Raw genomic sequence first — 60,948 nt, forward strand, 5'->3', positions numbered from 1 at the left:
AGCCATGCAAAAGAATAAGCTCCAGTAGAAAGACTCACTAGACTTGGCAGTCCTATTAAGTCGAAGGAAGTCAATTTAGGGAACACAATGATATCTGCTTCCTCTTCCTCTCCATCTCTTTGAACGATGTTTTCAATTGCAGCACACTCATCTACCGTAATGCTTTGAAGTTCCACAAGTAGTTTTGCAACAGAAGATGGGAATAGGTAACTTAGACAGTGACATCTATCTACTATAATTGATGTTAGGTTTTGAAAACCCTGAACACCTCGTGGAACGTTGTTCCACACTTCTCTCAACTTAGATAAACTCCATAAGCCTAAAGTTTTCAATTGAGCAAGTACTGCCAATCTTTGGTGGTCATGGTCGACCTTTAGTCCTTCAAGATCAAATATCACTCTTAGTGAATCAGCCTCATTTAATTTAAGATTTTCTAAATTCAGTGACCACAGGATTGTCTTGGATGAAAAAAATTTATGAGAAATTTTAACTGCAGGATCCCCAGCTGCACAAAAACCAATGAGTTTTGGTAGACAGTATATGCGTATTGATGTTAATTGTGGAAACTTGATCCTATCAAATGCCATTTCATCTTCTTCTCCTTCCTTGGGAAAAATTTCTTCCATGCAATCACACCGTTCTATCTCTAACTCTTGGAGTTTAACCAAACCTCTCGCTATGGACAATGTAAAGACATTTTTCAAACGGCTGCATTTCGATAGCCGAAGAGATTTGAGGTTGCCAAAAAAAGCAAGCTGTGAGTCTGATCTGACATTTTTCAAACTACTGCATTTTGATAGCCCATGACATATTTCTTTTAATTCAATCAAATAAGACAGTTGCAGTGACTCCAGGATAGGCAACGCAGATTGTAGAGTTTGATCTGATGTGGTATCAATTACATATTCTACATCCTTACTATGACGAACACTTAGAACCTTCAAGCATTGAAAACCCTTTTGGTCTAACTCATACAGAATATTTTTTAAATTTTTTACTTCCCTCAATTCTAAAATTTCAGATTTCTGTAAGAGTTGATGAAGCATCGGACTCTCTGGAATCTCACGCATGTCAATTCCCCAAAGTACCAAATTGTTTTCAAACAAATAATCATGTGACTGATATTGGAATTGATCAGTAAGTGGGGGCCTATAAAACCCACCACTTATCAGATTACCAGTAAATATATGAAATCTTGTCATATGATTTTTGAAGAGAAAGTCTTTTGGGAATGACTTGGGGTTTTGTATACAAATTTCTAAAGCCATCAAACGATGGGAGAAAGACATTAGTTCAGCAAGGCTTGCATTGGATCCCTCTCCCTCTCTGTTGCCTTCAGTAGGTTCCCATTCCATAAGGACTTCTCCCATATACAACTCTTCTAGTCGAGATAAACTCGATAGGAGACCAGGTGGAATTCGTTGAAGATCAAAGCATTTTGACAGATCTAGCAACTTTAAGTGACTTAGATTTTTGGTTTCTCCCGGCAACTCCCTGATTCTAGAACCAAAAAAGCTAAGCATTTCTAGTTTCTTAAGTGCTCCAATTGCAGATACATCTTCGAATTTACAATAATCCAAATGCAGTGTCCGAAGGTTCTCAAGAATCCGGATTGATTGTGGTAGTGACAGAAAGGACATACCTTGCATGGACAATACCTTCAGTTCCTTCATCCCTTTAAAAAGATTGGCTGGGAACATCTGTGTAGTAAGTTTGCTACATGATAGCTGCAGAAGCTCAAGCTTCGGACACTCTATGTCTTCAGGATGATTTTTCATTTCTCGAGACATAAGGGAAATTGCTTTATAATGTCCATATTTATCTTTCTCTGGCCATTCTTCCATTTTATTATCACTTTCTACCAGAAAACCAGGTTCCTCTGCCTTTGATATGGCAAAATCCCGTACAACATCATGCATTTTGACACATTCTACCTTCCCACCATCCAACAGTAGAGACAATCTTTTAAGATTTTTAACAATTGCATGAACTCTATTTCTTGCTTCTGCCACATTATCAATCCTTTCAAACAACCTTCGTCCCATTCCATATCTGACCAAATATTCAATGGGAATATCATGATCTTCTGGAAATAAACAGCATAGCAAAAGGCATGACTTAGCTTCATCACTTCCTAAATAATTGTAACTGAGCTCCATGCTGGAATAGACCTTTGAATCTAGACCAGGAATATTTTTCGGGATAGACTTTTTAAGCTGCTGAAGAGCAGCATTCCACTCTACCTTGCTTTTGTTTTCTAGCGCTCTTCCAACAGTTATAATAGTAACAGGTAGACCTCCACATTCCTTTGCAACCTCCTTTGCTATTGGACGTAGATTGGGAGTATCAATACAATTACCTGCCTTATCTCTCAAAAGACTCCACGCTTCTTCTTCAGTTAAGACTTTGATTGGAAAAATCTTCTGAGTTTTCATTTGAATGCAAGCTTCTTCACTTCGTGATGTCAACAAGATTTTGCATCTATTGTGCTGTCCTCCATAAGGAATTCCTACTGCCTCTAGATCAAGTACATCCCAAACATCATCCAATATTACAAGGATACTCTTGTTATCCATTAGTCTTTTTTTTAATCTTTCTTTTCTTACAAGTGAATTCTCTTCAACAAGTTTCAAACCTAGCATCTCCGCAATTTGACCTTGAATCTTTCTCAAGTCTTGATTCTGGGACACCACTGCCATTGCAACTTCATCAAATAACTTATCATCTTTTGCTCTTTTCGCTACCTCTTTTGCCATTGTTGTTTTTCCTATCCCCCCCATACCGCATATTGCAATCATGTTGATCTTGTCATCCCTTAGAGCCTCTAAAACTCTGATTGTCAATTTTATTCTTGATTGAAAACCCTTAAAACCTTCTATGGATGATGATCCTATTCCCTGTGGAGCTGCAGAATGCGATACACTATCAAATTTCTTCTGTAGAAGATTAACAATGGCCCGGGTCATCTTCTTAGCTTTCCTACTCATGGAATAACGGGACTTCAGATTTGGAAACCACCCACTCTCGGCTATCCTATTTGCTTCTTCTATGAATCTCGGCAGACCTTCAATGATCTTATCCACCTCTTGTACCCACAACTTAACCACAGGTGAGATTACCTCTCCATTCCATCTGGCTCTGTCAACCTTTAATTGCACATCAGCCCTCTCAGCACACAGCGTCCGAGATTGTTCTTTGAGATTCTCCAAGTTGCTTTTGTGGTGAATCAGAAGCCAAAACTGTTTTACAAGGGGTTTCACCAAGAATTCTCCAAATTTTGCTAGAATTGAATTAGCAATTTCCATTTCTTTTCTTTGTTCGTTTGGATTCTCTGTAAATAAAGATAATTTTTTAACATGCAGTTATTCAAAACTGAGTTCATAGTGATGATCTCACTGAAGTGGACCTACTAAATTAGATAGTTTTGGCACTGCAATTATCACTATATATTTTTTTTTTTGGGAATGTGCTTTGATCAAGACTAATTCAAAACTTGTGATAAGTAAGTTGGTGCTCATTTATAATTTCTATTAGAAAAGTTGGGTGCAGATTATAGCCTTCACAAACAGATTATGATAAAGAAAAGATCATTAGAAAAGTTGGATTAGCTAGGGTCTTTGTTGAAATTGATCTAAAGGCTGAATTTCCAGTTGAGATTGAAGTAGGTATGGGTGATGGAAATCCATTTCTTGTTGGGATTGAATATCCATGGATACCTATGAAATGCCCAAAATGTAATTCCTTTGGACATTTTGCTGCCAACTGTGGAAATATTGAAACAGTTGATCCAAGAAGGATGACTCAGAAGATGGGTGCCTATGAAGGCCAAGAAGGTTGCAGATGAAGTGAAGACTGATTAATCTAGGTGAAAGAAAGCTCAGGTGAATGCTTCTAGTCCTGAGTTAACTCCAAATCCTCTTCCTCCAAGTAATAGATTTGTTGTTTTTAATTCTGCCAAACTAAAAAGTAGCTAGGCTGGCAGTAGGAGGAGTCGTAACTTCCCCACCAAAAAGAGCTTCTCCACCCTTACTGTTTAAGTAGTAATCTAAGAAAGTTGGCTGTGATACTGGTAAGCCATCAGTTAGGAGGGCTTTGTCTCCTTCCTTTCTCATCAATTGCTCATGAAGTGGTTAATTTGGAATGTCAGGTGTTTGAATTGCCCCTTGAAGCAGAAGTCGAAAAGAAAGCGAGGGAAATGGATCTTAACCTAGTGTGCTTGGTTGAAACAAGAGTAAGGGAGGAGAAAACTAGAGATTATGAATTCCATTTTACCTGGATGGAAATTATGTTATTCTGTCTCTCAACATGGCCTAGGTAAAATCTAGGTAGAGGACATTTTTTCTATTCAAATTTGTCAAGTAATTTCTGAAGCTATTCATTGCAAAATATTTTTCAAGGATAAAACTGCCACTCTTCCTTTATTTATGGGGCTACTGAGGGCATTGAGAGATAAATTTTGTGGGATAAGTTGGATCAGTTTTGCAATCAAGTGAAGGGTTTTCCTTGGATTTTGGCTGGAGATTTCAATGTGATAAAGAGTGTCCATGAATAGCATAGTGTTTTGGTTGTTACTTGTTATGAAAATAATTTTAATTCATGTTTAGGTAACCTTGAGGTGTGAGATCATGCTGCTGTGTGGTGTTTCTATACATGAAGTAACAGAAGATGAAGAGTAGATGAGGACTATATACCACATTTGGCTTCAAAGGAATGCTATAGTCTAAGAAGGTAGAATTTGGACTGGGGCAGATTAAGAGAAACATCATTAAGGATGTCAAAGCCAGGCTGGGGTCTGAAACAAAATTTGAGAAATCTGTATTAAAAACTACCATTTGCTGTAATTGGGGGATTGATCTAGAGAGTCAGTGCTACCGTGCAGTCAGTGTGCTTATGCACCAGATTATTGCTTAGTCTCCTAGTATCCCTTGCTTTGAGTAAAGATGGGAAGATGTTGTTAGTGTATTGTTGCACTGTTGTGCTGGTTTGGCTCGTTTTGTTTTGTTGTAGTAGTTTCTTTCTTTGTAAACTTCTAGTTTGAGTGTAACTTGGAGGCTCCCCTAATATGGACCCTCCCTACACTGTGATTTGGGAGTTTTCCTTTTTTACCTTTTTTTTTTTTTTTTTTTTAATGAAATCTAAGCTTAATTATCCCCCCCCCCCCCCCACCCCACCCCCCAAAAAAAGAAAAGTAAATAAAAAAGAAAAGAGAGAGATTATGACTAATTCTTCTCCATCTCCAAGTATCCAATTGCAAATAATTTCATATACAAATGGTGTCAAAGCTATCTATCATTGCTTAGGAATGAAAAAATTTATGTGCCCATATTATCTGGGGCAGATCTATAAATTTTGGGGCTTAAGACAAAGATTAACATAAGGCTTTTTATATTTTAAAATATTTTTTAAATAATATTTGTTTTACTTAAAATCTATTCTTCTCGCTTTTTTAGACATAAAATTACACATTAAATTTTTGTTTATACATGCATTTGAAAAAGAATCTGACATTTTTATATGTTTTAACTCTACTTGATCGTGAATTGCATAAATAAAAATAATAAAACATATTTATTTCATCATGCAATAAATTAGAATATTGGATTAAACAATAGAATAAAATAGTGCAACTAAAAGCAATAACACTATTAAAAAACCAAATACTAGAAAATTATAATGAAATTATATTTTCTATAAGTCAATTTTGATTATATATATTTAATACTTTCTTTTTCACAATACTTTTTTTTTTTTTTGTTAACAAATGGACAATGGTATATTATATACATGTATCAACTAAACAATTGGGTTTCTTATTATTTTTAAAAAATGAAAAAGAAATAAACATTGAATCTCACTAATTTAAGGCAGCCACACATTTTACTTGAATTATAAAATTGAAAAAAAAAAAGTACTAATCATATGGTGATACGTGTAGAGAAGGGGTTGGACCAAGTAAAGTGGTCCACTCTCTATCTCACACACCACAAGAAAAAGTAAAGGCAATGCATTGTAATTAACCTAAGATGCGTGGTAAAGATATGGGTATGGCTGTATGGGTGTGATACGGTTACGGGGATACAACCTTTCTTGAAAACTTTAAGGTACAATATGTTGGGGATTAATGTATTAATTACTTATTAAATATGTTTTATTTATATTTTATATATATATTGTTAAACATTTATTTTTTATACATTCTTAATCATATATCAATTTAAAAGCAATAATAGATAATAAAATGAATTAATATCCATTAAATGATGTTTAGAATACAAACCAAGATAATAATAAATAAGTAAATAAAAGATAATTAGATAAGTGTTCAACATTGAAACCAATATATAAAACATATAAATAAAAATTCTTACAAGTTTGGGCTACCTCTCACTTTTAGGGTTGGGTTATAATAGTATCCAAGTCGTATTACGAGTGTATCCTAGATGTATTGGCACTTAAAAAAAAAGAAAAAAAAAATATGTAGCTTAGAAGTATCTGGTATGATACAAGTATGATACATATCGGATATGGATATGTGAGCAAAAACAAAGTATCCGTGTATCATAGATTGTAACAAGCAACAACAATGTAGGAAACAGCAAACAAGTAGAAAACACGAATTGGAAAGAAACAAATAGACAAATAGATTTAAAAGAATTTTCCAAGGCAAATCTCATAACTACAAGGGAATGGTTGGAATGAAGAGGTGGCACCAACAAACAACAGGAATACAAAGATTTTTTTTTTTTTTTATAAGAGATGTAAAAAAAATATGGTTTGATTTTTTTTTTTTGAGTTTTGTTTTGTTGAGAGAGATTTCAGCTTTTGGGCATGAGGGAAAATTACGAGTTCAAAGAGAAATAATCTTTTCTTTTATATATATATATATATATATACACACACACATGGACGAAGCTGTACTAATTTTAGCAATTTTATTTAATAAAATTACATTTTTCCCCCTCTTAACAATTTCATCAATTCTTTTAAGAGTAATATTATAACCACAAACTTTTCTACAATAACATTTTTTCAAATTATCAAAGTAGTAAATTCTTATTGGTTTAAATAATTGCATCACTTTTTACTTACTAGTAATCACTCATTACATTAGCATTTTTTAAAAAATTTGTAGTTTTAGCATTTTCCACATTTTCAAGGCCATAAAAAATTAATAGATTAAATCTAAAACAAAATATACAAGCTCAAAAAAATTAGCCCAACAATAAAAATTACCAATAATAAAGCTAAAACAAATAGAGTCCAATCAACCTATTTTATCCAAAACAAACAACATGGCTCTTTAAAAAGTTTTAAACAAAAATCATTAATGGTTAAGCAGTAGAGTTAAAGGCCAAAGCCACCACACACAGCAAGTAGCAAAGCCGCCTCCCCTAATTCTAAGTCTTAGCTTTTCTTTTTTTTTTTTTTCTTTTATCTTTGTTAATTTTTCTGGTTTAATTTATTACCAGCTCCTACATTGGGTGAAATTCTTCGGTGCACTTGGAGGACCATGTCAGCAAACTAATAAATCTTCAACCTTCATATTTTAACTTCTGTAAAAAGGGTTTGATCTTATTCTCATCTTTTCTTTTCTTTTTTGGAGAAAGAATAAGATCTTATTCTAACACCTAAAGTTTTTCTTCCGACCTTGTGTTACATAAGTTCTCTTAATGACTAAATGTATAATTCTTCAAAATAATTTTTTCTATATGATTTTTTTTGCCAATAATGTAGGACAATAATTAGTTGGAAAAAAAAAAATCCGTTACAAGCATATTTGTCAATATCATATGATATGCTACAATACATATCATGTACAAAAAGTTTCGTATCATAAGTACTCATGAATCGTATGATATAGTGATGCATATTATATGAATCGTATTATACCATAAAATCATATGTATTATATGATATATAGACATGTGCTTTAAAACAAGTTATTAGACTTGTTTTTAATATAAAATTATTATGTTACTTAATTTAGCCCAATAAAAAAAACATATCCATAAGTTTTTTTTTTTTCTTTCTTTTACAAAATTTGGACTGCACAGTTACACTTCACTTTCATATTTGCAAATTTACTTTCTATACTATGAATAAGGTGTTAATTGACAACATAATTATTTTTTATTTTTGTCATTATTGTTAAAATCTAAGAAGCTACAATGACATGATGAAATATTTTTAAAAAAAAATAATTAAAGTAAAAGAATAAGAAAAGATAGTAAATGTTGATAATAATAAAGAAAGTTTCAACAAATAAATAAATTTGCAAAATGATGAACATGATGATAACACTAACTTAGATGGAGTTAATTAGACAAAATAATGAATATAATGGAAAAAAAATTTATTATTTTCGGTTATTTGTCATGTATTATCATATTTTGAGTTTAATCAATTTGAATATGTAAATTATAAACACTTGTTAATTTGATTTAGTTAGTTAGTTTTGTAAATATTATTACGCAAGAGATATTAAATTAGTCATTAGTTGAATGTGTTATGAATTTATAATGAATATACCTTTTATATAGGACAAAACTTAGATACAGTACCCTAAGTGTTGTTCTTTAGATTCTCCTTTTAAGATTTAGTCATGTAGCTATTTAACTAAAAAAAATACTTCCATCTCATGAGAAAAAATCTATATAGCAAAATCTTAAAATGGAAACCTAAAGAACAGCACATAAATATTGTACCTAAGTCTTGCTCTTTTATATATGTATATCTATAATTTTTTGTATAAAATTTATTAAATGTTTATGTATCTTATAATACACGATACGGAAAAACCAAAAATCAATTCATACGTATGATTCATATATGATTACAAGTATCATTTCTATCCTTAGTTATGAATATTTTTTAACCTAACCTAGTCAAACTCTTCCAAATTGTATTCTTTTCCAACATGAAATTGACATTTTTACTAATTGTGTAAATTGTACCAACCTGCTTTGCCACGAACTAATTTATACTAAATACTAATCTACAAAAAAATTGTGTCGTATGTATGCATCATATTATCAAAAAAAAAGAACTCAAATATTCTGACTATTTCAGTTCTTTTTTCTTTTCTTTTTTTGTAGAAGTCAAATATTCAGAATGTGAGTACTCACATTCGCAACCTTCTTGTTCTTTTTTTTTTTTTTTTAATAGCTTTTTATGTTTTTATATCTTTCCATGTTTTCTATTCTATATTCTTTTTGTGAATGTCCACATGATATGTAGAAACTATAAGTGGACAACCAACAACTGAAAAACAAAAACAAAAACAAGAGAAAATAACTGAAGTCAATGTGCAAATCAAAGAAGCATTACCATAGAAAAATGTAGAAGTAACATGGGGAGGAAAGATGTTGAAGAAACACCAAAAGAAAGGAAAAGTTTCTGGGACTTACCTTTGCCTGCGATCTAAAGCAAAGAAGTTTAACACAGACAAATTTCGCAGTCTGCAGTAGAGAGATTGTAGCCAATAATTCGCAGATGAATTTTATTCTTAATTGAGGAAGAAAATCGAAAGGGTGATAGAGAACGAGCAAGTGGATGTTATTATATAGAGTGTAAATGCCTTACGTGATGATCTATTTATTAACAAGCATCTAATACTTGCTTAGCCATTTCAACAACTAATAATTGATGATTTATTTATTAACTGGAATGAGGAATCCTTACTTTCCTTGAACGTCTATCTCAAGGGTATGTCAGCGAAGTTCAGATGCACTTTCTGGAATAGGGCTCTATACATTTTTTAACTATAATTTTATCAAGCTGATTTTTGGGAACAGAGAAAATAAATAAAAAGGCAAAAGACCGATAAACTAGGAAAAGGAATAAAAGGATTAAAGAGATAGCTAACTAGGAGTTTAGGATTACAGTTGAATTGAGGGGGATATTTGCATATTAGCATGATTTTGCCACACAATTTCATTAGTGGTTGCGTTTCCAAAATAACCTAGAAAAATAGCATTTCAAGTCTCTTAGACTCGAGTTCACTTTAGCAACTCAAACTTAAAATACTTGAGTTTTATGTGTTGGTAGAGTTAGGGTGGATTTAAAATCCATATGGAACTCGAGTTTTAGACTCTTGAGTTCCATTTCTTCCTTTTCTCTTCTTCCCCTTTGTTCTCCCTGTTCTCTTCGGACCACCATGGCCAAATCTCCATGGCTCTCCTTCTCCAATCACCACCGCTACCTTAAGCAGTAGTCTCCCTTTTCTTTTTTTTGGGTTACACGTCTGCGTCTTGCGTCTACCACTCTGTTTGTTTTGATGTAAAATATTTGTAGGAAAATATTTTCTTATTTTACAGTGTTTGTTTTGCAATAAAACATTTAGTCAAAAGCAAAATAATTTCAGTTAACCAAATCAATCTAAGCAAATTTGTGTAAAATATTTTACACTTAAAATATTGGTAAAATATTTTACAATTTCTCTCAACCCTCACCCGACAACTCTTAGGCTGTCTATTATCCCCCTTTCACGTTATCTCTTTTCTCCCTCTCAACCCATACCTTTTCTCCCAAAACCTTGTGGCACCAGCCACCAACCGGCACAACCCAATAGCGGCACCACCCATTGACCGGAACCACTCACTGACTGATGCTACCCACCAGCGGCACCACCCACCTATGGCGCCACCATCGACCAACTCCACACTTCTCCCTCCTCTCGTTTCTTTCACGAAGTTCATTGAGATCTGACTGCTAAGTAGTGGCTTGGGTTTTTAATGGTTGCTCTAATCTTGCTGGTGGCTGTTCTAGTCTTGCTGCCACTACATTTGTTAGGTTGTTGGATTTTCATGTTAGATTCTTTGTTTGTGGGTTTTCTTTTTAGGTTTTTGATCTGGTTTTATGGGTGTTTTAGCTTTTTTTATATGGATTTTTGGGTTGTTGATGATTAGGAATGGCAACGGGTCGGGTTCGGGCCGGGTTTTTCTATATTCGAACCCGACCCGCGGGCCAAGACCCATGGCCCGGACCCGGCCCGTTAACTAAGCGGGTTTTTTTCCCGGGCCCTGGACCCGCCTCAGCCAGGCCCCGTTAAAGGACTGGGCCCAATTCGTGGCCCAACCCAAAAAAAAAAAAAAAAAATTTCAGATCCAAACACAAACACAAACAAAGAAATCACAGACACAAATTTCAGATCTACATTTTCACCACAAAAATTTCAGATCTATGATTTTCATTTTTCCCTTTCAGAAATCATAAACACAAACACAAATACAAACACAAATTCACATGATTGAGGCGAACTGAACCCAGAAAAAAAAAATAGAAAAAAGAAAAAAAATGGAGACACTGCGAGATCGGCGACGGCGAGGACGAAACGGAGTTGAGACTTGAGAGAAACGGGAACGGCGAGGACGAAACAGCCTCCTTCCCTTCTTAAATCTGTCGGAACGGCGAGGATCTTTAGCTATTTTGGTATCGGTACTTCCATCTGTCAGAAACGGGAGTCCTGCTAGCTTTTTTCTGATGAGTTCGTGATGTTCATCACGCTATACATACGGCTTGTGGCTGTACGTGTGAGATCACTGAGAGATGAAGAGATGAGAGGCAGTAATTGAGAAAGCTGAGGAGATGAGAGGCGTGAGAGGCGTGAGAGGCTGAACTGAGGAGAGGAAATGAAATTTTAGGGTTTAACTATATATATATATAGGAGGGTAATTTAGTAATTTTATATATAATATAACCGGGTCTCAACCGGGTCGGGTTTCGGGTCGGGTCTGGGTTTTATTAATAAAACCCGAACCCGACCCTATTCTTTATCGGACCGGGTAAAATCCGACCCATTAGGGTCGGAGCGGGCCGGGTATCCGCGGGTCGGATCTAAATTGCCATCCCTATTGATGATTGTTTTTTGGGTGGTTGGTGATGATTTGGTGGTTGGTGGTTGTTTTTTTTGGTAGTTGGTGGGGGTTTTTTGAAGCTTTAGTGGTGGCTGATGGTGGTTTTAATGGTTGTGTTTTGAAAGGTTGGTGGTGATTGGTGGTTGGTGGTGATTCTGATGGCTCTTGGGTGTTTGGGTAGATGATGGTGGCCAATGGAATGGGATAACAAGTGGTTGGTGGTTGTTGTTTTGGTAGTTGGTGGCAATTTTTTGAAGCTTTGCTGGTGGCTGGTGGTGATTTTGATGACTGTGTTTTGAATGGTTGGTGGTAATTCTGATGGCCCTTGGGTGTTTGGGTAGATGATGGTGGCTGATGAAATGGGATTACAGTGGGTATATTTTTGCAATGGTTGGGGGTGTTTGGGTATGTGGTGGCTAGTGGTGGCCAATTTATATTTGCAATATTTAGGTCACAACACTTGCCAAACAACTGCAAATATTTTTCAGTAAAATATTTTACAAGTAAAATATTTATATGTAAAATATTTTACATTTAAAAATATTTTACATCGAAACAAATGGAGCGTACGTTGCAACTTTTTTTTTTTTTTTTTGGGGAGAAGCATGTTTCTGTGACTTTATGTCACACCAGTAGATCTCGTGCACTGTTCACGGGACCCACAAACCTCTATTTTTAGCAATTTTTTCATTAAAAATAGATCCCACGGTACTATTCACACATTTAAAAATTATTTTATTACAGTATTTTCAGTTTTCAATTTTCAACAAAATAAACGGTATCCAAATGGACCCTTATTCAAACTCAACATATTGCAGTCCATGCATTCTTCTCATCCTTTCACAGACCCACAAGAATGCCCATTTGGCCCATTCAACTCATTCACTCAAAAGAGGATCAAAAAGCCAGTAATCTCCCTAGAACTTGCTTAGAGGACAGAATCAAAGACCCAAAGCCGAACAAACTAATAACCCGCCTCAAAAAACTCAAAATCATACTCAATCTCCACCAACTTATGTCAAACTGAAAACGTGGTCCCTTCGTTTCACTACAACTCATGTCCAGGTGCAAAAACACCGTTGGACTTGAATGTCAACATAGGCAAACATTTATTAACAAATACCCACATAGTTTGAGATGGGTTTGGTTGGTGGTGACTGACGAGAGAGAGGTTGAGAGAGGGAAAAGAGATGGAGATGAGATTTTCAGATTTTGGTTGGCACATGTCTCGGATTTAATTTGGGTTTTTCTTTTAAAAAGAAAAAAAAAATGTGACACTACAGATGATTTGGTATGACAAATAATTTTTAATGTTTTGTTTGACACATCAATTTTCTACATCCAAGTGATAATGGAAAGAATAAATTGACCTATACTGAAAAAGTTATGAACCAAATTAACACAATTAAAATATTAAAAACCAAATTAAAATATGATATAAAGGATAAGACATACTTTGTAATTTATCCACTATTTTTTTTATTCCTTTCCAGATTCGGTGGAGGATTTTGAGTGCCTCTCAAACCACAACTTAAACTATAAAGATTATTTGCAATGCGTAGCATAAATTTTAAAATCCAAGAATGAACATCTAAAATTATGCAATATAACTTTGGTCAAGCTCCCTATAAATAGTTCTCCTCCTATCTTCCTTTCCCTAATCCCATGCAAGCTCACACACACAGACCTTTGATTACAAATCACCAGAGTCCAACTGATTGATCTACTGGCTCATGGCCTTTTTTTAGCTCAAGTGTCAAAGGCTTAATGCCGCTTTTCAAGATGTGTTTGGATACCCTTTTTTTGCTAAAATTGAAAAATTATTACTGAAAGTACTGTAGATAAAGATAAAAGTTAGTTAAAATAGTAAAGTAAGACTCATGAATAATGTCAAAAAGTGTAGTGGGGCTCATGAATAGTAGCAAAAATAAGCTGAATAATGAAATAATTTTAATTTTTAATCCTAACTCAAACGCACACTCAATCTCCTATTTCAGCATTCAAAATTTTTTTTGGATGTTTATCGCCATTTATGATTTTTTTTTTTACCAACTTTTATATTTCCTATAAAATAAGGATAGACCCAGGATTTTATGTTAGTGGGGACCAAAATATATAGAAAAAAAAAAATCAAAATAGGCATCCATATAATATTAAAAAATTATAAATACTCAAAATTGTCATTTCTAAATACATTAAGATGTAATCATTTACCAACAAAGACAAACAAAAACAAAATAATGTCTTTTTCTAATACTAAGCTGGCTAGGATTTTTTTTTTTTTTTTTTTTTTTTTTTTTTGTTGAAGTTAAAGCATTCACATTGGTGGTGTTAAAAATTTTAACTTTTAGCATATCAAAAAGTTACTTTATCTATTTTATCACCTCATTTTACAATACACGTCATATTAAATGTTCTATTTTTTTTTAATAACTTCATTTAAAATAATATAAACAATTCATTAAAATAATAAAGGAAGCGAGAGAATTTGAGTTTTTAAATTTTTTTTTGAGTTTTTTAATTGAAGGAAGAGATATAATCTTAATAAAAATATTGTGTTTATTTTTAACAACTTGCTACAGTCAACTAGTATTTATACCAGTTTATTGTAATTGTAAAAAATTTAGTTTTAGCTTCTCCGATAACACATGATTTTCTAGTTCTTTGTGGTAAAATAGTTTTTTTTTTTTTTTTTTTTTTTGCTAAAATGCAATCACCATTGTGTGTGTATATATATTAATATATATATATATATTTTTTTTTTTTTGGTTAAGTTTTTTGGTTGGATAGTTGCTATTTGAGTAAGCTAGTTAGACTTATTGTGGAGAAAGGGGGCCTAAGGTTTTGAGAGGGGGGCTAACTACAAAAATGAAAAATATTGTAACTAAAAAAAAAAAAATTGGACCATTAGGGTTAATCATTATAAAAGTGGTATCAAAATTTTACTAAAATTGTTTTTTAACGATTAGGGTTAATCATTATAATAATAATAATAAAAAAATAAAATAAAAACAATTAGGGTTAATTACAACTTACCCACCTGTGATTTGGTCAAAATTTAAGTTGCCTATCCATAGTTTAAAATTTGACACTTTACCTACATGAGGTTAGCTCAATTAGGGTTTCATTACCCACCTCTGTTAAAAATGAGGCTAAATATGTATTTTTGTTTTCTTTTATGTTTCTCTCATCTTAAAACATAAAATAAAAAATAAAAAGAGAAAACAAGATCAAAAAGTAAGGTTTTTGTAAAAACTAAAAAGAAACATTACCACCATAGAAGTTTCTCTTTAGGATAAAAATAATAAAATAATAAAATTGGGTATTTTTTGGGTTTGCCTTCACAGAAGTGCTAACCCAAATTAATCATGCTGTAAACAAGAAGGCCCTTGAGATTGGGGATGACCCAGCAGCGGTACCCAAAGGAGAAAAAATTAATGTTGGAATCAAGGATGATGTATTAGTGACAAATTGATGGATAAAGTTAGTGCCTTTGGTGAATGCCTCAAGATTGGAGGTGAGGTGGGCCGAAAGATGACTGCAGGCATGAGTTCAATGAGCTTCAATATGAAGGAGCTTTTCCAAGGCCCAAACCAGACTGATAAGATCATTGAAGATGCCACCTTGGAGAACCTTGATGAGCCTGATTGGGCCAATAAGCTTGATATTTGTGACATGATCAATGCTGAAAAGATTAACAGTGTTGAATTGATCCGTGGAAGTAAAAGGTCATGTTGAAGAGTCCTAGGATTCAGTACTTGGCTTTGGTGTTGCTTGAAACATGTGTTAAGAATTGTAAGAAGGCTTTCTCGGAGGCAGCAGTTGAGAGAGTTCTTGATGAGATGGTGAAGTTGATTGAAGATCCTCAGACTGTAGTTAATAAACGTAACAAGGCTTTGATGCTAATTGAATCATGGGGGGAATCGACCAATGAGCTCCGCTATTTGCCTGTTTATGAAGAAACATACAAGGTAAAGTTTTTGACAGAAGCTTTTATGGTGATGGTAATGTTTGTTCATAATTTTTATAAAACTTTCATCTTGTTTTCTCTAATTCTTTTATGTTTTGAGAGGAGAGGGATATAAAAGAGAGTAAAAATACATATTTAGCCTCACATTTTATAGACGTGAGTAACAGAATCCTGCCTGAGTTAATCTCAAGTGGATAAAGTATCAAATTTCAAACCATGATTAGGCAACTTAAATTTCTACCAAACCACAAGTAGGTAAGTTATAATTAGTCCTAACAATTACCTTAAAAACACCAATTAATATGACCTTTATTCTATAAGATCGTGTTAACAAACGATAATTGTTAATAAATTATTTTTAAAAAGTTTTGACACCACTTTTGTTGTGAAAGACATAAATAATTGTAAAAAAAATTTAATTACTTTATTTTCACTCCCAAAAACTAATTAAATTAGTGTCATGGTGATGATAAAGAGCTCTTAAAACAATCTCTTTAAAAAAAAAAAAAAAAAAAAATTCATCACCGTCCAAACAAATAGCTTACTTTTACCCTCTTTTCTTTTTTTTTTTTTTTTTTTTCAAGAAACCATAGTCTTATACTTCTCTCTCTCTCTCTCTCTCTCTCTCTCTCACAGTATGAGAGTCTCTCCTTCTCCAAAAAAAAAAAAAAAAAGTATGAGTCTCTGTTTCTGAATTTGAAGGGCTCACGGAACACGGCAACACCTGAACTCTAAAGTGATGCAATCGGCTTAGCAGCAATAAGGTAAGCCGAGCCGCCATGCTGACATCATCGGCTTCTTTCAATGAGCCGGCTCCGAATTTCTTTTGCTGTAAACTTTTATTGGTTTCTTTTTCTAATGCCCTTCTCTTATTTATATCCGTTAAATTCATTAGAAAAGAGAAATTCTAATATGCTCTGCTTTTGAGGTTTTAAACTTATGTGGCATTAACATCAAGAAATGCTACTTTATTCTATTTTCTCATCTCAAAAAATTACTTTATCAATTATACAATCTCATTTTACAATACTTTCAGAATTCCAAACTTTTATTTTCCTATTCTATTCATTAAAATAATATATCTACACAATAAAATAATATTTCCTCCAATCATCATCATTTATTCTTTCTTTCTCCCAATCACCATCACAATAAAATATTAGTTTTTATTTTTTAGAATTGTGCTACAGTGCAATTCTATCTTTAGAATTGCACTGTAGCACTATTGCAAAAAATTTTGCAATACTTAGCAATAGCATTTTCTAATGCAATACATTTTGGGGCTTGAAATGCCAAATATCCCCTACATTTGGAATTACTATTCCCCAATGCTAATGCTATTAGAATCGAAAGTATACGGTAAGATCAAAGAAATTTATATTTACATTTTTCATTTTGTTATTAATAATAATAAATAAATAAAATTAGTACTCATTTAAATGTTGGAAGTTCATTTCTTAATTTGGGTATAGTAACATGTTGAAAATGTGGTAATTTAGTCATAAGTAATCATTCAGTGCTAATTTTCAAATGATTTTATGAGACTGAAATTTATGTTTTGAAAGTTCAATTATGCTTTGAACATATATAGCCTCTTTTTTTTTTCTTTTTTTTTTGATACGAGATAGAAATTCTAATCTGAAATTCTCTTCTAGAGTCTTAAACCTTGGTCCTTGCCCCCCACACTCCAAAAGCACTTATATTTCTAGAGTGACCACCACACCAGGGTGCATCGTGGTAAATAACCTCTTTTTATTAATACCTTTTTATGTAAATGAATTTGTTTCTATTCTTACCATACTTTTAGCTTTTAGTGCCTGGCTAGGGAATACGGATTAAATTCCCCTCAAGTATGAGCTTGAAAAGTATAATTTTTCAGCAAGTAAAGGAATTACAATCGCATAAAGTGCCACGTCCCATGGTTTCTGAGTGGCTTGGATTATGTAATAGTTTTTATTATGAATCACATGAGTGGTTTGTGAAATATTAATATACAATAACATGATTTATATAATATTTCTCTTGTTGAATGTCACATGCTTCTTAACCATCTCTCTCCCTGTTTGATAATTTTATTGGCTTTTAGGTCAACTATGTAACCAATTATTGGTTCAAGTTCAATAAATTAAACTAGCCTCTGAGCACGCGCGTGACTCTTCTATTTTTTGGGTAAACGTTAATTTATTATATTTATTATAATTTGAGATTACTACATTTTTCAATCACAAAAAAACTTAGAGGTGTGATGAAAAAATTATTTCACTTGCAAACACATAATACTCATCACACCCCTAGGTTTTTTTCTTTTCTTTTTTTTTTTTTTATGATTGGAAAATATAGTAATCTCAAATTATAATAAATATTCTAAATTAACCTTTACCCAAAAAATAAAAGAGCCTCTAAGCACGCGCTCTAGTATTTTACTTGTAGCTCAATTGATTGAAATTTCCCTCCCCAAAATATTAAATAGCATTAATTTTATTTTTTTTAATAGGATAGGCTCTCATGTTATGAAGGTTTTTTTTTTTGGCTGTGTAATGGAAGTTGTGAAGTTATCTTTAAAATTGTATCAAACTTTTTTAAACACCATGAATACTTGAAAAGTCCACCTATTCTCAAAGTTAAAATCAAGTCACATAAATTTTTATTTTTTGTATTTTGGTGCATCTATTATTTTTTTGAACCCGGGCCTAGAAGTTTTTTGTTTTTCTTATAAACCATCACAATTCTAAAGCAAAAGTTTCAATTGCCTAAAAAAATAATAAAAAATTTAAAAGTATTAATTTTTTAAAACACCAAGAATATCGTTTGAGATGGCCACCTATTCTCAAAGTTTAATATGAAGCCACATAATTTGTTTTTGGTGCATCTATTATTTTTTGAAACCAAGCCCTAAAGTAATTTACTTTTTTTGTACTGGCACAATTCCAGTACAAAATTTCAAATGCCTAAAAAGAAAAAAAATAAATAAATAGTATTAATTTTTTTTTTTTATATGGGAAAGGCTCAACATTGTGAAGTTTTATTTTATTTTATTTTATTTTATTAAAATTCCTAGAAGGTGGCCACTTAGTCCTAAAATATAGCCACAGCCACTTAGTACATATCTATAAAAAAAATAAGTTTGAAATGCCTAAAAGACACCAAAAAAAAAATTAAATAGTATTATATTTTGTTTTTTTAATGAGAACGCCTCTCAGGGCTCTCACCAAGTTTTTTTTAATCCCAAAAGGTGGACACTTAGTCCTCAAATGTATCCACTAAGTACGCATCCATAACAAAAGTTTCAAATGCCTAAAAAAGCAAATAATAAAATAAAAAATAAATAAATTTTTTTACAGGAAAGGCTTGCACGTGAGCAATATTATCTTTTATTTTAAAAATGAATTTCTTGTAAAAAATGAAAAGAAGTTGTAGTGAAAGGCACAAAGTTGTTAGGGATAATTAATTTCATATGGAAAAGGTGTGATTGAGAAAAATAAAGTTAAACTGTAGGAGTTTCAATTAATAATGATATGCACATTACCATTCCAAAAAACAGTAAATTGAATCCAACGTAGAATTACGCAAATTGATAAATATAGACATATTCAGGATAATTTCTTTTATAAAAAAGTTCTTAAACAACTAATTACTACCACTTTATATGAGCCTTGAGTCATACAATATGTTTTGTAAAGTGTTTCACCCGAATTCATCTAATATATCCAATATGCAATCCGGCAAAATTGTTGATATGTGACCCTAAAAAAGAGACCCAAAAAAAAGAGAGTAAGAATTAAAAATAAGAAAAATAGCAAACACTAAATAGGAGGCAACATTGGTATTGCACCATTGTTACTTCATAAGTAAGTAAGATATTCAATCTCATTAACCATTGCAGTCCTAAAGTAGTAGTAAAAAAAAAAAAAAAAAACTGTCCTACCAAGAATAAATATCCAAACTTGATAATATTTAAAATAACACAATCCTAACAAAGACTAAATATCAAAACTTGATAACATAATGTGAATGCTTTTGTTAAAGTAACAGACCAACATTCAACAAAAACCAATTGTGAATTGTGAAATCCTCATCAAAAGACAGGCTGCCAATAGCTATGATAAAAAAGTCCTTTGCTTTTGTAAATAGAGTTTATTCTTCTTGAATTTTGATGACGGTGTATTGTATTAGACTCCAATGACAATGCAAACTCACTCACAACCTATTCATAAAAATTAAATTCAAATTCAAATCATCTATTCATTTGTGGATGTGTTCAATAGTTGACAAATGCGTAACATCAATGGGCAAATGCAACATCCTCAAATTTATATGAATAAAAATATTTAACATAAATCCATATAAGAAAGAGCCTAGTTTAAAACATAAAATCATAAATAATATAGTTTCTAATTTTTAAAGAAATGTTTCCATACAGCAGTAGGTAGTAAATAACATATGTATATATGTAGTATTGAAGCCAATTGATGAACAATTTTAAAATTTAATTTTTGCGACTAAAAAAATGCACTATGACCCATAGATAAATTGAACACACACACACGCACGAACACTTACACAAAGACCAATACTTGATAATGGTATTATTCCTCTTTAATGGAATTGAAAAGAGCCCTCTAGTACACACATCAGAATTCTGAAATGACCATACTGGAGAAATGAAATCACTTACAGAATTATTTCCGTTTTTCACCGGCACCACTTTGCATATTATGCACCTCTCTGCCTGCAGAAAAGAAAAGCTATGGAACGAAAAAACCTGCTGATGACCATAAAAAAAGTCTTAAGAAAAAAAAAATGCTGAATATGATTAGTAAGGAAAAGAAATCTAGCCCAAGAATAAGGGAGCCCTTATGGTGATTGTAGAAGATTGAATTTTCACAGTAGTTTAGTGGGAAGTTTGTATTCTGTAGTGGGATTGTATGTAATTAGTGGGAAGAGTTTTTGTTTTATAGTGGGAAGTTGAAAGCGTGAAGGAGGTTATTCAATGGTAGTTTTTGTTTTATAAATAGTGTTTTATGTGGGATTTTTTTTTTTTTTTTTTTTGAGGAACTTATGTGGGAGTTAAATAAGTATTTTTATTAAGTTTTGCTCCTACTTAAACGTAGATTGTAAGAGTATTTTTGACAGAAAAAAAAAATCGAGTCCAAACAGGAGCAACCCCTAAGGGTAATTCTACAGTACCCCCCTTTTTTTTTGAGGGTACGGTATCCACTAGTAAGTAACTTGTTATATTAGGTTACCAAAACATCACATTTGGTGGTACTATCATCACATTGTGTAGTACTAACATCACATGTGATTGTACTTTATCACATTTGGTGGTTCTCTTATTTTTTTTCTCACATTTAATGGTATCATCCTCACATTGTGCAGTACCAACATCACATGTGACTGTATTTTTGTCACATTCAATGGTTCCTTTATTTTTTTCTCACATTTGATGGTACCATCCGTACATTGTGTAGTATTAACATCACATATGATTGTATTTTTGTCACATTTGGTAGTTCTCTTATTTTTTTCTCACATTTGATAGTACCATCTTCACATTGTACAGTACCAACATCACATGTGACTATACTTTTGTCATATTCGGTGATTTCTTTTTTTTTCCTCACATTTGATGGTACCATCCTCATATTTTGCAGTACCAACATCACATGTGACTGTATTTTGCCACATTTAGTGATTCCTTTAGTTTTTTTCCTCACATTTGATGGTACCATCCTCACATTGCGCAGTACCAACATCACATGTGACTATAATTTTATCACATTCAGTAGTTTCCTTATTTTTTTCTCACATTTTATGGTACTATCTTTACATTGCGCAATATTAACATCAAATGTGACTGTACTTTTGTCACATTCGGTGGTTCCCTTATTTTTTTTCCTCACATTTTATGGTACCAATCTCACAAAGCACAGTATTAACATCACATGTGACTGTACTTTTATCACATTCGGTGGTTCTCTTATTTTTTTCTCACATTTTATGGTACTATCCTTATACTACGCAGTACCAACATCACATGCGACTGTACTTTTGTCATATTCGGTGGTTCCCTTATATTTTTCCCTCACATTTTATGGTACCAATCTCACAAAGCGCAGTACTAACATCACATGTAACTGTACTTTTGTCACATTCGATAGTTCTCTTATTTTTTCTCACATTTTATGGTACTATCTTTATACTACGCAGTACCAACATCACATGCGACTTTACTTTTGTCACATTTGACGGTTCCCTTTTTTTTTCTCACATTTTATGGTACCAATCTCACAAAGCATACTTTTGTCACATTCGATGGTTCCCTTATTTTTTTTCCTCACATTATGCAGTACCAACATCACTTGTGACTGTACTTTTGTCACATTCGATGGTTCCATTATTATTTTTTTTATATTTTATGTTACTAGTTTCACATTGCGCAATACCAACATCACATGTGACTGTACTTTTATTACATTTGGTGGTTCCTTTATTTTTTTTCCTCACATTTTATGATATCAGCCTCACATTGCGCAGTACTAATATCACATATGACTGTACTTTTGTCACATTCAGTAGTTCCCTTATTTTTTCTCATATTTGATGGTATCATCCTCACATTGCACAGTACTAATATCACATGTGACTATACTTTTGTCACATTCTGTGGTTCTCTTATTTTTTCTCACATTTGATGGTACCATCCACACATTGCACAATACTAACATCACATATGACTGTACTTTTGTTACATTCGGTGATTCCTTTATTTTTTTTTCTCACATTTGATGGTATCATCCTCCCGTTGTGTAGTACCAACATCACATATGACTGTACTGTTGTCACATTCGGTGATTTTTTTTCTCATGTTTTATGGTAACATCCTCACATTGCGCAATACCAACATCACATATAACTGTATTTTTGTCATATTTGGTGGTTCTTTTTTTTTTCCCTCACATTTGATTGTATCATTTTCATATTATGGAGTACGAATATCACATGTGACTACACTTTGGACCCACCAAATGACTTAATTTCTTCTACTTCGTACGGATGCTGAATTATAAATGCAACTTTGGTTCTGTATATACGAGTATAAAGCTTACTTGTATTTGTGCTCAAGTTTTTAGAGATGAATTGAGAGAGAAGAGTTAAACATGATGGGCGGGTCAAGATTTTGGTCTGATATGTTATGAAATGGATGAATTGCTAACATTTTAGTAATAGCCTTGTTTTATGTTGGGATTGAGACATGATGAGTTGAAGATATTAACTGTGGTAACATAGGGCAATCTACTTAGACAAGCTAACATGTGCTCCCTTCTATTTGTTTGTTTATTGTATTGATAGACATGTTGTAACTTTTTATGCTCCATACTGTTTTTGGGTGAATGCAAAAATGTAATTGATATTTAAGTATAATTCAATGGCTTGAACTCATACAACTTGAAATCTATTATTAACTCCTTCGTGTTAGTAAAGTGTAGGGCACAATTAAGTGAAAACGCCTGTTGAAGCCTAGGCACAGTACAAGTGTGCACTAGATTGATGTGAGGCACATGTTTAAAAAAAAAAATAGTTTGATAAATTTAAAAATAATTATTAATGGAAAATACGACAATTAAGAGATCAAATAATCATGTAAATGGATATAAAATAATTTTTTTAATTCATATGAAAGTAATAGAAGCCCATCATTTTGCAATTTTACCACAAATAATGCAAGTTAAGTCATTTTTATTTTTTGGATAAGCTAAATGAGTACTTTTTGGCAATATCCTTTCTTAAATCTTAAGTAACTATAATGAGCAATCACTAATTACATATCTTTGTTATATAGTCAATCACTTAATAATTATAAATCTATAAGAATTAGCTAATATAAGATGAATGGTGGACTGGAGTGATTGTGGTCCCAAATTGGTCTTATATAGTAGCACATCTTAACATTGAATTTTATATACCAAATTAATGATTTATATCAATAGTGTTAAGATACTATGAATACAATTAAGTTTTGGTTTATTTTTTTGAAAAATAAAGAAGTACAAAAAAAGCATGCCTAAAGTGTGCTTCTTTTAATACACCTAGCTTTAGAGGCTACAAGTGCTGGAGCTGTGGTACTTTGCGCTTTTACCAACATTGTGATTCCTTGGAGTTGGTTGGTTTACTGAGTTCGGTCCATAGCATGGTTAATACCTTGTACTTTGCAATGTATGATGGCGGTCGCATTTCATTTGTTCCCTTGAAATTGTGTTACTCAAGACAGTAAAACTGTATTAGTCAATCAATGGTGAAACTTTGTATAATCACATTATTAAATTTAATCCATTTTGTATATAGCACTAGAGGAATTATTATACTTAATATTTACACCGCAATATAAGCATATATATAAAGCCTCAGTTGTAAAGCTTGAATATTATATGCAAGAGTTATGTCCTAAAGAAACAATGAAGCTTCTCCATGTCAAAGCTACCGTTGTCTAAAGGTTCTTACGTACCAATCATAATGAAGTCTGGACTTATGTTTGTGTCCAGGAAGCTCTTTTCATGAACAATCTTTGTTTGTGTTTGTATTCTAGCTGTAAATTGTTACATGCCAAAGTTGGAACCAAAAAAAAAAAAAGAATTATCAAGCTCCACTCTAGAGAGGTAAAAATCAATCTCATAAATGCCTATAGCTGATAATGTATTACAAAGAAAATGGAGTAATCAGTAAGCTCCATAAAAGAACTACATCAGATCTCAAAACCTTATCTTTAAACTCCTAATCAACTAGAATAACATGTAAGTGCCATAAAAGTCAAATGACGATATAAAGAAACACAAAAAAAAAAAAAACCTTATTTAATTAAATATTAACAAATAGCAAGAAAATTCACAACTGATGAAGGCTTCTATCAAGTCTTTTACCTATCATCTTCACATCTAAATAGACTTTCTTCATACTGATTTCTACGCATATGTTTAAGACAATACTCCTCACTTCCAGAAGTCACTGATACCCAGTGATCATTGAGTGACCCTTTCGGAAGTGTTAGTAGATGATCATTAACTGCCTTTTCCTTTTGACCTTGCCCTGAGATTCTTTAGACCAAGATATAACCATCCTTTCTAAGACAGCTGTATTCTGAAGCAAAAGTCCTCACCACAAGTACTTCTTCTTCAGTTCCAAGAAAATCACCAATTTTGATAGTTTTGCAGGCTCTCCCTCCCCATTGGTTCCTTGAATGATCCTTCAATTGCATAACTGATACTAGATGAATAATCAAGTACTTGATGTGCAAGAAAAATTAGCCATGGTTGCTTTTGCCTATCGACTGATGCCAAGCAATTCTCAATGAACTTGTATTGCTCAATTCCTTCCCTCCAGTCATGTTCAGTGTCAGCTATGCAAAAGTGGAACATGCCATAATCGGTGGAGTACCTGGAAAATGAAAATAATATTGTTTACACCAGTTTCTTGCACATCTAGAAATTAAGTCTATTGTAGGCCATATATGGGGAGATTGTACTGGTACAATATTAATAAAACATATAAATACACAGCTATAGGTGAATGCCAATCACTTAGCAATCTACTTTTTCATATAAAAACACAGACATATAGGTGAATGGAAAGCATAACAAGTTTGAAATGATATTCCTGTACCAGAAATTGGCTCTGTTCTCAGCAGGGACATAAAACATAGTCTCCACCAACACACCACATTCTCCCCCCAGAGTCCATATTCCCATAGAATGATCCAATCCTTGGCCAGTCACGCTCATGGTTACCACTGTGAGGATTGTTCACCAAGTGGCACATAAGACAAGGTACAAGACAAGTATAAGCTCAAATATTATGAGTGATATATTAAGATGAAACCTTGCAATCATGTATGGCACGGTTGATGCAATTGGCTCAACCTGTGCTGTAAATTGGTCCCACTGTAAAATGTATCCATTTGCATAACAAATATCTCCAATGTGGAAAACTATATCAATGTTCTTTAAGTCTCTAAAAAGCTCTCGAGTAGTGTTAAGAGAGCCATGCTGGAAATTGTTATATTCGTTGGAACCATCAGCTTCATCCTGCAGAGGGAAGGTTTAAGCAAAATTCCAGAAACTACATAAAAATTGGATAGGGCTTCATGATCTTAAACATTGATCCTAAAACTTAAAGCAACAAATTTTCAATACATGGCAGATTTGATCTTGGAGATCAATATTCTGAGTTTAAGAGAATGAAATTATTGTGCATTCAAAGTGAGAAATTGAATATACTACTGTAAGATCAGGCAGATATTTGTACATTTAATATTATAACAAAAAAAAGCTAAGCAAGATAAATTAATATGTTGCTGATGATAAATATAAATTAACTACAATAACCCACACCCGAGTCATTGATTAGCCATGGCTGCAATATGGGATTTAATACTTTAGATGTACATAAAATTTTCCAATAGACTTCAAACCTTCCCCATGTCACCAAAAATAACTACACTTTGTAGAGAGTTTTGACCAGGATAAGGAGATGCTCCAAACTGATATTGTTGACTCCAAACATATGTACCATTGAACAATTTATGCCCTAGCTTGTAAGTATATCTGTAAAATCATCAATAAAAAAAAAAAACATAATTGAATGTCGAGTTACTCATAAGTTGAAAAGCTGAAAGTGAAATTTCAACAAAGTACCCAACCAATAACTTCTATGGTATATCTTATAGCCAAAACTAATCTAGTGAAAATATTCCTATTTCAAATTCAATCCTTTTGGGTCTATGAGTTAGCCCATTGGTTGTTATTGCTGGAGAAGTGTTACTGATTGATGAAATAAGAAAAGAAATTTAAGAGCTTATGGATTGAAATTTTAAAAAAAAAATTTGCCGAAAAGTAAAAACATATGCTTAAATAAAATTATTCAAAGACTAATATTATGGACATAAATGCATAACAAAGGAGGTGCTGCTCCTCTGCATTAAGCTTGGCCCAAAACCCAAATTTTAAGAGTTCACACCTAAAATCAAAATCATATGCAAGAATAAAGATACAAACCAACTTTCGAAACAAAGTTAACAAACAACACCCAAATCTCCTATCAAAATAATAAAAATAAAAACCCAAATCAATTAATAGCATTAGGGATTACTAACAATGAATAAAACTAAATACAAATCATGCGTTGATAGTCAAAGAAACTTTAATAATTTGTATATTAGTAGTAAAATCAACTTCGTCTGAGAGAAAGAGAAAGAGAAAGACAAACCTATTTCAAATATCGTCGCCGGGCAGAGAACGGCCGATACTGTTTCTTCTTTGGGTATTGTTTAGCTGCCCTGGGTTCTTGTGGTTGATTAGTAAGAGAAGAAGCTAATATAGAAGAAGCCAAATTCTGTGTTCTTTAGATAAACCGAATCGGAAGCGTGATATAGAGTCCGAAGCGTGATAAAGAGAAAGAAGCGTGATAGAGAGAATTTTGTTTTTGAGAAGGAGAAGCGCACAGTGAAGACTGGTTTTTTTTTTTTTTTTTACTTATATATATAACTTGTTTGACCGGTAGCCAGTATTCACTCTAAATTACTCCAAATTAAATAAATGGTCCAGATCAAATTTTTATTTATTTAAAGGTTTAGATTTAATTAGGTACCGTACCTCCTCAAAGAAAGAGGAGAGGAGATATGGTGAGGTTTTGTGCAGAACAGATCCACATGGTGATTCAAAATAGTAAGTTAGGAACGGTTTGAAAGAATTTAGAAAAGTAGCATCTCGAGTTTTTAAAACTCGAGATCCATATTAGAACTCGAGTGCTAAAGACTCGCGTTCTGAGTGGGAAAATGCCACATAGATCTCGAGTCTTTAAGACTCGAGTTTTATGCAAAAAATTTCACCTATATTGGCGTTTTTAAGCCTTACAGTGACGTTTTAAAACCCTATAGCGGCGTTTTTCTGTAAAAAATTTTTGTAAGTATCAGGTTTAGGGTGCCCTATAGTGGCGTTTTTAATCCCTATAGTGGCGTTTTTAATCCCTATAGCGGCGTTTTTTGCAATTTATGAAAATCGAGTCTTTAAAACTCGATTTTTAGCGCAATTTTTTTTCTCCAAATCGAGACTTAAAAACTCGAGTTCCAAGATGGAACTCGAGTTTTAGATACTCGAGATGTTATTTTTCAAAATTGTTTTGAAATATGACAATTAACTAAATTTTTTAATATTTATTGTTATTTTAAAAAAAAATTCAAGATATGGTAGAATGACCCTTAAATAATAGTATAAATAAATGGATCCCTAGATATAGAATTCTCTTAAATTGTTTCTGCAAGAATAATGTCGTGAAAAAGTTCTAACCGAAAATAATAGAACTTAAGCTTGGAGTCATGTGCAACGCACATGACCCCTTTAACTGAAGAGCTGTTAACCCTAACAGCGTTAACCACAGTTTCTTCTCAAGACACACACCTCACGCCTCTCTCTCATCTCCTCCACCTTTGTCTTGGTTTTCTCAGCAAACTCAGACCGGCAAACTCTTGTGAGGAGGAATCGACGGCGGCCACGTGCAGCAGCCGCCGATCTCACCGAACCAACTGGACAGCCCCTCTCTCTCTCTCGCTCGCTCCTCAAACCCGCGTCTCAACCTGAGGTTCTGAGGTTATTCGGAAATAAAGAAATATAAACTATTGGAAGAGGAAGGAATCGCGATGGAAGCCGAGATGATGAATTTGGATTTATCAAAGGAAGCCGAGTCACTGCCATCTGAATCTGATTTACTGCCGGGGCCATCAGAAAGGTACAAACTCTACATTTTATTCTTGCACGTATATAGCCCAGTCATGTATACCTTGTATGAGGTTGACATGCCTCTCCATCCTCCACCATTGAGTGCAGTACAAGACGATAAAATACGGAATCCAAGGCCGCTTACCCGAATCCTCCAACTTAAAACCGGCAAATACGCTGATGAAATGTGTTGTGTTCAATTGGGCTCCATGTTGTATTTTTTGGGTGGTGAAAATTTGGATATCGATGACCCATACATTGATGAAGATGTAAAGAAGGAGCTCGCTGTCCGGGATTTTTTTCCGAAAGACGTCTATTGTTTTGAGCTAGCCAATGACCACAACTGCCGTGAACTGAAAGCCAGTACTGCGATGAACTGTGGGAAGGCCAGCCCCCTGGCCTTTGTGGCCGATGAGAAGATTTACGTGATTGGATGCAGCCGCTGGGACTCAGATGAAAACTTTGCTTACTTTGAGATGTTTGATCCTAAAGTTGATAACTGGATCATCCTGCCAAATCCTCCTCCCCAGATAAGGAACGTGAACACTATATGGGTGGGGCATGTTGTTGTGGGAAGAAAGGCTCTCTTTACAGCCTTGCTGCCGCACGAAACAGAGCGCCTATATTGTTTTGATCTCGACACACATAAATGGGCAAACACAAGCATCCCTGACTATCTTGGTAATTTCTCCGGCGACACTCAGTTTGTAGGGCGTAGGCTTTATGGATTTCAATACGAAAAGGTAGCTGCATTAGTCCCATTAGAAGAAGAAGAAGAAAAGGAGGAGGAGGTGGAGGAGGAGGAGGAGGAGGAGGAAGAGGAAGCAGAAGATAAGGAGCTTCAACAATTGTTTAAGCATCACCGCCTTCATCAAGTCTCAGAGGAGATGGGTATGGATGCTATTTTTAATGTTCCTCCGCAGGTGCAATACTCAGCAAGCCTGCTTCACTTGGGAAAGATGTACTTTTGTTATGTAAGGACTGGCATGCCTCCGCATCCGGATCCGAATTTTGGCAATGGTTTCGTTACAGGAAACGACAAAAAACGTTTCATTAGCATTGTAATTTTTCAAGCCGTCAGGGAGACATACGAAAAAAATGGCACTAGATTTTCCAAGGCAAATTTCCTTCATTCGGAGCACTATGAAGTTAATACCCCCTTCCCAAATCGAGGTTTCATCAAAGGCTGCTATGTTCTTGGCTCGGTATGTTTTTCATGCCTCTTGTTCGTTTCTTCATTACTATTTTTTCTTTTCGTATCTACATACCATATGAATGCTTCAGTTGTTTCTTGGGACTTAACAATGCTTGACTTGTCTTTATCAACCCACAAAACCTGGGATGATGGTATTCATTTTGAATCCCAACATCCCTCTTCTTCATAGAATTTTGAAAACACATGATTTGTGCAACAGGGATACCCAGAGTCGAGTAAACAGATCAGCGTCTAAGGTGGGGTGGGGCTGCCGGCAATCTTGGGCAGAAGATGTCCAAGCGCATTTCGATTGCCTTGGTCACTCTCAATCCTGTAATTTCCTTCTCTCTGAAACAAAATTTTGTCTAAAAAATAATTTGGTTGTTGGGTTGAAATTTTTTACTAATTTTTGGATGTTGTACATTGCAATTGAAGAGTCTAGAGTAATTGTTGATTATTGCACTGTTTAGAAGGGGGAGATGCGAAGCCTTTGATGGTTATCGAAAAATATGTGTTTTGTATGTCAGATAGAGGGGTTTTTTTGCCCTAGGATTTTAATTTTTTAAGGTTTTAAGTAGAGTTGTTAATTCTTTTTCCACTGGCTTTATTTTCAGATATAAATTTTCTGAGTTTATTGTTTACACATATTTTTCATTAGTGAAAATCAAAGCACGTGTCTTTAAGAGACAGTGTTGAGGAATTGAAAAATGTGTGTTTGAGATAGACAGGTTTGGATCTGAGATTTAGAAATATATGGTGTTTTTTTTTTTTTTTTTCTCTCTCTCTATTACATTGGTGTTAGTTTGGCTCCTCTAGTTAGATTGTGATTTCTAGAATCCTGATGGAGAATAATTTTCACTTGGGGAAGAGGATTGGGAGTGCAGGGATAAGTTGTAGATTAGGATTTAGAAATAGAGAAACTTGACAAAAGAATCTTCCAAATTTTGAAGTTCTAGAGTTCATACCTGAAGGAAATCTTCGTCGTTAATTAGTATGGTGATTTTTGAAGAAGTTCTAGAACAATAGAGACTAATCTAGCAGAAAAGAAAGGTTGAGGGAAAGAATGATTGGAATTGATAATACTGTGCTTGCATTGATTAGAAAGAGAGATACAATATATAGGGCTGGGTGAGACGATCAAAGCCAATAACCATTGCTCATGTCACCATATCAGAAATAGAAACAGAGTCTGTTACAACACTATGACCAATATTTATTTTTTTATAGGTCCCTATCAGTTAACTTAGGCTTCCATTGATACGCATGTCGTTTTGGTTATTGTATTGCTGTATTTGCAATGTCATTTGTTTCATTACTGCATATCTCTTTACATCCCCCTCAAACTCAGAGCAAGGTATCGGCATGAGTTTGAAACGAATAACAATAAACCAAGAAGAAGACATTTCTGGAAGTGATTTTCACCCAAAACAAACACACCCTTAGCTAAAATGTCACCAAGTTGATCCTTTGTAGAGATAAATTGCGCTTGAATATCCTTTTGAACGACTTGCTCTCGCACAAAAAGTTAATCCACCTCTATATGTTTTGTGCGAGAGTGGAAAACTGGATTAGATGCCAAGGCCAATGTACATAAGTTGTCACACCATAATAAGGGAGGCTTAAGAAGATAAATATGTAACTCTTGCATCAAAATTCTCAACCAAGGGAGTTCAGCCGCAGTAGAAGCTAAGGCTCGATATTCAGCTTCGGTGGAACTTCTAGAAACTGCAGGTTGCTTTTTAGCAGCCCAAGTAATAGGATTGGAACCCAGAAAAGCAATGAAGCCTGTAGTACTTCGTCTAGCACTCAAATCACCTGCCCAATCAGCATCCAAGAAAGCTGAGAGGAAAATGGGGCCAGGCTTAAGAAGAATACTAGAGGTGAGTGTGACTTTGAGATACCTGAGAATATGTTTAGCAGCCTGAAGATGAACATCGGTGGGATTTGTCATGAATTGAAAAACTTGATTGACCACAAACAAAAGGTCAGGATGAATGAAGGTAAGATATTGGAGAGCTCCCACAAGACTTCTATAGGAATGAGGATCAACAAGGGAATGCTCAGTGGGAGATAGTCTAGCAGTAGCAAAGGGAGTTTTGGAAGGCTTAGAGTGAAACTTGTTATGTTTATGAAGAAGATCTGTAGCATATTTGGTCTGTGTAATGGAAAGGCTAGAGGATGTGAGAGCTAATTGAAGACCCAAGAAATAACAAACGGTACCAAGGTCTTTGAGTTCAAATTCAAGACTAAGAGAAGTGATGAGAGAGGCAATAGAGGATGGGTAATTGCCTGTGATGATAATGGCATGGACATAAAGGAGAAGATTGATTATTGTAGTGTTGTTGAAGTAGAGGAACAAAGAGGGATCTGCAGAGGACTTGAACCCAAGACAAGCCTTATTACCTGGTGATTGTGCCATCACTGTTTCTTTTGATCTTAAAGACCCATTTGGAACCAACAATGTTCTTGTTAGATGATGGAGGCACTGAAGTCCAAGTATGTTGTTACTAGAGTGCTTGAAATTCTTCATCCATTGCCTTACACCAGTTGGGAAACTTACTAGCAATACCAAAGGAAGGAGTTTCTATAATATTATTGTCAACAATAGTTTTATAGCACCACTTTTTATTAGGTTTGGTAATGCCACTCTGAGATCTAGTTTGCAGAGGGTGAAGATTAGGAAGAGGAACAAGAGAAGTGGTGACCGGAAGAACATTTGGTGTAGGAATAGGAGAAGAGTGAAACTGATTTTGCAAATCAGAAGTTGATTCTGCAGAAGTAGGAGAGACAGATTCTGATGTGGTAGAAGTGGGAAGTGATGAGGGATCATTATAGGGAGAAGGAGAGTTATAAAGAGTAGAAGAACATAAATGCCTGTAAAGGATAGTAGAAATCCATGATTAAGTAGAGAAAGAGGGAGGAGTAGCTGGAGTGTTAGGTGGAGTGAAATGAACTTCATCAAATAGAACATGTCTAGATAGGTTAATTTTGTCAGTGGATTCGGATCAAAACAGATGTAACCTTTTGTGTCAAAAGGATAGCCTAAAAATAGGCAAGGAGTAGTTTTGAACTGAAGTTTATGTTTGTTGTAAGGTCTAAGTAGAGGATAGCATGTGCACCCAAAAGTTCTAAGTTGAGGAAGGTCAGGTTTGAAATGAAAAAGGGCTTCCCAAAGTGAGTCAAAATTTAACACTGAGGAGAGTAGCCTGTTAATCAGCTTACTGCATAAGACCAATGAGTGAGAGGTAGATTGTCCTGTGACAACATGCTCAATGCAGGCTCTACTATGTGTCTGTGTTTTCTTTCCACAACACCATTTTGTTGTGGTGCATTGGGACAACTGAAATGGTGGGAAATACCATGGGAAGAACAAAATTGAGTAAAAGCCCTGGAGATGTACTACCCGCCACAATCAGACTTTGAGAACCTTTAGTGCTGTGGAAAATTGAGTTTCAATAAGAGACTTAGTAAACAAAAGTGGAAGAACTTCAGACTTATGTTTTAACAAAAATAACCGAGTAAACCTGCTGTAATCATCGGCAAAGAGCAAATAAAAAGAAATTCATTGATTGCAATAATGGGTGCAGGACCCCAAACATCGGTGTGAACTAGATCAAAATGTTTAGCAGATTTAGTTACAAAATGAGGAAAGGATACATTTCCCTTTCAAACAGTGTTCACATAAAACTTATTTTCTAGACTAGCATGAACAGAGTTAGGAATCAAATCAGGAAATACAAGTTATAAAGTTTTAGAACAAGGATGACCTAATATTTGATGCCAAAGTAGCCATTTGTTGGTGATAGATTGTGCAGGAAAAGCAGTGTAGACACAAGACTTACGAGCTAAACTTTGAGCATTGGAAATGTTGTCAGGGGTCTTGTTAGGATAAATGGGGTATAACCCATTCTCACTCAGACCCTTGTAAAGAACCCTCCCCAAATGTAAATACTGAATACAAAAATGGCCAGCATCAAATCTACACCTACAATTGTTATCTTTGCACAATTTATGGATTGAGAGGAGATTGGAAGCTATCTTAGGGACATGTAGAATATTACGAAGATTGAAATTAAAGAATGGAGTTTTCAGAATGCCATTACCTATATCATTGATAGGTAGTGCTTGACCATTGCCAACAGTGACATGATCATTTCCTTTGCCTGGTTGTTGCATAGAAAGATTCCCAATATTGGCAGTGAGGTGATCAGTTGAACCTGTATCAAAAACCCAAGGATCAGTGGACTGAGTATAGTGAGATCCAGTAGCCATAGCAACTAGTGTAGCAGGTGGATGCCTTCCTTTATATGAAAAATCCATGTGGTCATAGCAATCCAGTGCTACATTACCAGATTTACCACATATCTAACATGATGGTCTCCCTTCAGATCTAGTGAATTGATTTTGATACAGTGAATTACTGCCTTGATGAAAAGGATTTTGTGAGGACTGATTAGATCTACCTCTCTGCCTTGTTGATTAAAGTTATTGTTCACATAGAACTGTGCTTGAGATGAATTTTGGGACTTTTGACCACCAGAGGTAAACATAGCTATAGTAATGGCGCTGTTCTTGTTAGATTGTATAGAATCTTGAAGCTGCTTCTCTTCAGCATGAAGCAGTACATGTAACTCATCAAAAGAAAGTTGTTAAGTTCTGGTGCGAATTGCTGAACATAGAGGATGATACTCTCTGGGTAATCCCTTAAGTACAATGTGAAGGAATTCTTCATTGCCCACATTTACTCCAACTGCTCGAAGCTTATCCCTTGCTTCTTTGATATTGTGTAAGAACACATTCACTCAATCATTCTCCTTGATACTGTGAAGTTCAATCTTCAAATTTAGAATATTAGATTGAGAAGAGGAAGTAAACCTCTTCTCTAAGGCCTTTCACACATCAATGGCAGATTCAACTCCCACAACTACAGAAACTACTGCTGGTGAGAGAGTAGAGTTGATCAAAGTGACCAATGCTTGATCACAAATCTGCCATGATTCAAATTCAGAATTGATCTGTGAAGTAATTTCTCCATTGCCACCGCAAAGAAATTGATCAGGTATCGGAATTGATTCATCCAGATGCTGAATCAAAGAGTAGGTTTTGAGAAGTGAAGTGATACGATGTTTCCAAACTATATAGTTTGATTGATCAAGCTTCACTGTCACGAGATTAGCCATGTTTGAGAGTAAAAACAGAGGTGTTTGATTTGCATGATGATTGGATGGAAAAGATGTTAATGGAGGTATAGGTAATGAAGTAGAAGGTATGAAATTCAAGGGTGGTGTGGTGTTGACTGAGATGAAGCCTTTGATGCCATTGATGGCTCTGATACCATGAAGAAGTTCTAGAATAATAGAGACTAATCTAGCAGAGAAGAAAGGTTGAGGGAAAGAATGATTGGAATTGATAATACTCGGCTTACATTGATCAGAAACAGAGATACAATATATAAGGCTGGGTGAGATGGTCAAAGCCAATACCGTTGCTGACTTCACCATATCAGAAATAGAAACAGATTCTGTTACAACACTATGATCTCTATTATCATTACTCAAGTACCCATCAGTTAACTCACGCTTCCATTGATATGCATGTCGTTTTGGTTATGTATTGCTATATATGCAATGTCATTTGTTTCATTACTGCATATCTCTTTTCAATTTGTGCAGCCAGTGCTGTTAGCATTTCCTTGCTGAGTGAAATTACTGAAGCTTAAAGCTAGCTTTGGAAGATCTTGGCAATGCTATGGCAAAAAAACTAAAAAACTAAAATCAGGCATCACTTTTAGTGGGTGGAAGAGCAAACTCCACCAGAAATCAAGAGGCACAAAGCCCAGTACTTCCATATGTACACATCTTGCAATTGAAAGTATCAATAACTTAATGACATTGAAGGACTAAACAATCATCAGACTCTGATATTACACTGAAACATATATTAGTATATGCATAGTCTAAGGTACTTTTACATGCGTATGACCATAAGGGGACTTTTGAGACTGTCCATATTCAGGATGCCACTGGGCATGAATTCGCAACTCGTTTGGGCAATGTGTTCACTATTGGCAAGGGGACAAAACCATGGGTATCCCTTCCCAAGGGTAAGGGTATTAAGCTAACCTTCATTGAAGAGGCCAGGAAGAGGCTTGGAGCCCAAACAGTATCCACAGTATAAGATATTGTGGTAAAAATTGTCATGAAAATTAAATGACTGTTATTTTGTAGTTCGATCCTGGATTTTTGTTCCAATTTTTTCCATGTTTCTCATACTTTAAAGTTGAACAGCCGATCTTAAACTTTTGTTATTTTGAATTAAACTTTTGTAAAGAACTGACATAGTTTGGTTTGAAATGTCTTGTTCACTAATCAGGAGGAGAACAAAATCCTGGACAAAATGCATCGGCAGAAGGTTGCAGAGGTTGAAAAGCTAACCCAAACTGTTCGTGAGCTTGAGAAGGTTCTTTTGGCTGGTGCTGGTGCTGCTAATGCTGTGTGTGATTATCAAAGAAAAGTGCAAGAGATGAATGTAATGACTGTTACCTTTGGAATTTTCAGTTCTACAAAACAACAACTGGTAGTCTGGTAGTCATTTTGAATGTGTTAGAAATGCTCCAAATTGCTTCTAACCTTCAAGCTTGAATAGGAGGAGAGAAAACTTTAGAACGGGAAGTGGCTCGTGCAAAGTTTACTGCAAATCATGTTGCCACTGTAGTTGCAAATGAGTGGAAAGATGCCAATGACAAAGTGATGCCTGTTAAGCAATGGCTTGAGGAAAGAAAATTTTTTCAGGCATGTTACCCATTCAATGCCTCTTTATCATGTTCTTCAAAGTTCATTTCTTCAAAGAATACCCTAAATACTGAGCAAGTATTATTGCTGGAAGTCACTCTCTAATGGATGTTTCTGCTACGGATATTCTTATACAGTTGGTTCTGCTGTTAGTTTGTACTCAATTAATATGTTTATTTATATGTTGATTGATTGATCAAATAATCCTGGAATAGGAAGTGTTTGAACTAACATCAAAACATAGTCTTCTTGTAGTGTGTTGGGTTTATCATCTAATAACTGTAAGCGAGCTAGGATTGTTTCATGATGCAAGGAAGAAAGAGGCATGCTACCATCTATCCTTGTCTGTTATGTTTAATTTTGATTTTTATTGCCAACTATAAAATAGAAACCAGGATGTTAAACAGATTGTTATCAGAATAAGACTGGGTGACATATAGTTATCAAAAATATGGAGTATAGTGTTTCAAAATACATAGTTGCTATGGAAAGCTGAATATTGTTGTTTTGAAGTACAATAAATTATAAGGTATTGTGAAGACTAAATATAGTTTTACATATACTTTTAGGCAGAAATGCAACAGCTTTTGTGATAAACTGGAAGTAGCTGAACGCACTGCAAAGGCAGAAGCGCAGCTTAAAGTGTGTAAGCTAATCTATTAACTTCATCCCCTGCTTTTGTTACTTGCTGAATATTCATTTCTTGATTGTTCATTTATTACTTGATTTCTTAGGAAAAATACCAAATGCGATTCAAGGTTTTGTAGGAAAGGCTTAAAACTTCTAATGGCAACTCTCACTTTGCCTCAGAAGGGAGAACCATAAGCAATGGATCTTCAAGGCGTCAGTCTCTTGGTGGAGCAGAGAATTTCTCAAAGTCATCCTCCAATGGATATCTATCAAAGAGAACTTCAAATTCACATTATGGGCTTCTCAGATCAAACAGTGCTAGCACATTATTAAAGCATGGTAATATCTCAATGAGATCATTTGATGGTGGTTGTAGATCACTGGATAGAGATAAGCTGATACCAGATGCAAGTGGGAAAGATAATGTGCCCACCAATACCTGTGATCAGAACCTAATTAGCGAAACAAATGGTGGTCACATGGAGAATGCAAATTGAACTTCAATTGGAAACACCAAACCAGAACATGAAGATTATGTTCTATGGTCTATTTAGTACCAATATTTCGTATAAATCACACTAAAATTTTAGTACCAATATTTCATATAAATCACACTGAAAATGTAACACAGACCTCTATGGTCTATTTAGTACCAATTTTTCATATAAATCACACTAAAATTTTAGCACGCATTTCATAGAAAATTACGAATGTTTTTCACAATTAAAATGCAACTTGGGTAATCTCATTCAATTAGTGATATCTCATTTAAATCATGGCTGTTTTTTGCCTATGACCAAGCAAATTACAAGGAATTTCATGGTCTTCAAGATAGCACCAAAATTAATACAATCACATGGTTGGATTTCTATTAAAGCTCAACTAGAATTAGTCAACTGCATAGAAATTGATAAAAATCAACAAAAATATAGGGTTTAATAATTAAAACCATGAAATCATTTAGAGCTGGACAAAACATAGTATCAACAAACCTCTTGATGATGAAGTTTTGAAGACATTCCAAGAATTTTCCATCCACAAAGCCCGAAGGTGTTGAGTTGTTTACGTTCAATCAACAACAAGAGCAAAAGCATCAACGCGCATAATATTTTCATCAAAGTAGGTGGTAGATATGTGGATTGATCCGGGAGAAGAAGGGCAGCAATCTATTCTAAATTTTCAAAGAGAATCCGCTATTAAACCATTCGCAAAAAAGAAGGTGCATGCCAAGCATCCAAACCTAGTTTAATTTTTGTTTTTGTTTAATTATAAATTTCGCACAATATGCTGAATTTTAATGATATTACCTATTAATGTTTAAGCATTTTCATGAATGAGATTTTAAAATGATGTAAAGAAAAATGATGAATTAAGATATGTAATGATTAAATGTGTTAAGTTTTGACTCTGAACATTATTTTAATCCATATGATGATCCTGAGTTTTTTCATCATCAATCTATGCCGTGATGATGACATGAAAAGTATACGTTTTATGCATAACATGAAATGGCCAATAACTCCTGAAGGACCAAAATTTCATTGAGTGGAATGGGTGCCTAACTTTTCTTTTTTATTTTTAAAGAAACAAGCGCGCATACACAAAAGGGAGAGGAGATGGGTTCTAACAAAAATGACCTGCTCATGTTTAGATTCATGAAAGAAAGGTTTAAAAGAGGGGAACACCAGAGAATCATCACAATGGGCCAATTGACATGTGATAACATCCCCAATAAAAGGTCCACCTGTGATACTCCAAAGCTCATCATATTCATTGAAATTAATGTTTCTATAACATCTACACTTAGAAATACTAAGTGCCAATTCTGTGCTACTTAACTCAGTTTTTTAAGAGGCGGTCTTGCATCCAACTCTTGGAAGGGGACAGATTTGAAAAAGAAAAATTTATTCCCACTGTGTAGTCAACTATTACTGTTTAATAATTACCACCAAAAAAAAAAAAAATGTTATTGTTTAATATTCTAATTCAATTATGATATTAAATTTTTAAGGACGTAGTGTAAAACTCATGTTTTACCATTCCAATCCCAACATGCCACATCATCTTATCACATATTTAAGAATAAACATAATCACACTCAATCAATTCTAATACTCATATATAAATCCAACCAAACTGGGAATTTATTGAGATATTATTAGGTGTGGTAGGATGTATTAAATTTTAAGTAAAATGCTGATATGACAATCACTTATTGGATGATGTAAAACATGAATTTTACAACCCATCCTTATAGAATTTAATCTCTTCGATTATACAAGAGTAATGAATATAAGATCTGCATACAATAACAAAAGGCTGATCTAAACACAAAATCTCAACCATCATTTCATCTCTTCATTGCTACGACAAATTAATGCCATGTCTATTGAATTGACACTTTTACAAAAATAAAAAACATCAATTTAGATTTAGTTACTAATAAGAGCCTTTGTAATAAGAGTAAAAGGAATGTGTTCTCCTCCTTTTATTTTTCTAATTTTTATCTTTCTTTGTAGTTGTCTATAGAACATATAAAACTAAAAGTAAGATTGTACAATGGTAAATGATCAGCTCTATTCAAGATTTAGTTTCTCCAACTGTGGGACGCCAAAACCCTTCTTACCAACGAGAAACTGATCCTTATACAGTGTTAGACTGTTAGTGACCAACAAAGCGAATGCAAGATAGGACTAAACTTATTAATAATTTCCATGTTGTCTTGAACCACAATATATCCACCTGGTCTCAGTATGCGATCAACAATTACATCTAGGACATCACATCTGAAAAAATTGCAAATATCTCAGATCACCATCTAAAGTTGAACTGAAAAATATTGATTTAGGTTTAGCATTTCTTTTCTTTTTTGGGGTAAAAATTTATTTGAGCCAAATAGAGAAACACAATTTTCATATTTCTATTTCCATTCATAAAAAATCTCCATATCAGTTATGAGGTAGCAATCACCATAGGATAAAAAGGGCAATGAACCAAATCATTGTTCTACCTTTGTTTAAGATTTTTGAAGAGAAAGCTGGAATGCAGTAGATCATAAGTTTGAGGATAGGTGTTTAATGACTCGCACCAATCGTGATAGATTCCAATCAACCCTCTGTCAAATATAATAGATAGAGTATCTGGTACATCAACGGGGATGACATTCATTACTCAGACAGGTAGATCAATAAGTGCTGCAGAAAACCTGAAAAAAGAAAAATCACAAATTCAGTTTAGAGAATAGATGAGGGGTGATCCTGCAGTATGCCATTGTGGGTTCCTTTTTTGAAAAGTATCCAAGTCCATTGATGACAAGGGATCTTGGGCCTCCAATCCGGTTCTCCGCAGCCTATTGGGATTGTTACATGAATCGGTTTGTGCGCAAATCACATAAAGCTCCTCAAAGGCAAAAAATGTGATTCCTCCTAAGTAATAAAATATCATTATAAGTGTTTTAGTGTCATAAAATGATCCTTTACTCTTACGAAATAAGTAAAATAAGTATTCATAATATTCACAATGAAAAGGAGATTGGAATAGAATATTTGAGGCTTATCTTTTATTGTATGAACATTTAAAAGAATTCCTTCACTTGATTCCCCGAGCGTGATGTCATGGTACCCCGAACGGGATGTCGTGGTTCCCAGGGGTACTAGGCCTGTAATCCATGGAACCCAGAATGTTGATTCCTTGAACTATAAAATCTTTTTCCATGCTTATTATGCAATGGAGTTTTGCCATTTCCCTTTACCTTTATAGGTCCTGCATAAGAACACACTATACAATACACATATCTTCAAATAATTGTTAGTTTCTTAAATTAAGATATACATTTTAATACATATACATATATGTAAATAAATTTCATGAGAACGAGTCAGCCACGAGGATTCTGGCCCAACTTTCACAGACTTAATGCTTTTGTACAAGACTTGTGGGATTTGGAACTCAAATCCAAGTAACTTTGCTTGGGCATTGCCTTCCAAGATAATTAGGTGAGAAGGATTTTGTGGGAGAAAATGATATCTGATGTGTGCATGTTTTGGCATATATTTCTTTAAAGGCTAAGTGATATTTTGAATGATCTTAAGGATATGGGATGAATTCCTCCACCTTGGCTCTCTTATTTTGTTCATTTTTCTCTCCCTTATTAGGCTATTAAAGCTCTAAGAGTTATTGTTTTGAACATTTGAACTCTCCCTTTTTCCCTCCATTTGAATTCCTTCCCCCCCCCCCCCCTTTCTCCTATGTCTTAGTGTTCTTTTTATAGTGGACATGGTTTGGTACCCCTAGTGAGGACATCACTGGTTTGCTAGGTAAAACCATGTCCTCTAGAACCTGAAAAAATGCATTGGGCAGAAGTTTAGCTTAATTAAGCAATTATAACTCAAAAGGGGCATTTGGCTTTAGTTACAAATGGAAGATTCCTTCTTGGAAACTCAAAAGAGTAGGTGGGCTGCTCAATGCAATGTTTGACAACTTTAATTGAAAGTGACAATTGAGAGGAAATTGTGGGAAGGTGTCATGCACATGGGGAACTGAGTTTTCCATTGGTTCATGTATTCCAAGCAAATATATGAATCAAGGGAAACCTTCGGGATCCTCCTTTCACCAGAAATCACTCCCTTACTGACTAAACCACTTCTTCCTTACTATCCATTCAGGATCTCACGGGCTTGGACCATGGTTTACAAAGATAATACCTAGTATTGCTAGATTTTTAATGGCTTTTTGCTGGAAATCTGAACATACATTTTGGTTTTCCCATGTGTTAGCCAAGGTCCTCTTCTTAAGGTTTTAAAATGACACATCAAGTTCCTAGGGTCTTGATGCTCTTCTTACTGCACATCCTCTAGCCTGACCGAGATCCTTGCTACATGTCCTCTGGCCTAACCAAGTTTAGATCCTCTTCTTATTTCTTTCTTTTTCCTTCTTTTTGGGACTTTGGGTCTTCATGATCCCTTTTAACTTCATGAATTGGGCCTTCTTTTGTTAAGGCCCATGGTCTTTTCTTACTTTTCATGGAACAGGCTTTCTTTTCAAATTTTGGTCCTCAACAGCCATTTACTTCTTACAGAACAAAACTCAAAAGAAAAAAAGAATGGATTATTTTTAAGGCTAGCTATTAGGAGTCCTTCCCTTGCATGTTCACATTTAAGGAGGGAGAAAACTGAAAGTAAGGGAAAACCTAGAGACTAATGATTAATTAACAAAACAAACAAAAATGAAGAAAAATGGAGTTAACATATCGCTAATTTTGTATACTTTAGCTTCCATAGTGAGCATTCTCATCCATCACATTCCTCACACTTGACCAGTTTATGGCAAGGTCATTCAAATAAACATTCGATACAAGGACATACCAATGTTTTGTGTCCTCATAGAACATTTCTTCAGCACCTGATTCAATTGATAGGCTTGGAGGTTTACTACTAAGCCTCTTGAGCTAGGGCATGGGCCAGCTGAACAAGTTACCCATACTATCAACCGAAAGCAAAGAAAGACAATGATTGAGAGGCACATACCTACCACGGAAACATAGAAAAGATTAGCACAAATATGGATAAAATTTTGAATAGTGTTCTAAAAATTGATTCTCCGGCAATGCGCAAATAGCATTAAAAATAGCTGCAGCGATGTTAATGTGATAAAGAGACAATGTGTTTTGGAAAAATACCATGAACTGTTTTTCCCATCTTTCTGATCACATAATGGTGGGTAATTATTATTTTTTCGTTTATTGTAGTAGGAAGGTCAGACAGGCTTTTGGTATATTACAAGCCCAATTCCAGATAAATCAACTATCCTAGCCACAACTTTCCAGCATATTGATTTGATCAAAGCCACCATCGCTGCAAGAATCATTAAATGAGAATGTCTAACTTTGAGCAACTAGACACCTATTCAAGCTTTTCTATATCTCATATTGGTAAATCTTAAAAGGTCAAAAAAAAAAAATTATGAACATAAAAATATGAATTAATTACAAATCCATCTAAAAACCATGAATAATTATAGCAATATAATTAAGAGTGTGAGGTCAGATCACAAACCCTTCCATACATTCTAATCTCTTTCATTGTCACAATAAACCGGTGTAGCAAACCACATAAAAAAAGCCATCAGGCCTACGAATTTTGTTGAGTTCCAATAATGGTCTCCCACCTAAGATTTACAACTAAAGAAACACAACACAGTCAATGAATACAAGCAATTTAGTCTTATAAATCAGTCCATGCTTGCCAAGCAATTTTGGAGGATAAGTCATAACCCTCAATCCTTGTTAGCCAAAGCTCTAAAGGCCAAATACTTTCCTAGGCGCTCTATTCATGAGTGTTCACCCAAACCCCGTCATTCTTGGTTTTGGAGAAACATAATTAAACAAGATAACATAAAACTCAGAGAAGCTAGATGGTGGATGGGGAATGGAGCTGGCATATCTCTTAAACACCCTAACTATATCAAATGCCCTGACCAAAACCTACAGAACCCAAACCCGATATCTAGTTCTATTGCTAATCTTATTGACCACTCTAGAGGTGTATGGAAATCTGATTTGGTTAGAAAAGTATATCCACACCCTCAAAGTTCTGAAATTTTGAAAATTCCCATTTCCAAGACTGGGAGTATCTCAGATAAACTTTTATGGAAACATTCGAGTTTAGGGGAGTATAAGGTTAAAAATGCATATAGTCTATTGTTGAAGGACTATATTCAAAACTCCCCCATTCACCATAGGCCATCCCAAGTACTAGCAGAGGTATGGAATCTAATTTGGAAGGTGAAAGTGCCCCATAAAATAAGCCTTTTTGTGTGGAAGCTTATGCATGATAGCCTTCCTAAACTGCTCACCCTCAAGAATAGAGGTATTCATACTATCAGCACGTCTTATGTGTAAGGAAGAGGAGGAGTTCTCTTCTCACCTTTTCCTCCATTGTACCTTTGCTAGAGCCTACTGGCATAGATCTACACTGGGCTTACACACCTCTAATCTAAGAGACTCATCTGTGCAGATTTGGATTAGTAATATATTGATAAACTTTAAGAGTTTGGAGCAAGATATGATGAGAGATATACAAACTATCTTCACCTATCTATGGACTATTTGGAATCATAGGAATCTTGTTACTCATGAAGGTAAGACTCCTAAACCTATTGAATTTATCCTAACTGCCCAAAGTTTGTCTTACAGGTTTCAAGAAGCCTATACAATGGCAAATAGTCGACAGAGAAAGTCAGCACAACCTCATTCAACTAAAAAGGGTATTAAAGGACCTTGGGAGCTCATCATCAAGATAATTGGAGCTAGAAAGAGAAGGATTATGTTAAGATGTTGGGTATGCTGGCTTAGGTGTGTTGGTTGTGTAGTGTTGTGCTGGCTTAGTAGTGCTGGCTGTATAGTGTTGTGCTTGTGCTAATAGTGTATCTGATGTGCCAACAGCTGGCTCGGTAGTTGGCGTGTGTGGGAGGTGCCTAATAATGTGATGAGCTGTGCCTACTGTGATGATGAGGCGTGTGTGCAGTGGTGCTAGACAGAGGCATGTGCAGTGGAGTGAGTTGTTAGTGTCAATTGGTTAGGAAATTGTTAGATAGTTACAGATAGTTACAATATAGTTATAATTGGTAGTTACTAAGCTGGTGAGTGTTGTAATTGTATATAAGGCCAATTTTGGGAATAATGAAGGCAGCTTGGAATTACTCAATACTATTCTTTCTGTTCTGACTCTTTACTTTTCCTTTCTTCTTACTTTGTTGTAGGTGGTCCCCTCAAAGTGACCCATATTTCTTCTTCCCATTTCTCTGTTTCTTCCATTCCTTCTTCCCGTAATTCAGTTCTTAACAGATTAGAAGAATTGCCTTTGCATATGAAGCTATCAACCTTCAAGGTCTGAACATATTCTCAGGTGGAGCAACTTGTGCAGCAAAAACTCCTATTAATGAAGCAACTCAGGAAGCACTCGTAGAAGTAGTAGTAAAAGCTAAGGGACTGGAATTCTGCAAAATTTTGTTTTTGTGCAATAGTAGAAAATTAGTCTAGTCTTGTAATCTAAAATGTTCCTCTAGATGGCAGGATAGAACTATGGTTGTAGATATCATTGCTTTACAACAGCAGGGTCTTAATTGTAAAGCACTTTTTGTTAGTAGAATCATTCTAGGTTCGTTTATGATATTGCTATCCTAGCAACCAATATCCCAGGGACATCACAGCTAGACTCATCCAGCTTTTTTGTAATGTTTATGATTTCTCTATTGGTATAAAAAAATTAAGGAAAAAAAAAAAGAATCATTTGTCACCAATAAATTAAATATTGATGTGAAGTTGTCTAATATCAATAACCATCAGTTCTAAGATTCCCATTGCTACGATTCATGGATACTTCATTAAAAGCTACAATGGGTGAGCAAGGGAGCCAAGAAACCACACCACACCTGGGGGTGACCACAGAAGCTGAAATCGGTCATCTTTTTGATGCGGTGTGGTGATGCAATCGGATAGCAATTCCAAAAATCGAAACCTGAGCCAAACCGAACCGAGATGTGTTTTTACTTTTTATCGTATATATAGATATATATTTTTAATATTTAATATATATATATATATATATATATATATATATATATTAAATTACTATTATACCCCTGTAACTTAATGAAACATCATCGTTTTGCATTAGGGTTACAAAATTGAACAACATATAAATTCATTTTTTTTGCAAGACCTAGGAGCACTACTATTGGGGTGTAAGAATCCTCCCATTGCTATTATAGCCACCAAATCCATAAATCATTGTTCATCAGATGTAAACAAAAAAAAAAAAAAAAAAATTATTCTTTTCTTTTTTTCTCTTCTCCTCTGTATTCTCTGTGTTTTCTTTTTCCCTTCTCTCTTTTCCCCACCCGGCATTTCAGGGTAATTAACCCTGATTTTCAAACATTATAATTAGTAGGCCACGTTTTCAAACTATATTTTTTATTAGCATCTCGAGTCTAAGAGACTCGATTTAGGGTCTATAAATCGAGTCTCAAAGACTCGATTTCCATGGTTTGATCATATCTGATGTGGCATTTTTTCCATGTGGCGACCATCTGAAAATCGAGTCTTAGAGACTTGATTTATAAATTCTGAAATTTTATAAAGCTTTTGCACTACTACTTCTTGCAAATGCTTGTTTATTGTTCAATCTCTTAAAATGGATGAATGGTGACTAAAGTACCATGCCGAGACCTACAAGCAGACCCAGGCCGAATGAGACCCAGGCCATGCGCGACCTAGGTCACAACGTGACTTGGGCCTCTCTCACTGCAACCCATATTTCTGTTTCTGGGGTTTTTTTTTTCTCTCTCTCTCTCTTTCTTCTCTGATGAACACATATTTTTAGAGTAACTGAGATCGCTGAAGAACTCAAAGAAGTCGATGGAATCATTGTTGTTGTCGAAAATAATATTTTCTTTGTTGTTAAGGTGAGAAGGTGTATGTAATATAGATGTAAATTGAGTCTTAGAGACTCGATTTACAGGTGGACACTACGTGGAAAAAGTACCAACTTAGACCCAATTAGAACATGAAAACCGACCCTTAAAGACTCGATTTATAGTCCAAAATCGAGTCTCTTAGCCTTGAGATGCTAGTAAAAAATATAGTTTGAAAACGTGGTCTACTAATTATAATGTTTAAAAATCAGAGTTAATTTCCCATTTTGGCCCCCTCAGCCCCTCTTACTTTTTTTCTCTCTCTCTCTGCATTTTGTTTCAGTTGAAAGATTTCAAAACCATTTTTGGGTGGTTTGATTCAAAACGGCCTAATTTTATAAATTTGGGTTTGTTGTGTTTATGGATATTTGCTATGTTTATAGGTGTTTGGTGTGGGTATTTGCTATTTGATTATGGTTGTGACTGGTGATTATGGCAGTGGGTATGGTTGGTGGATATGGTAGTGGTGGTAGGTATGAATCTCAGTGGGTATGGAAGTGGCGATTGGTTTGGGTTTAGGTTTGAATGGGTTGCATTGGTGGTGGGTGGTGGAGGTATGGGTCATACAGTGGCAGCGACGGCAACTTAGTATGTGTGGTGGAGGTGCGTGGGCTTCTACTAGGTTTTGGGGTTTCCACTGGGTTTTAGATCTGCTTTTTGTGGGTGATTCTACTGGTTTTTGGAGTGGTGCGGTGGCGGTGTGGAAAGGAGAAATAGATGGTGGCCAGGATCTGGGTTTAGGTTTGGGTTTAGCTGGATGATCTAGGTTTGTGATCTGGATTTGCTTCATTGGTGGCTGTAGCTTCGGTTATGGGTGTTGGTTCGATGGTGGATGGTGGTTCAATGGAGGTTGGTGGTCCAGTGGTGAAGGTGAGTGGTTTGATGGTGTTTTTGGTTGCTGTGGACATAGAAAAGAGTAGTTTTTTTAATATTATTTTAATGAGTTGTATATGAAAATAGAAACTGAAATGGTAAAATAGAGAAAGTAGGTTTTTAGAGAACTTAGGGCATCTCCAGCAGCTTCTCCAAATTTTTGTACTGTTTGTAGAATAAATAGTGACTTTTACCTTTTAACTACCCATTTTTTCAAATCTGCTTTCCAACATATTTTCTATCCCATTCTCTATCTCATTTAAATATTATTTCTTCATTTTTTGTTAATTCTTTCTTTAATCTTTTTTAAACTTTCTTTATTCATTCTCACACAATCACAACAATACTACTGCCGTTGTCACCACCACGCCACTACCATTGCATCGCAAACCCACGTCAGCCACCACCACCATCAATCACCCTACCCCCCACAACCAACACGCAACCCCCACCACTACCACCACATTAGTCACAAAATCCAACCACTCCCACACCCACACTCATCTAACCCACCACCACCAGGAAAAAAAAAAAAAAAGCCACTGCCACAACTCAACTACCACAAGCCACAACCCATCAGCCACTACCACGCAATCTCCACCATTAACAACACAAACACCACCCATACCCAAATTAATTCAACCAAAACCCATCATCAAAACCCACGGCCAAAACCCACCGTAAAAAACCGATTAGAAACCCATCACCACCCACGACTGCGCCGATCTCGCCACCGCAGCAACCACTTCTCCACAAAAACCACGCTGCAACAACCACGCCAATCTGATGGGGTTGTCTCGTTGCCGATCTAAGAGAGAGAGAGAGAGAGATGAAGGAAGTACCGATGGTTTCAGGTTTGAAGAGGCCAGTAGAGCTTGCTAGAAGTGGTTTTCTGAAGATTTTGAGGAAGAAGCTGATGGTGTGGCTGTGGCATGGCATGGCGTGGCGTTGAGGAAGAAGCTGGGTAATTTTAAGGAAGAAGCTGATGGTTTGGATGAAAGAGAAAAAATAGTAAATTATACCACTGGGCAATTTTTTAAGCACAAATAAGGAGATAGAGTTGCTATAGTGTTCTTTAAATTAAGAGAACTACTGTAGCAACTTCAAAACCAAATTAGGAAAATGTGCATGTTTAGAGGAGTAATTGGAGCATAAACAGTGAGGAAATTTTGAGAAGCTGAGTGTTTAAAGCATCTGTTGGAGATGCTCTAACAGTAAGGTTGCTAAAAGATTGGCCCGTTTGGTATGTGTGTTTAAATAACAATTTTCAATTTTTTTGAAAATACGTGTGAGTGAAAAAGTGTATGAAAATACATGTTATGTTATTTAAAAACTGAAAATATGTGTTTAAGTTTACGTACCAAACGGGCCCTAACTTTTAGCAACCTAAAAGAGGTATATGCAACAATTAGGGCCTGTTTGGTACGTGCGTTTAAACAATAATTTTCAATTTTTTTGAAATGTATGAAAAAATATGTAAAAATATGTATTATTTAAAAACTGAAAACATGAAAACTGAAAACATGTATTTGAAATGAAGTGGCCTCAAATTTTAAATCACACACGCTCAAACTCGCTCCCACACGCGTGATTTCATTCAGCCCTATCTCACCATTGCTCTCACACAGACGCAGACAAACTCAAGCTCACAGCTCTGCCTTTCTCCACAGAGCACTCTCTCTGCCCAGGATTTTCTTCGGCCAGCCTTCTCTTTAACAAGCCCAGCCCTCTCTCTCCATCACCTAGCTCTCTCTCCGCCTAGCCCCCTCTCCCTTGTGCTGGTTTTGTCTCGGAGATTTGGGTTTTTTTTGGTGGGTCTCGAGCACAAAAATTGGCAGGGATTGTAATGGGGATTTCTTGGTGGATTGTTTGGGTTTTTTTGTGGTTGTTGTAGATCGTGGGTGCGTGGGGTTTGTAGGTCGGTGATGGTGGTTTGTGGGTCGGTGATGGTAGATCGTGGATCGGTGATGGTGGTTTGTGGGTTGGTGATGGTAGATCGTGGGTCAGTGATGGAAGATCGTGGATGCTATGGTGGTGGTTTTTGGGTCGGTGATGGTAGATCTTGGGTCGGTGATGGTAGATCGTGGATGCTATGGTGGTGGTTTTTGGGTCGGTGATGGTGGTTTTTAGGTCAGTGATGGTGGTTTTTGGGTTCCGATTTGCAGAATATAGGCAACGGATATTCATGAGGTATATTATTTTATTGTATTTTTCTATTATTTTAATGTGTTCGAATGTTAAAATAGAAATTTTAATGTCGGTAGTATTGTAAAATGAGAATTTAAAATAAATAAAGTAGTTCTTTAAGGCCCTAAAAGTTAAGTACCTGTTTGTTATCTCACCTCAAATTCACATTTTTACATTTTAAACAACATTAATTTTTTTTTTAAACACTTTTTTTTTACTCATGTATTTCAAAAAACTACAAATAACCTATCTCAAGCTATTCTGTCAAACACCCCCTAAATCTTTCAGCTTTCTTCCCGTGAATGCTCTGTCTAAAATAGAACTTTTTTGGCTTCAGATGCTAGTGCTCCAACTCAGAACTCTCTTTCTTGCAGTCTCGACTCTCCAGCCGAAGCTACTGCACAGCTCACCACCCGCCAGTCTGCCGAAAAATCACCAGTAAGTTTCATAGTCATTAGTCATTAATCCATTTCTTCTCTATCTATTCACTAAGTACTGAGTCTACTGGCACTTTTTTTTCAGCAATTTGATTTTGAGGGAGACTGAGAGAGTTCTTACTCTTCAATCATTCACCGAGAAGGAGGTAATCTCTGAACAATGAACAATAATCATTAATGATTCAAAATATTGCTTTGTATTTTTCAGTATTTTTATTTTTATATTTTTTGACTTGGGGATTTTGAGCTACTTTAGTGGAGCTACTGTGTGTGTGGTCAGGGCCGGCCCTAGGCCTAGGCCATTTAGGCGGTTTAGGCATGGCCTAAGTCCCCCTGACATACAAAGGCCCCCGAATATTGGGCGGTTTTTTTTTTTTTTTTTTAATTAAAGAAAAAGGGTGAGTTAGGTGTATATTTTATCCCAATCTTACGAAGGCCTTAAATATTAGAGTTATGCTAGTATATTAGAAGTTTTATTACATAGGTCCTACAAATTGATAAGTCACCAATGAAATAATTCAATACTCATTTATTATTTTGTTGAAGTGCCACCTCATCGTCACATTAGTTTGTAAGCTTTTTGTAGTAAAATTTGTAATAAGTTTAGCATTTTCTCCAAACACAAAAAAACTGTTTATGAAAAATGCTAAAGCCAATGCAAATTTTAGGAAAAAAAATTTACAAACTGATGTGACAAGAATATGATCGGTGTTACTTAAATAATATAATAAAATGAATGTTTGAATAACTTTTCTTTTATTGGTGATATGCCAATTTGTAAAACCTATATGGGAATTATCATTAGCTCACTTTGGGTGAATTAGTCATATTAATAAGTAAGAATTAGTAATGGATTTGAAATTAAATATAAATAAATAAATATTATTTAAGTGATATTTATATGTAAAAAGGCCCCTATAAAATTCTTGCCTTAGGCCTCAAACAATCTTGGGCCGGCCCTGTGTGTGGTATTGCCGTATTACCTATTATGCATTTGCTTCTGTTTATGTGTTGTAGTATAAATTCTTTGTAAAGCATTTCTTGGTTAAAAAACTTATTTGTTTTTTTCTTTTTTTCTTTTTTACATGGAAATCGATATCAATTTTATTTGCATTACATTCTGCCTGTAATGTATTTTATTTGCATTACATTTTGCTTGAAATAGGTTGTGTATTGATATTAGGCTTGAAAACCCTTTTTAAATTAAAAAAAAAAAAAATTAATATATTTCAAACCAACCAAACTGATTAAATCAACCGCAAAAAACCACACCGCTATAGGTTGGAAAACTGACCCTAGGCGGTGTGCATCGGTTCCAATTATGAGAAAATCGATTCCTATTGGTTCAATGGTAAATTTGGAAAAAAATCAAACCGCGCACATCCCTTCAGCTACAAGTTGAGACAAAAAAAATGGCTGTAGAATGTTCTTATTGCATAATAAGAATGATTTTGCTGTCACTATCCATTAGAATTTTGTAACTGACTCTCATCTCATCCCTAAAAATTATTGTTACAAATTAAGTTCATGAACTATTTTCTTGCTGATTGTCCTACTGGTCTTGCTCTATGTGTTTTACAATTTTTCAAAAAGAGTACCCACTCAAAAAAGTTAAAAAAAAAAAAAAAAAACGTGTTGATGTGCTTTAGGTTAAAAATTACATAGAAGCAACTTGCTAGCTTGATCTCACATAAGCTAACCTCAGATTATGAGGTCCAGAAGAAGACTTAACTAATTTAGATAAGAATGGCTCCCACATAAGAGCATCCGTAGCAGCCGTGCCAAATGCCAAATATTTGGCACACCAAACACAAAAAACCCCCTTTATTAGATGTTCCAAATCTTATTATTTTTGCCACATGTGAACAGTACCCTAACAAATTTGCCACTGTACGGACAGCTGTGGCATAAGTTTTTATTATTTTTTTATTCCACTTTCTCTCTCATCTCTCCGGTAGTCTCACCTTCAAACCCCAATCCTCTCCTCTCAAACCCCACTCTGTCTCTCTGTCTCCCACTCCCTGTTTCTCTCAGCGCCGTCGCCCTGCTTGGCCTCGGCGTCTCTATGCTCACCAAGACGCTGACGTTCGCCGCCGCGTTCTCCGCCTTCGGAGATCCGATCCCGTGGCTCATCGCGCTCGCTTTCTTCTTCGCCCGCGGGTTCATCAAGACCGGGCTCGGGAACCGAATCGCTTACCAGCTCGTCATTGGCGCGAATCTGACTTTCAACATGATCAAGCAGACGATCGGGTGGACCGATTGGGCTAAGGCGGCGATCGTGCCTGGGTTGGCGTCGTTGATTGTTGGGGTGATTTGTAATGGGGTCCGGTGGTATGGGTGTGGGGTTTTGATTTGTGTGAGTGGGTTTTGGGTCGTTGTGGTGTAGTGGCGGCGTGTGGCCGTGGTTGTGGCTGGGTATTGATCAATCAAAGATCTCTCTCTGCCTCCAAACCAAAATAGAGCAAGAAACACATCCAAAACCTTAAAATTTTTCAACAATGGCAGAGATTAACGGCTCTCTGCGACAAACCCATCCAGAAAATCCCACAATCCAAACTTTCTTTCATGCCCTCAACCCCATATCTCTCGACCTCTCTCAGAATTCAAACTCCAACCAGCCCGTCCCTCTCAGACTCACCACAGAGAGCTTTATCATGGAGAGAGGACCCAGGTACGATTTAATTATGGTTCTATGGGTTGTGGGGCCTGGGGCTTCCGATTTGGTGTTGGTGGGTTATGGGTTTGTTTTGAATTGTGTTTTGGGTTGTGGAGGATGTGGTGGTTGTGTGGTGGTGGCTGTTGGCAGCAGTGTGGTGGTTGTTGATTGTGATTGATGAGTTGTAAATATTATTTTAATGTGTAGGAAATATTATTTTAATGTATAGAATTGAATGATAAATCATCTGATAAATAAGATGATGTAAAATGATGTGGTAAAATAATAAAGTAGGTCTTTGGTGTGGTAGAATGACATAATTTTTGCCACATCTGCTGTGGATGTTCTAAGCTAACTGCCTGCTTGATCTTAATCAAAACAACTTGAAAAATGCTCCTACATCAGAAAAGAACCCCTCTTAACACATAAAAGGACCAATGCAAAACCTTTAGATCTCAATATTCTTCAGGTACATCAAGCTGTACAAATTCACCAAAAAGAGTTCGGAAACTTCAGTAATCTTCAGTTCAACAAATTGTGGGTTGAAGAATACCTTATCATAAGAATGTCTTGCCATATAATCTTTACAATGGTCTTGAACATTCCTAAGATAATGCAATAGATCTACTGTCCGGTCTCTATAAGTGTTGAAATTGTACACGTTCCCAAAGGGGAATTAATTGGAATGTTATTTCTCCAACCCGATACACAATGTTTTCAAGGCCATTTTTTATATGTTTATACACATAAGAAGTTTGACTAGCAGTCACATAATGCATCCAAACATGTTAAGGGTAACTAAATCTTGACTTTCAATGACACAAAGATGGGTGGTTAACAATAAGTTTCCAATCGTGGAAACTCAAAATTAAATAGGGGAATAGCTTGAATATTCTTAAAAAGTTATTCCTTTCTGCTTCTCAAATGGATTGAGTATTGATTTTTTATGTTGTAGTTCATGATTAACTATGAGTTTATGTTAGGAACTTGAATTTCTAAAAGTTATCTAAACTTGTTAAGTATTAATACATTGTGATTGAAAGTTTGGTTTGATCTGAGGTAGAGTAACCATTGGGTAAGGGAAATAAACAGAAAATGGAGAAAGTGGGTCAATCAGAATCAACTCCCAAGATTAGACTTAAATGTAGTCATCCTTATGCATCATTTGAATGAGGGCCTTGTGATAATGGATGAAACTATAATTTGCAATCGAATGTACACAGTCACAGTAATCATGTTATTTTCAAACATAAATCCAAATGGCATTCTATTCTCAATCATAATAAATACGAGATTACGTTGAAACAGTGGTTGGAAAAGAGAAAAAAGAAAAAGGAAGATAATTGGGATGATGAATATGGGAAATGAAAGGTATATCGGCCAGAGGGGGAGGCTAGACAAATTATATAGGCATACTCCATGTGGTTGTGAGCTTCACTCTCATGGCTCTTCTCATGGATTTTTGTATCATCCTGAAAATTTTGTACTCTAAGATAAAGACTTAATAATTGGAAGTGATTACAAAAAGAGTAATCTTCTTTATGTAAGAGCCTTCTTGTGATCATCTTCAATCACTAAGTTTTTATCTTGGATTGCAAAATTTTCAAAATGGTACAAAAATCCATGAGAAGAACCATGAGAGTGAAACTCACAAACTGCATGGAGTATGCCTTGTATAATTTGTCTTGCCTCCTCCTCTGGCAATATACCTTTCATTTTCCATATTTATCATCTCAATTATTTTTCTTTTTCTTTGTTCTTTTCTCCAACCACTATTTCACCATCATCTCTTATTTATTATAATTAAGAACAGTCATTCGGATTTTTGTCTGGAAATAACATAATTGTTGTGGTTGTGCACATTAGACTGCAAATTATAGTTTCATCCATTATTACAAGCCCCTAATTCAAATGATAAAGATTACTACATTTAAGTCTAATCTTGGGAGTTGGTTCTGATTGTCCCACTTTCTCCATATTTTGTTTCTTTCCCTTCCCCAATGGTCGCTGCTACCTCATCAAAGATCAAACCAAACTTTCAATCACCAAGTATTAATACTAAACAAGCTCAAATCATTTTTAAATATTCAAGTTGCTAACATAAACTCATGGTTAATCATATAATTAACATAAAAAATCAATACCCAATCCATTTGAGAGCAGAAAGGAATAAATTTTTAAGAATATTAAAGTCATTCCCCTATTTAATATTGTCTACTAACAATAACAACCTCTTTGAAATTCCTCCATATAATTCTAAACCCAAATTGATGTCTCCTTACCAATATTCTTAAGTTGACCTAAAGTTAGAAAGTACTAAAGTATGAAAAATCTTTGAACTTGAAATTTGCACCATTTGATCACTATTAGAAGCATTGAGGCCAAAAAAATAATTTCTCAACATATCATTACTTTTGTTTGGAATGGTAAATCTTGTGGTACTTTCACTAAACAGGCTTTAGATCGGCAAGAATTCATTTGTACCAAAAAATTTTAGAAAAACCAAATGAATGTTTCTCACACTTACTCTCTACACCACCTCACTCCAATAGGCGTATCATGAAAGCATTTAATCATCATTATGCAACCTCTACAAGGAATAGGGATTTATGTTGTTTCAAAAGGACATAAATCTTCACAACCTTCTTGACTGGATGATTTGAGTTCCCACGATTGGAAACTTATTGTTAACCACCCATCTTTGTGGCATTGAGAGTCAAGATTTAGTTACCCTGAACATGTTTGGATGTATTACGTGAATGCTAGTCGAACTTCTTATGTGTATAGACATATGAAAAATGGACTTGAAAACATTATTGTATCGGGTTGGAGAAATAACATTCCTATTAATTTCCCCTTAAGAGCGTGTACAATTTCAACACTTATGGAGATCGGGCAGTAGATCTATTGCATTATCTTAGGAATGTTCGAGACCATTATAAAGATCATATGGCAAGACATTCTTATGATAAAATATTCTTCAATCCACAATTTGTTGAATTGAAGATTACTGAAGTTTCTGAACTCTTTTTGGTGGACTTGTACAGCTTGATGTCCCTAAAGAATATTGGGATCTAAAGGCTTTGCATTGGCCCTTTTATGTGTTGAGAGGGATTCTTTTTTGATGCACGAGTATCTTTCAAGCTGTTTTGATTGAGATCAAGTTGGCAGTTAGCTTATGTGGAAGCCATTCTTATCTAAATTAGTTAAGTTTTCTTTTGGACCTCGCAAATTGAGGGAATGCCTACACCATTGATCCTTATCTTGCGAACAAGTTGAAGTGTGCTCTCACATACTGTGAAGTCATTGCCATTTTAATGCAATGCCATGTCCTTGTTGATGGAAAGGTCAGGATAGATAAAACCTATCCTGTAGGTTTCATGGGTATGGCATCAACTCTTCTTACGTGAATTATTGTTCTAATATTCTGATTTGTGTTTGTTTGCTTATATTCTTATTATGCGTATTATTTTCATTTGAGTTCTCACAAAAAGTGGATATTGAATTTACCGATTATAAAAAGGATATTGAATCAATATCCTAGCTAGTTTTGCAAGTCACGGTTAGGCAAAGTTACCATTTAATGGATGGTAAAAGGAAATGCTAAGCAAAATGATATGATTTGGATGGATATAATGGATAACCTCACACATAAAAAATGTTGCTACTGCGACATGAAAAAATAGTTCATGGCAATTAGCAATTCTCTTTTACCAGAATTACAAAATTTAATGGTTTGAGGCAGTAAGGTTCACTTCCTTCCATTTTAGTAGTTGAGTAATATTAGTTGTAATATATATTCCATTGTTCTTATTGGTTTGGTATTTACTTTTTTCTGACGGACGTTGTATCAATCCCCAAAACGAATGAAAACTTCTATCACCTCTGTGACACCAAGGGTTGATTCCGTCTCCACTCAATCAGGGATGAAGAGGCAAAGGTAATTCTGTTCAATCCTCTTTAAGTATATTTTCTGCTATATTTCTATAGGAATGATATGATTTAGGTAATTAGAGTGAGTAAATTTAGTCTATTCTAATTAAGAATGATTTATTTTAAGGAGTTGTCAGCGTATGGAAGTGTCATGCCTCGTATGCTTTTATGTGAAGAAATATCATAACATTGTATATGCCAGGTGAAATTAGTAGAAACCGAATCATATTCTCAGTTGTGGAGACAAATTGTAGGGAATTATTTTGTATTTTAACCTCTGAACCCTTGCTTTTATTTTGCTTTTGTAGTGTTTTTGTGCTTGTAACTTGTAAGGTTTGCAAACACATGGTAAACAATTTTATAGTGACTTGTGGCTATGTATAGTTTGTAGTCCAAAGTCATAGAACAAATAGATTGTTATAACACATATTACTGTGGAATAATTAATGTTTCCTATTTTTTTGGTCATAAATCCTTTAACCGTACCATTATGACATTTTAATTGTGCTTTTGCAGTTTAAGCTATGCAAAGTTTGCTCTGTGCAGTTTGGGCAAAAAGGTATGCCATACCTGAACACCTTTGATGGACGAACCATCCGCTACCTGGACCCTTTAATCAAGGCCAACAACACAATCAAGCTGGACCTGGAGAGCCAAAAGATCACTGAGTTCATCAAGTTCGATGTTGGGAATGTAGTCATGGTGACAGGTGGAAGGAACAGAGGACAAGTTGGAGACATCAAGAACAGGGAGAAGCGTAAGTGGACTTTTGAGACTGTCCATACTCAGGATGCCACGGGGCATGAATTCGCAACTCGTTTGGGCAATGTGTTCACTATTGGCAAGGGGACAAAACCATGGGTATCCCTTACCTTAGGTAAGGGTATTAAGCTAACCATCATTGAAGAGGCCAGGAAGAGGCTTGGAGCCCAAACAGTATCCACAGCATAAGATATTATGGTAAAAATTGTCATGAACTTTAAATGACTGTTATTTTGTAGTTTAATCCTGGATTTTTGTTCCAATTTTTGTCATGTTCCTCATACTTTAAAGTTGAACAGCCGATCATAAACTTTTGTTATTTTGAATTAAACTTTTGTAAAGAACTGAGATAGTTTGGTTTGAAATGTCTTGTTCACTAATCAGGAGGAGAACAAAATCCTGGACAAAATGCATTGGCAGAAGGTTGCAGAGGTTGAAAAGCTAACCCAAACTGTTCATGAGCTTGAGGAGGCTGTTTTGGCTGGTGGTGGTGCCGCCAATGCTGTGCGTGATTATCAAAGAAAAGTGCAAGAGATGAATGTAATGACTGTTACCTTTGGAATTTTCAGTTCTACAAAACAACTGGTAGTCGTTTCGAATGTGTTAGAAATCCTCCAAATTGCTTCTAATCTTCAAGCTTGAATAGGAGGAGAGAAAAACTTTAGAACAGGAAGTAGCTTGTGCGAAGGTTACTGCAAATCGTGTTGCCACTGTAGTTGCAAATGAGTGGAAAGATGCCAATGACAAAGTGATACCTGTTAAGCAATGGCTTGAGGAAAGAAAATTTTTTCAGGCATGTTACCCATTCAATGCCTCTTTATCATGTTCTTCAAAGTTCATTTCTTCAAAGAATACCATGAATACTGAGCAAGTATCATTGCTGGAAGTCACTCTCTAATGGATGTTTCTGCTACTGATATTCTTGAAACACTTGGTTCTGCTGTTAGTTTGTACTCAATTAATATGTTTATTTATACATTGATTGATTGATCAAATAATCCTGTAATAGGAAGTGTTTGAACTAACATCAAAATGTAGTCTTCTTGTAGTGTGCTGGGTTTATCATCTAATAACTGTAAGCGAGCTAGGATTGTTTCATGATGCATGGAAGAAAGAGGCATACTACAGTCTATCCTTGTCTGTTGTTTAATTTTGATTTTTAGTGCCAACTATAAGATAGAAACCAGGATGTTAAACAGGCTGTTATCAGAATAAGACTGGGTGACATAGTTAGACCAATATGGAGTATAGTGTTTCAAAACACATACTTGCTATGGAAAGCTGATTATTGTTGTTTTGAAGTACAATAAATTATAAGGTATTGTGAAGACTAAATATAGTTTTTCATATATTTTTAGAGAGAAATGCAACAGCTTTGTGATAAACTGGCAGTAGCTGACCGCACCACAAAGGCAGAAGCACAGCTTAAAGTGTGTAAGCTAATCTATTAACTTCATTCCCTGCTTTTGTTACTTGCTGAATATTCATTTCTTGATTGTTCATTTATTACTTGATTTCTTAGGAAAAATACCAAATGCGATTCAAGGTTTTGGAGGAAAGGCTTAAAACATCTAATGGTAACTCTTGCATTGCCTCAGAAGGTAGAACCACAAGCAATGGATCTTCAAGGCGTCAGTCTCTTGGTTTTAGCAGAGAATTTCTCAAAATCATCCTCCAATGGGTATCTATCATAGAGAACTTCAAATTCACACTATGGGCTTCTCAGATCAAACAGTGCTAGCACATTATTAAAGCATAATGATATCTCAACAAGATCATTTGATGGTGGTAGTAGATCACTGGATAGAGATAAGCTGATACCAGATGCAAGTGGGAAAGATAATGTGCCCACCAATACCTGTAATCAGAACCTAATTAGCGAAACAAATGGTACTCACATGGAGAGTGCAAATGGAACTCCAATTGGAAACACCAAACCAGAACATGAAGATTATGTTTCTGGAATGCTGTATGATATGCTACAAAAAGAGGTTGTGTCTCTGAGAAAAGCTTGCAATGAGAGAGATCAGACACTCAAGGACAAGGATGATGCAATTGATGTTGGACGGCATACTGATCCGATTTTGCAGCCTGTTCTAACCCCCATTTATGCTCCTAATCTAATTTGTTTCTTCTAATACAAAATTAAGCAGATGTTGGCAAAGAAGGTTGATACATTGAACAAAGCCATGGAAGTTGAGGCTAAAAAGATGCGAAGAGAAGTTGCTGCTATACATGTCAGCAAGGAGCATGATCAGAGGATGTGGCGTATAAGTACTCCTAGGGGGGCTGTAAATAGTTCTCATTTGACTTCTGCAAGGTAAAGTTCTTTACTTTGTGTAAATCTGCAGTGACTTTATTGATCTTCTAAATATTAGAGGCTACATGTTCCTTCTGGGTGTTTCTCTTGTGGATCTCGTGTGATAGGGTTGTGCCCCTTTTTATGCTTTATTAATATATTGCTTATAAACAAAAACAAAATATATTACGTATAGTAACTTTAAATAAAGCATTTAGTACAGGCGAGCGCACGTCTACTACCAAAATATACAATGAAGATGAATGTTTCACACACACAGCTTCTCCTTTTTCTTTTTTAGTTTTAACCAGAATTACAGTAAGACACTTCAAAATCTACAAATGAAGTAAAATACAAATATGGGCAATGTGAAATGTGTGAACGCCATTTTGGTGCTCCATATTGTTGGAGTCTTCATCCACAACCCCCCACCCCCCCCCCCCCCCCCCCCAACTTTTTTGGTATCACTGATATTCTTTTCAGCATGGCAAGGAATAGGAAATTTGTCTTGTAGACCTTAATCTATGTAATGTGATTAATTATAAAAAATGTTTATCATATGTTATATTAGCTCTATATGGCTATATCTTCTTTCCATGTCTCCTGCACCTGCTTTAGGGATGCGATTACATTGCATCTTTGTCACACATCCATGGCTGTGGTAAAGGTTTACAGTTGATAGTTTTGGCAAGGCTACTTTTGTATCATGATTCATGGAGATTATTACAAATTTGTTCAACATCCAAGCATTTGCAGTATATAAAAATACAGCCATTTTTCTTAACCAGTAATATTTTTACTTAATATTTCAGGAATGCACGGAACCCATAGGAAACTGAAATTGCTGCAGGTCCGATGTAATTGACCAGACAAAGGCATCTCTTTAATTTATCCTCTCTCCGGTCTATATAAGTATGTGGTTTTGTCTTAGTTTTTTGTCTTCCCTCTTCATATATTTAAACTGTCTCAGCCAGGTAGTCGATTTGTAAAGAACTGACTCTAGGTTTTCCAGGAAATCATCCTGTCATGTATATTTGCTGTACACTTGTGTACTATTGTTATTACCAAAGATATATCATCCAGTTAAGGGCGCCATAAAATCCCTTAAGATAAAACTACCTC

The 60,948-nt window shown here is 35.0% G+C and overlaps 3 protein-coding genes, 1 long non-coding RNA gene and 2 pseudogenes across 9 annotated transcripts in view; 4 read left to right on the plus strand and 2 right to left on the minus strand.

Annotated features, from left to right (window-relative positions):
• The window catches only part of LOC115951564 (probable disease resistance protein At4g27220), a 5,613-nt gene extending 2,308 nt beyond the window's left edge, over nucleotides 1–3,305 (minus strand). Inside the window, exon 1 of the mRNA XM_031068744.1 lies at nucleotides 1–3,305. This exon is cut by the window's left edge and continues 145 nt beyond it. Within this exon, the coding sequence (XP_030924604.1) occupies nucleotides 1–3,305 (3,305 nt within the window).
• An 11,651-nt stretch (nucleotides 3,306–14,956) lies between these two features.
• LOC115951565 lies at nucleotides 14,957–17,650 on the plus strand (annotated as a pseudogene).
• Nucleotides 17,651–24,481: 6,831 nt separating this feature from the next.
• On the minus strand, nucleotides 24,482–27,610 carry LOC115951566 (annotated as a pseudogene).
• A 579-nt stretch (nucleotides 27,611–28,189) lies between these two features.
• LOC115952532 (microtubule-associated protein 70-1-like) lies at nucleotides 28,190–59,591 on the plus strand. 6 transcript variants are annotated; one of them, XM_031069701.1, is made up of 6 exons: nucleotides 29,706–29,797; nucleotides 30,008–30,120; nucleotides 36,160–36,315; nucleotides 58,174–58,320; nucleotides 58,886–58,957; nucleotides 59,050–59,591. In XM_031069701.1, the coding sequence occupies exons 2-6, from the start codon at nucleotides 30,079–30,081 to the stop codon at nucleotides 59,266–59,268; spliced, it is 636 nt and encodes a 211-aa protein (XP_030925561.1). In that variant the 5' UTR covers nucleotides 29,706–29,797; nucleotides 30,008–30,078; the 3' UTR covers nucleotides 59,269–59,591. The 6 variants fall into 6 exon arrangements, 3 of the variants coding, with proteins under 3 accessions (XP_030925561.1, XP_030925563.1, XP_030925562.1); XM_031069703.1 differs by having other exon boundaries at nucleotides 58,886–58,961; nucleotides 59,050–59,139; XM_031069702.1 differs by lacking the exon at nucleotides 58,886–58,957.
• On the plus strand, nucleotides 37,142–37,834 carry LOC115952536. Its single transcript, XR_004083453.1, has 2 exons — nucleotides 37,142–37,220; nucleotides 37,313–37,834. It is a non-coding gene; the product is annotated as an uncharacterized LOC115952536 (long non-coding RNA).
• Nucleotides 49,174–58,178, plus strand: LOC115952534 (40S ribosomal protein S4-like). Its single transcript, XM_031069705.1, has 5 exons — nucleotides 49,174–49,742; nucleotides 50,077–50,177; nucleotides 50,262–50,322; nucleotides 57,282–57,725; nucleotides 57,912–58,178. Exons 2-4 carry the CDS (start codon nucleotides 50,077–50,079, stop codon nucleotides 57,714–57,716), a joined length of 597 nt encoding a protein of 198 aa, XP_030925565.1. The 5' UTR covers nucleotides 49,174–49,742; the 3' UTR covers nucleotides 57,717–57,725; nucleotides 57,912–58,178.
• Nucleotides 59,592–60,948: the final 1,357 nt, after the last annotated feature.

This window comes from Quercus lobata, chromosome 7 (genome assembly GCF_001633185.2).
Source record: "Quercus lobata isolate SW786 chromosome 7, ValleyOak3.0 Primary Assembly, whole genome shotgun sequence".
Classification (NCBI taxonomy): domain Eukaryota; kingdom Viridiplantae; phylum Streptophyta; class Magnoliopsida; order Fagales; family Fagaceae; genus Quercus; species Quercus lobata.

Coding starts and splice junctions, on each gene's coding strand:
- LOC115952532 (XM_031069701.1), top strand. CDS start 30,079: ATGTCCAAGCGCATTTCGATTGCCTTGGTCACTCTCAATCCT. Junction 30,121..36,159: donor CCTTGGTCACTCTCAATCCT/GTAATTTCCTTC, acceptor TTCACTAATCAG/GAGGAGAACAAAATCCTGGA. Junction 58,958..59,049: donor AGGCAGAAGCACAGCTTAAA/GTGTGTAAGCTA, acceptor TTGATTTCTTAG/GAAAAATACCAAATGCGATT.
- LOC115952534 (XM_031069705.1), top strand. CDS start 50,077: ATGCTAGTGCTCCAACTCAGAACTCTCTTTCTTGCAGTCTCGACTCTC. Junction 50,178..50,261: donor AGTCTGCCGAAAAATCACCA/GTAAGTTTCATA, acceptor CTTTTTTTTCAG/CAATTTGATTTTGAGGGAGA. Junction 50,323..57,281: donor AATCATTCACCGAGAAGGAG/GTAATCTCTGAA, acceptor GTGCTTTTGCAG/TTTAAGCTATGCAAAGTTTG.